Genomic DNA, 72,089 nt, shown 5'->3' with positions numbered 1-72,089 from the left:
ATTGAAAATACAAGTGTTATTTTTCATCCCTTGGTTGGACGATCATGGGCTGAAACAACCGAAAAATTAATTCTAAGGTAGAATTGTCTCAACACTTTCCATTGTAAACACGAGAGAGAAGTTTTAATGACGTTCTACGATCATCTGCAAACCCTCAGATGCCGTTGTTCAAGCGGAGATCAGATCTTTTACACAGTCATGTTAAGACATCGGCTGGAGGAGTGAATGTCAGCAGACACTCGCAGCACATTAACCCAATAAACTCAAACATGTTTTCACATCAGTTCCTATCAGCAGAAAGACCCTTTGAAAGTCTCTGAAGTGTCTCAGACAGCTCCTTTGGTATTTCCTGATAAAAACCAGCAGCATCTCCTGTGCATAAACGTCCGTCGGTAAACCACGTCTTCCTGGTGGTCACTGAAATAAGAGGGGAACGAAAACACAACCGGGGTGAGTCATGAAGACGTGGGAGAGGAAAGCATGACTGAGATGACTAAACAATATCAACCGCACATGAACGTGTTTCGGCTTTTAATCCCTTACCTCAAACAGACTCCAGGCTGGAACACAGCCCACCAGACACCTCCAGAGTTAAAGACACAATCTGGATTTCATGAATTGAGCTAAAACGACAAACTGGGAGACATATGACAACAAAATGACATAAGAAATACGGCTTTGATGTTCCTGTTACGTTGTTCCAAAACATTCTTCACACATTTCACACAGATGTGTTCCAGTCAATGAAATCATGATGAAAACAGCAAATCTCACTGCCGTATTTTCAATATGTTGAATAGAGACAATCAATAAAGTTAAATGTTTTTGGTTTGAACATGCCGAATAGCAAGTAAGACTTCAAATGTACGGGGAAGGTGAATAAAGACATGAATTTCACTCTGTTTATAGCAACGAAGTACAGATTATGTTCATGGACGTTTTTGTCTTTTCTGGATTTTGACCGTGTGCTATAAAATGCCCCCTTGTGTCATCCAGAGAAATAAGTCATGACAATTTTTTGAATGAACTATTTCTTCAAGAACGAGGCATGGCCCTTTTTAGTCGATGCTCTAAAGATTTCGACGGTAGTTTTGTTCACAGTGAGACTATTCAGGTCAGTCTTGCCATGGGCGCCCCCCTTGGGTCTCACTAAACTGTGCTACATCAGGTGGATTGGTGAAGGTTTTTTTGCGGAGGTACCTGGACTGAACTTGCCAGTATCTATAAATGTTAGCAAGAGGAGAAAAACCTGACAGGTGAAAAGGTCTTTTTGATGGGATAAGGAGGACGGTGAGAAAGAAAAGCAGGCGTGTCTATGTGAACTGTGGTGCCAGGCCTCTGGTCACAATCTCACAGATTTGCATTCCACTCTAACAGGATATTGCCCAAAGTTCCCCTGAGGAGCTTAGACCAGTGTGCACCACACACACACCTCTCGTTCTCTCGTTCGTCTTTAACACACACACACACACACACACACACACACACACACACACACACACACACACACACACACACACACACACACACACACACACACATCACACACTCACTAAAACACATACTGTATACACTTGCTGTAACTCTCTCTTACACACACACACACACACACACAGAAACAAACAAACACACAGACATACACACTCGGCACACATTCTCTCTCTCACACACAACTGCACACACAAACTCAACCACGCAACGCTCACGCTCACGCTCTCTCTTTACACACACCCTTAGCTCAACACACATACACTCAATCCTCTCTCACTACATTCAGCTTAGCACACACACACACACACACACACACTCTCTCACACTTTTACACGCACACACACACACACACACACACACACACACACACACACACACACACACACACACACAGCTTAATCCTCTCTCCCTCTTTTCTTTCTTTCAGCTCTTGTAGTTTTCCTCTCATACTCTTCATCATGTCAGACCTCCTCTCGCTCTCTGCCTCTAAAATGTGTCTTTAGTTTAATGCCGTTCATCATTTCGCTTCCATAACTCTGTTCGTCTTCAGTTTTCACACTTTATGTGATTGCTTTGTGTTTAAATCCTATTTTGCAGAAAAACAAAAAAAGATATTGTGTGAAGACAATCCACAGAAACATTTGAAACACTTGACGGGATTGTGAACTTTAAAGTTATATACAGTAGAGATTGTGTAACTTGTGCATTTTCATTGATATTCTAAAGTTTAATGTTGTTTACCGCATGACGATTTGTGTTAATAAAGCAAAGATACTGTGTGTGTCAACATTCAGTTCTTGTCAAACCCACATCTGGGCATAACAGAGGGAATAAAATGGGGAGAAACAATACGCACACCATAAAGCCGGCGTTCAGCTTTACGTCATGAAAGAAATGTGATTCAGAGGCAGCGGGTCGATATTTTTACGAGTTTTAATTCTGTATACCGGGTACCCCGCCACAAACCAGCCCCCACGTGGCTGGTCGAGAAACAAAAACTCTTTCTTTGCCACACACACACACACACACACACAACTTACTCTCTCTTTGTCGCACACACACCGCCCTCCGAGCATCTGGTCTCGTGTAGGGCAGCATATGTTTTAATTTTGATTGACTCACCTGTCACCTATACTGCCCCACTCATTGTTACCCCCCCAAACACACCCAACCCCCCTCTTTACCCCCTGTTAAATACCTTTCCATTCACGGCCAAACGCAGGCCATTAACCGTTTCCTACGAGCTGCTGGTAAAAAGGAAGGAAACAGCATGCCAGGCTTTCACACAACACGCAGCGTCAGGAAAGTTCTGCGCCCTTGAAGTCCAGCGAGTCGGGGTAAAAGTCACGCTAATTGACGGGCGAGCTTAATTCAAATGAGCCCGTAACTAAAATCGGACTAGAAAGAGAGGGGAGACCTGTGATGGGGCGAAACTTCGGGAACCCTTCAAACGGCCCCGCCGTCGAGCCACTTTGATGTGCTCAACGCTTTTCATCAGTTTCCTCTCCGTGTACGAAAAAACCATTTCAAGTACAAAGGCTCGCGAGCACATTTGTAATTTGTCTCCTCTTTCGAGAACAAATGGACGTGGCAAAAACCATTTTCCCTTGTTCTGGATAGAAAAGAGAGAGATCTGAATAAAGTGCATATGAAAGGTGCGAGGTGGGAGAGGGGAATGCCATCTTTTTGCTCGAGTCAAACCCTATTTCACGTCAGGTCGTTGTAACACCTCGTCCGCCAACACGAAAAAGACAGACGTAAATGAGAAGGGTACAGAGGTGAAGAAGCGGGGGGTGAGGACGAATAAAGATCCGAAGGCTCCACTGTGAAAACTGTGGTACGGGGGAAGTGCGTGCACACCTTGTTTGCCTGATTACCTCGAGTCTTGTAAAATGTGAATGAGCGAGTCCTCTGGAGCTTATAATTTCACACCCTTGAGGTAGTGGAGATGAGTGCGAATTGAAGGAGGACAGCTCCACGTTAGCGGTTCCGTCACACGAACAGGCAAGACCGCTGAGTCCTGGAATAAAAAACCAGTGTCAGAACGCACAGGACAATCACACAGAGAGAGTCACAGTTATTCACATGCACACAAGAGTTAATTCTATTCAGAGGGCTTCTCACAACCACCTTGGCAAACATATTTATTCGCACCTACAGATGTCACCAGGCCCACGAAGGAAGATATTGAAGAACCGGATCGCCTGTCATTCACGGAGTACTAGGCATCCCATGGCACTGCGTTTTTGTTTATTGATTGTTATGATGGAAACTTCTGTGTAGTATTCGGTTTAACACATTACCATGTTTGAACCCATCACTGGCACATCGACCAATGGTAACAGGGGGAGCGTACAGGGAACTTTTCTTATGCTGCAGATATCAGGTTTTGCCGACCTCCGTCCGGAATAGCAAACGAAGTCTGTCGAGACGTGTCATTCGATGTCGAGTACAAGATGGCGGGCTAACTCTTCGTACGAACTTTAAACTATTTTTACAACATGTAATATGTATGAACATGAACGTTATTATATCCAAAAATAGTTTATGAACAAATGCCTACAAACTGTGGTCAGCTGTGGCCTGGTGGTCAGAGCATTGGGCTTGTGATCAGAAGATTGCCGGTTTTAATCTCAGTGCCAGCAGGTCATGACTGAAGTGCCCTTGAGCAAGACACCTTAACCCTGATTGCTCTGCAGTAATGTGCCACTATAGAAAAAAATTTGGATAAAAGCGTCTGCCAAATGAATAAATTTAAATGTAAACATCGGCAGTCAGATATTTTACATCATAATATCCGAAACCCAAGCTGTCTTGAAACAATAGCTGCGTCTCTATTTGACGGCTGCGTCCTCCGGAGGTCGCATTTGTCGACCGCATACGTCATCGATGTTCATTTCATTAAAAAAAGAATTAAAAAATTTCTTCTCTTAAGACGTAATCATTGTAGTTTCGTTATTACCTTGAAATGCATTGGTTGCTAATAAATATTCAACTTTGATGATGTATGCGGCCGACAAATGCGACCTCCAGAGGACGCAGCCTTCGTATAGAGACGCAGCTGATCAGTATTTCTGCAATTCGATTACTCACTTGAGCTTCAACACAATTCTTAAAAGTGTGTGTGTGTCCTTGTAAATCGAATCAGTGCATAGACCAAATGTCGCAACAAAGATAGCAATAGCACACATTTTTTTTACATTGTTTGGTCTCCATAAGGATAACAACTCATAAGTCCAAAAAAATGCTGTTTACTTGTATATGTGTGTTTGTGTGTGTGTTGGGTGAATTGCTGAGGTAGCGTTAATGATCATCCTCTCCCAGATGATTAAAAAAAGGCACGCCATCACTATCCAAATCTGCATTTTTGAACCATAAACCCTTCGATATCTTTTTGATCTTGTTGGGTTTTAATTGTGCTTCTGTATAAAAGATATAAACAGACAGCCTTCGCTCTACACTTTAATGGGTATTTTCAGGAGTGTGTGTGTGCACGTGTGTATGTGTGTGAGCACTTCTCACCGCGGCAACCAGAGCTCTCGGAGGAGAACACTGCTGTAATTATAAAAGGAACAAAGCACTGGAGACTGAAAACACATGAAAGGAAAAGAAAACATACAAGCTAATCAAGACGCTCACAAACACACACAGATACACACAGGTTGGCTCACTTCAGCTCTCTCCGCTCGGCCCTCTGAAGTTACATTACTGCCTCGCGATGACGCTTTAGCATTAATAAGAACCTGAAGAAAAGAGAAAGGGCAATCAGATGGCGAGCGACACCAACAAACGCATGTGTGTGTGTGTGTTTAAAGTCCACTAGAACAGATCTCTAATTGATTGAAATCCTGCACGAGGACCAATCAGACGACAGCCCCTCTTAAAGTGTCTTCCTCCAGAGGAAGCGATAAAACGCTAAAAGCAGGAAGGAAGTCATGAAAAGAACAGGTCTGGATGAGGTGGGGTCACTATGACACACACACTCGCAAACGCTGGTTTAAAGTACTATGAACAGCTACCTGTGTGTTTCATCAACTCCATACAGACTCTATTTAGGCTTTTAGTTTAGAAGCAAAACAGTCAAACTGGAAATTCCAGTCAGGATTCATTTGCGAGGTTGGTTAATTTGGGAATTGTACAAACATTTGTATTTATGAGTTAGAAAAAGCTCTAACGAAGCCCAACCCCTTAATGAAACGTCACGTGCTTGCAGCAGATCGTTCTAATGACATCGTACAAATTGATATGAATTAGCCACCAGGTAAAACGTTACGAATTTCCACGAGATTAACATTTTGCAGTAAATTTTTATACTATTTTAGGTCGTGACAACAAATCAATTCATGATTTTTTTTGAGAGGTTGCTAATTCGTACGCTATCATTCGTGCCTTTATTTGGATCTGCGTTTGTTTCAGTGCACGTTACGTCATTATTGCTTTTTTTGCTTGAATCACAATGACTCAGTTTAGTCTTTTAGTTTAACTGGAAATTCCACACAGTCTCTCTATATATTTCTACATGTTAGCACCAATGTGAAGGTAGCGGCATCACCCGTGGCGGTTAACAGCATGTTTTGTGTCTTTACCAGCTCTGTTATTATTCCCTTGATGTTTTACAAGTGACATTTGGGTGTTTGTGGGGTTTTTTGGAACACCGAAGGAACACTAAAGTTTCTCTTTTTACGTGGGAGAGAACTTACATACAGAAAAAACGGCCTTTGACTTCCTACATAGCTTGGCATCGACCAGACCGTCCAAATGCCAAACAGAGCGACTGATCAAACCCGCTGTCTTCTCTGTCAAACCAAACCACGCATGTACTTCATCTCGGTGCTGCACGTACAGTGATGCAGACACGCACGTCGTCTTCTCATGTCATCTGTCAGTCAGCATCACACACAAAGAAAACTCAATCAGCCGCAGGAGGCCCGTTTTGTCTGCCAATTCTAGAACTTTCATGCTCCTTATTTGTCAGGTCAAAGGTTAAATTGCTGACCCCCCTCACTTTCCTCCCCTTGGCATCTACAGAAGCCCCATATTTACATGGATTAGACTTCTTTCACGCCGAAGAAAGAAATCTGGTTCATAGTCGGAGGCCGAGAAGCGGCCCACATCGCCGGAGTGGCCGCGTCATTCACCGCCGGACAATGACCATATTGTGGAGATCTGAAAGAGGGTGGGGGGTGGAGAGGAGCCCTCCGCTTTTGGCCCGAGCTTGAGCGGAGAACCCGCCCCCCTCCACCTTCTCTTTTTCGTCCACGGCAAAGTCCTGCGCTTGTGCCACTAGGCTCGCAGGGGCAAAACCCCATCCGCTCTCCCGACAAGAGCAAACAATGCCTGCCCACTGTGAACTACACGAAGATGTCAAAAGCTTTTAGTCTGCCGGGTGGAAAGGGGGGGGGGGGGGGGGGGGTGGTAAGACAAGGTTTAAATCAACAAAACCAGAGAAAAGGCCCTTTTCACTCCCCTGGATAAATCCCACTAAGTCTGCGTTTCCACATCAGCTTTACTTTCCCCGACAACAATCCAGCGACTCAATAAAATGATCAAGAACAAATAAGCGAGGCCTCTGAGAGGACCGGGCCACTGGCTTAGCAAATAGCGCATGCAGAGCTAATCAGAAGAGGACAGAAGAGCCGATACGATATAGACATTTAGGAAATTTACACAACATAAGCGTTGCCGTATAATCCTCCGCGGCGTCCTGATGACGGTTAAGCTGGAAGCCAAAACCAGGACAGGTTCAACCTTCTGGAGCACTGCGAAAAGACAGCAGAGAAATTTCGATTAGGATGATAAAAACAAGATATTTAACTGTTTATGCCTTAAATGCAACCACGCACACTTCAGCACGTACACACAGGCGCTTTCACACTCGAGTTCTCCAGCGGCGTTGAGAACAAACGAGAGCTGTAAGATGTTAATTAGCGTTTTCTCCTGTTCGGCGGGCCGGGGGTCCAAATGCGGAGGTCAACATTATCTGTGTAAAGACGAGTCAGCAAGGACAGAGCGACAGAAGGAGCTCCAGAATGTTATCACAATTATGTACACTTTTCGAAAGAAAGCTAAACTCCACCCTGTATTCCTCGGATGGCCTAAACAAAGATTATAAAAACAGGCGTTTATTAAATTACCTGAATGTAAACACAGGTCAAAGATTTGTGTTTTTGGATCCGGCATTTGTAACATTCACATCACAAGCGTTTTTCGGCCAGTGTTTACTTTCAAACACGGCTTTCTCTTCCAGGCCAAAGCAATACTGGCAAGTAGGAAGTATTTAAAGCGCAAAGCCTCATCCCTTTTGAGGACCTGCCATATAAAGCAGTCCGGAGTGGAGACTATGGCCCATTCACATGTTAATACATACACCATTGCACTGACTCTGATTAACTCCATGTGAGTTAATAGTTGCCCTGTTAACAAAGAGTTATCCTCCCATTCAAGACGGCGGTATGTTTAGGAGGAGAAAAGCAAGGAGAGGGAACCTTTACAGTACAAGCCCCTTCAAGATATAATACAAGCTCCGTCTCCTCCGGCTAATCCAGCCCGCAGATGCTGGAAGAAGCTCACTGCTCTTACACGGACAAATAATCGGAGAAAGGACGGAGGCAGACAAAAGAAACGTCCTCTTTTTTCACCCCCCGATTCCAAGATCAGCCAGAGGTTCTCCAAAAGTGTGGGACAAAACCAAGTAGACAGACGAATAGCTTGCGTTTCTTTGGAAGGGTCTCAGAGTTAGTTCGTCCAATTATTATTCATGCGGATAAACTCACATACGTGCAAAGTTCTCAACACTAAGCTCTTGGCTTTGGTGTTTTAAGTTCAAAACAATCAATGAGACCACAGCTGATGCCCCCAAACATCACAGCCAATAAACTGTCCTCACTCACTTCTTTAATAAACACGCATTATTTCATATTTGTGAGATCTAGCCCTCAAGTCCGCACTCACCACGTCAACCATAACATCTCACATAATGACCATGAACTCGAAGCTCCGGGACTTTTAAAAATAATGCATGATGGCAAAAATGTCCGTGCCTAATGGTTTATCTCAGAAAGTAGTCAGTCTGCCTCTTAAAGGGATAGTTTACTCACCCTCGTGTTGTTTTAAACATCTATGACATTATCTCTTCGGCAAAACGCAATAGAAGATATTTTGAAAATGCTGGTAACCAAAACCGTTGGTCTGCATTGACTTGTATTATATCTTCATTTATGTTCTGCAAAAGAAACAAACCCAGACATGTCAAGATTGTGGGTAAACGATGACAGAATTTTACTTTGAGCTAATCTATAATCGATCCCAAATGTGTGAGTGTATCATGAGACCGAGAGGCCGAGCAGAACGGCTAATAAATATTACATCTAACTGGTTAACCTCATGGTTTAAAACATCAACTTTTGAAGTCTCTGTGTTTATAATGGCTTACAGTACATACACTGTGCATAGCAATTGTCTTTTCAGGTGTATTTACATAAGTAAATCCAAATGTATACACCATCATTATTAAAACAGTTATCTCAATCATGTATTTTAAGGTAAATAACTAAAAATTCAATAAGAACTCTGCAATATACATCTCTTTATTGCTGACAATAAAGCTTTTAAAAATGATATGATCTTAATCATGTTGAAATAAACACAAATATTTCAAGCTTTGAGACCATGAGGAACCAGTGGCGACAATCTGGTCAGCAGGGAGTGAGAGAGCAGCACATCTCATCCTAATGAACACAGCCACTGACTAAAGACCAGAGATCATCTCCTCACATAAACTGCAGCACATGTCATGATTTATATACTTGACATTATGAAACATATTCGTGTACCATGAAAGATGAAATGATACTATTTTTTAAATATGAATGTTTTTCAGATTTCTTCTTGACAATAAAACAAGTGTCCATTGCAAAATTCCACAAGCCAATGAAAATCTAACGTGTTCTTAATTTGAAGACTGCGCACATCAGCATCAGTCTGTGTCAGAGGACCAGCGCGAGGATGAGGAAGTTGTTACTGGTTTCCGGTCTCACACCTCATCGGAAGAATCTCATTCAGGCAGAAGGTAAAGGCCAAAGCTTGAACTCATTAACAGGTTAAAAGTATGGCACAAAAAGCACTCGCCATCCACCGTTAAAGGCAATGCGCACGCAGGACAGCGTGTAGGGTATATCACAATTTGGTTCGTTTTAACAATATCTTGATACGAGTTCTTTTATTGACTATTATAAGACGTTTGTTGATTTGTATCTATTCGTTTTTTAACATCCAAATGTTATTTACTAATATAACACCTTTTGGCTCCTTTGATTATTAAAGGTGAGATGAAGTCAAGCTCTTCTCTCTGGATGAAGGATTAACGATCCGTTCACCGGGTGTCGGCAGGCAGTGTTGCTCTCTTCGTTCGTGCAAATCTCATGGCAGAAACATCAGCGGTGCTTTGGACGGAATTATCCACACGGGGAGACGCGCAAAGACAAAACGCGCCCGGTTCCCCCGGTGCTCGAGAACAAATCGTGTATTAATCGACGAGTTCCCGCAATGAGATCTGACTGAAAAGTGCAGAAGAACACGACAGAGACGTTTATGAAACTAGACAAACCAAATGGGTATTGTTGAATTAAAGAACAAAAGTGCTCAATTGGCCTATTCTGAAAGAGACAAGAAGTGGACTAATAAATATAATCTATAGCTGTGTTTAAGAGTGTCTGTATTGTATTTCCTCTTAATTTGATGGATTTGTGGAACATCATATTTCACACACGCCTGAAGATATCCCGCACTAAAATGTTTAATGTATAAGCCAACATTATTCTAGACAGAGAGCGCGCATTATAAATATGCATGTATTCAATTAAGGGTATTACACAGGATTTCATTTGCATAAAGATTTGGGAGCTTAACGTGCCTTTTCATATTTGTGCAATAAAACTTGCGACTGCCCTTCAATGCCGAGGATAGCCTACTTCTTTAACAGTCTATCTGTCAGGCCACTACATGTCTTCTATTACAGGATGAGACTACACAATTGATATGAAGATCAGATTAACAGGTCATAATCTCGATTGTCAGCGATGTGGGAAATCGGTTTATATCACTGATATATTTGTCACGTTACCAGCTGCACCTGTTTCTTTTGTGTCAGCTCAGAGCAGCGCGTATTTTGGGAACGGAGAGCATTTGCGTTGTTTTTCCATGCAATCCACAAGGTAACAATTTGGATAAGAGTGTGAATGTGATGCATATTACAGACAACTGTTTAATCATTAGGACTCCCATAATTCGCTCAATTGGACGTAAGTGGCACGTGGGGGCATCCTTCCGTTTTCTCCGGTTGTTTATTCTCTATTACGCAGCAATGGGATGTATTTTTCTTAGTCTTTTAATTATCATACAATTTTCCTCTTAAAGGGTTTGAACGACCCATGTGATTCAGACTTAGTGACTTTAAAGGAGCTAAATCTTTACACCCCCCCCCACATACATATATAAATAATAATTATGTAATGGCTATCGATCGCATACTTAAAATAATTACTATGACCTCAGAATAATCTCCATTTTATTAGTCACATATACGAAGTGACATTTGTAATGAGCGCGGGTTACTTTATTTAGACTCATGGTCTTGTCAGAAAGCCAGGTCTCTGTTTATAACACACAAGCTGATAATGTGTCGCAGTTAATGTTATCCTCAGTCCGAAACGCACATACATTAAAGGAAATATTTCTATTAATATTTAAAGCCCCTCTTTGAGCTCTTCCTTTATGAACGTTTTAAAGCACAATCCTGGAATTTAAAGAATAAAATCGTCGACGAACTGTACCCAATATTCTACATTTTCTATAAAATCTCACAAATTATTAACCCTAGAATTGTAATATTCTATACAATTATTTTCTATTTATTTACACAAAATCTGAAAATGTTTGGTTGTTTTTATTTCATTTATCATGACAGGTCACGTTAAACTCTTGTGCGTTAAAGGTGTGCCTCTGCTTTATGCAGTGGGACGAAAGGACAGCACCCTCTCCAAACATTCGGATGGTTTTAATTGGCAGCGTGCGTAACTAATAAGTGCTTATTCGGCAAATGTTTGCTATTTAAAATCTGAAACAAACATTATTATTATATAACAAACACTGAGCCCGAAGTCTATTCATAAAAATGATTTTAGACATCATCAATTCCTTGGAGAGTATAAATGCTGTTAACTGCCCACATTGTGCCACTCAACAATCAATTGATAATATTTGAGTTGAACGGTCATGAGTATTTTTTGACACGAGTCACGTGGGGGGCTCGTTCCTCCCACTGGCTTTTTTTCCTGAGGTTTGCTGCTCTCCAGGGCCCGAAATTAATACTGTCTCGCCAATTATGTGCAGAGCGCCAATTAAAAGTGCTTTATGAATTTTTAGATTAAAAACACAACAAAAAGTAGAAAAATATTCCAAATTCTCAAATTGAAGATAAAATGATATAAAACATGGATAATTAACTTAAACTTTCCTTAATATGAAATTCAAATGTATAATATTAAATATTACATTTGAGTACAAACTCTGATCAAGTAAATTCACTCATGTTTTCGTTTTTCCGGCCTGTTTAGCAACCGCGTGGAAAGGAGAGATGTGTTAAAATCACCAGCTATTATACTGGATGGATGCATAAGTAAAACAAATATATGGGCTTTTGGGATTTGGAAACAGTGGCTCACAGCGGTCCATCTGAAGTACAAAAGAGGGCGGCCATTAATAATGGATGATCCGAGATATTCATTGTCTCTCCTTATGCTCACCTCACAGAGATTTAAGAAAAGAATGAGAGGAAGAAATAAAGAAACAACGTTTAATGCGTTAACAGGAGCATTTTAAAAGTATATGGTAAAAAATAATCTTCTCACAGATTGAAGGAAAGTCGTTGAGTACTGCGGGTGGCCAGCCAGGGAATGCTTAAAATGTGAAAAATACTATTCATAAAAATATGTTTTTATTTTATTGAATATCGACATGGTTTTGTAGATTATGTTTTAAACCACATCATTTGAAAGCATGGTTAGAGTTATAAAACGGCAGAATTCAGTGTCTCGTTGATATTAAGGGGACTTCATACAATTTGTAAGAGTGAATTCAAGGCAGACAGAAAGGCAGAGAGAGTGAAGAATATTCAGGTCTTCTGGTTTCTTTTGTTTAAACGGGTCACGGGAGTCTGTCCGGGACTGGTGCCGTATTATGCCCGAGCAGCTCGTCTGGTAAACGGATCAATATCCGAAGACCGTTAAGTTCGACCTAATGGTGTAAAAAGACATTCTTAAGTACTCCATCGTATAGAAAACAGTTAAACAATAAAGAGGAAGACGATCATATTTTTGAAATAAAAATGTGAAATGTTAATAAGTCGCACTGCATGTGTATATACAAACAAGTGACTCATCTTATCAATCATTATGTGTTAAACACATATAGAAAACATTCTTTTAAGGGATGCATCATAAGTCAACAGTTACCATGACATTTCTGTCCAGTTGACATAAAAATCCCGGCCACAATTCGATACAGTGAGTCTGTCAAGGGTTCGAACAGCCAATAATCACGAACGAAACGGCGTGACGTCAAAGTCCCGGTAGAAAAGGCGCGTTGGGTTCGCGCACGTTTGGAGAGGGGAGAGCGCAGGGAGGTTGGATCAGCCTCACTGCCATCACTGGATTATACAAACCAAATGTGTCCTCAACTCCTCCTCCTCCTCCTCAATTACCTACATGCTGAGCTTAGTGCGTGCGGGACGAACAACAACAGGCTCTTTTCACAGAAAATACAACATACGACAGGGCAAGCATCTCATTGAGTTAGTTACCTTTTCTGCCTATCCAAGCTGAAGTTGGACGTTTTGCGCGTGTGTGTGCGTCACGACAAACTGTAGTAGAGGAGCCGAAGAGACGAGAACGAAGATATAATCACTTCCACGATCCGTATCTTCATTTAGTCCTTTCCAGGGAATTATATTGCTGCTGTGTTTTATTTATTCTTCGGAGATGCAACGTCGGATTCTTTCTGCGTAATGACCGGCAGCCGACGAGCTCCAAGACTGATTTCTGAAGAGGCGAGAGAGAAAAACTATTGAGATCTCACCCTGACAAATGCATGTCCAAAATGTGGTAACTGAAAGTTACTCACGAAGAAATAGGAGGGTCCAGTGTTGCACATGTAGAGGGGGCATCCGTAGCTGGTATGTGCTCAAAGCTCTGGAATGCTCACATAGGTTATACCAATCTATATGTACCGGGTGCATGCTTTGAGGTCTGAGAAATTATTGCATACAAAGGAGCCGGAGCTGACAGTTTTGATAACCATTAGCTCGATCAGATTCTCCAAACGGGATTTCTTTAATGAGAGAGAGAGGTCATATGAACTGCACCGGGCTAGAAGTGCGTCTCACGGAAATCTTGGGTTGCAGATCGGACGGAAACACGTGCTGTTCGCTCTCATCTGCGGCGACGATGCTTTTCCACGGTCTGCCTGGAGGCGAGATGCATGGTGTTATGGAAGAAATGGAGCGGAGAGGAAAGAGAGATTCGGCGACTATCAGCTCGGCCATAGATATGGGGGAAACAGAGACGGTAGGAGAAAGCCATGCCACTCGCTTCAGGCGTTTGCTTGGAAATGCTGATAGCCCATGTTAACTGAACCGTTATTCAGACAGGGATTTAAAGGCCCAAAAGATGTGATTTCGATCCTGTCTATTTAAACAAACTTTAAACTTCTGCGAGGCCAACATTTCAGGCCTGTTCTTCAATGCATGGCTTGTAATCTTTTGTCGTGGGTGGATTCCTAAAAGCTACGAGGTGCTATTTGGGCAACTGTTACATCTATTCGTTTAATGTTGTAACTGCTTGCGTGTAATCCTGCACGACATTTAATCTGATTTAGTTTCGAATAGCATGTTTCGATTTTTTTAACGACGACTCAATTTGAACATGTAGGAAACTATTGAAACGCTAACATACACTAACAAAATAAAAAACGATGTTTTTGTTTTTAAGAATTGGTTATATTTTTGTGCGAAATATAAAGTTAGCTAGAATTCACCAGTAACTTCGAGTTTTGTAGTTTATGCTGGTTTATCAATCTTGTTCGTTTTGTTATATTATTAATGCGAAATTCAGCAATTAAACGTATCCATAATTTAAATAACGCGAAATTCTGCCTTAGTTTTATACTAAGAATTACCTAGATTTATTGACATTAAATTGACGGGAAAAGAGAAAAAAGCAGACATTTAATAAGAACTCAACAAAATTGTTTTGGATCTTGTTGTTAAAAAACAAACATTTAGAATTGATGCCTAGAAAATAACATTATTTTATCAGTTTGTTTGGCTCGTGTAATGCTTAAAGCTGTTTACGTTTTTTTAAAAATACACGCAGGACAAAACGCAGATAAATACAAAAACATAACAAACGTCCACGGGCCTTTTGCGTTCGAAGAGTTTCACTTAATTGTTGTAATGATGTATAAATTATTAAAGTACATTTGTTCTATTGTGTAAATAATATTTTATCTTTCAGATACATATTACTAATAATTATATAGTAATGCTAGCAAACTATTGATATTTCACTGCATAAAAAGAACAGTTACAGCATCTATTCTTATACACTCCAGTCACTGCTCTTAGATTACTCCCATTCTGTACACAAGTAATGAACACTAACAGTAATAGTTTTATTCTTTGTTTAATATCGATAAATGCGCAAAATAGAGTATGTTTGGGCTGCACTGTTACTCTATATACACTTTATATGTGGTTCATATGTTCGTTTGGTAAAAATACCGTGTGTGATTTGAGTTTGGGTATTCATTGGGTCTTGTGTGTGTTTGTCTGTGCAGAACATGCCCTCCATCAGTGGGGACCGGGTGGCTCTGTGTGCGGGCTGTGGAGGGAAGATCTCTGATCGCTATTACCTGCTCGCGGTGGACAAGCAGTGGCACATGCGCTGTCTGAAATGCTGCGAGTGTAAACTAAACCTGGAGTCTGAGCTCACCTGCTTTAGCAAGGATGGGAGCATCTACTGCAAAGAAGACTATTACAGGTGTGCACAACACACATCCAGACGCACAACACTGCACGTTACTGAACCTTTCGAAAGGGAAACTCAAAGCAAAAAGCCTGACTTTTTTAATTTAGGGTAACTTAATAAATAATGAACATATATTGATATTTTCACGAATAGCTTACATTTATATTTACATTAATATAGTGTTTGAACGCACCGTAAGCGTCTGCCAAAGGCGTAAATGTAAATATTATTAGGTTCACCACGTGTTTTATCGTTGACCCACTATTACGCGTTTACTTTAAAAAAATAGCGAACTGAAATGTCCTATTTTTGTCTTGCATTTGATATTTTTGGACGCCATTTTGTCATTTAATAATTCATAAAAAGATGAGTTCGACAAAGAAGCATTATTTATAGAGGAATTACCGTGTTACTGTTACTTTGCGCGCACCGATTTCGTTTTGCAATTATATAATTGAAAAACCATGCAGGGGAAATAAGATGCCTATCTAGATAATCATATAAGTACAGCTTTTATCCTCTTCTTTCTTCAATAAGGTAGTGGCACGGTCTCAATGGCAAGTAATTGAGTCATTATTAGCGATAAACGAGTTTGACTTTATCTGTGCTGTTTAGTGCGTTGTTTTATTTCGTAGAAATCACAACACGTGCAATAGCATTGCACATTTTCGTCAACAGTTGTCAACATTTATTTATGCAAAGCATTCAACTGTTGAAAACACTTTCAGGTTGAAGTGTGCAGCAAGGTCACAAGTGCTCTATTCTCCCGCAGAAGGTTTTCGGTGCAGAGATGTGCCCGGTGCCACCTCGGGATCTCGGCCTCGGAAATGGTCATGAGGGCCAGGGATTTGGTGTACCACTTGAACTGTTTCACCTGCACAACGTGCAACAAAATGCTGACGACTGGGGACCACTTCGGCATGAAAGACAGTCTAGTGTACTGCAGGCTACACTTTGAAACGCTCATCCAGGGAGACTTCCCCACGCATTTCAATCACACGGATGTAGCTCCTAATAAAGGATTGGGCAGCACGGGCCCTCTAGGACTGTCTTATTATAACGGCGTGAACACGGTGCAGAAGGGCCGACCGAGAAAGAGGAAGAGCCCGGGGCCCGGAGCCGACCTGGCGGCGTACAACGCAGGTAAGACCGACTCGCACTTGTTGTTGTTTTTGACGTTGCTGGTAAACTTTTTTGCAAGTGGATTTTATTTCTTTATTGTTGATATGAAGTCTATAACAACTTGGTAATGTTTGTATAAGTGCTCGATGTATTTTTACGGTTGCAACCCTTTAATGATCAGCATTAAATCAACGAAAATTGAATTCTCCCTTTTAACAATTTAACTGTTGAGCCAACGACTGTTATCAAATCGATGTTATGAATTGCGAGAAGGCACAGAATTAATAAACTGATTTGCGATTATCTAGACTTAGGCCAATAAAAACCTGTAAACAATTTTAACTTGCTATTTTAAATAGCGCAACAAAGAAAAATATTGCATGCACGAATACAATTATTCGTTAATACAATTATTGTATTAACGAAACAATCGTATATTATAATTATAATAACGATTATAATATTATATATTATAATAACGAAACAATAGCCTAAAATGATCTCTCGATATAGCCTATCCTGTCCAATATTTTGCCTTACAACATTTTGCGAAAAAAGACAGAAGCTTCAAACATTTCCTCGCGTATTTATGGGCCTTTGTATTTGAAAAGGGTTAAGACAGTCTTACATGAAGGTATTGAAAAAACACTCATATTTAAACGCAAATTAAACTATGAATAATGCAGTATGGTCCACTTACTTAAGACAATCGTCACACATCACAAATCTCTGCCAAACACTTTGAGCTTGTGCTGAACAATTTGGAACAACGTGACTTCGCCTGGGCATTTCGGGCCCCTCAGCGGGGCATGTGGGCCCCTGCTTGAGGACCAAACAGAGGAATGATGACGACTACAGGGGCTGACAAGTGGAAAATGGCTTAGATGCTTGTCGAGATCTCCAGAAGATTAAACACAAGAGAAAGAAAGAAAGAAAGAAAGAAAGAAAGAGGGGCGGAGAGACAGAGAACATGTAACTTTTCCAGGCAAATGATGACAAATTCATTTACCATTGCTGTGTTTTTACGTGGTCTATAAAATTATATTTAGAAATATGCGATGTGACACATTTCTAGTAGAGAATCTAGATTTTTTGCATTGTTTTTGTCTTTTGCCGAAACTATAATAAATTTAGCATCAAATCAGATTTGTATTTAAAGATCAAATAAACGTCGCTATTTATCATATTTAGGACGCGAAGATCGTTCTTTGAAATGCAAGTATATGCTTGTAATCGTTAAAGTTAAGACCAAAAATAAGACAAAAGTGTATTTTCGAGCCATAACTCCACAGGAAAACGATCACTTTATACGTCTGGGAACTTTAGTTAATATTGGCAAATTTGTATCATTGCTTGTCTTGTGTATTAAACAGCTTTTAAAGTAGTCAAATAGTCACAAAAATATGTCAAATAGAAAGTTAGATCAAACTTTTTTTCTTACAAAAGCACAAGAGAGAGTGAAGTTCTTAACGCAGGACACAGTCAGATCATTGCTGCCCCCCTCAGATCACACTTTAAACAGCAGCACAGGCAGGAAAAATACTGAAAAATAAAGAACAGTAAAGATTCATTATGACAATATTACAGTGAACAAGAGTCATTCTGTGTGAGAGATTAAATTGTTCTTTACATGCATAATTATTTTAAAGGTAACAGTATTTCTCAATGGCCATATTTCTGTCAAGATGAAACATTTGTTCGCCATGTGTAGCGTTGTAAGCATTCAAGGTTAATTATCTGAAGTGTTGATCAGACCGTTTTCAATGACTAATATTTGTAGTTGTCAGAGAAAACATAATTCCGAACTGTCATGCGTCTAGCAACACATAAACTTCTGCCAAGAATTTGGAACTGGCGCAAACACATTTCTGACACATTGAGACAGGCCTATCTCCTAAACACTGGTGCCCAGCGATGGATGCATGAATTACTTCTTATAAACAGAAAGGAAAAGATGCCACGTGCAGAGGGGTTTGCACTGGCTAGATGTTTTTGAGCCATTGTTTTAACTCCGTGCTCTTTTTTAGAAATGCAGAAAAAACGAATTCACGTTTTAATATTGAAAGAGCTGAATATGAACATGCATATTGTGTTCAGAATCAGCTTTTTTGGAACAAAAATGACGTACGGTCACATCATCAAGCAGATTATTATAGATGCAGTAACTTGCAAGCACAGCAATATTATTGTGCTGCGGCTTCTCTGTTATTCAGTTTAAATTGGAGACTAAACCCTCTGGAGAGCCAGGAAAGACACAACAAAAGACAAAAGAGGGAGAGGAACCTCCTCATTTCCATCCGCCTCTCTGCATATGATGAAACTAAGAGCCGTCTGACTCTCACAATCTATCTTTATTATTTCATTCGAGGAACTTACAGGGAAATATTAAATCACAATTTCATGAGATTCTGCTCGATGCATCTATTCAAACACTGTTACCTCAAAGCTTCAGAGACGTTTAACGTTATATCAAACTGGGTCTTAATATTGCGCTGTTGAGTTGTTTATAATAAGCATTATTTGGCACCGAAACAATAAATGTTTTTGATGTTATAACAAGTGTGTGTAACATATCTATATCGCTTATTGCTCCCCGAACTCTTTGTAAGTCGCTTTGGATAAAAGCGTCTGCTAAATGACTAAATGTAAATGTAAAATCTATGTAATGTGTTTCAATAGCTTTGAGCTGCAATGAGAATGATGGCGATCCAATGGACCGAGACTCTCAATACAACTCCAGCCAGAAGACCAAACGCATGAGAACGTCTTTCAAACACCATCAGCTGAGGACCATGAAGTCATATTTTGCCATAAACCACAATCCTGACGCCAAGGACCTGAAACAGCTGGCTCAGAAAACGGGACTTACCAAACGTGTGCTACAGGTCAGAAATCTTCTTCCAACTAAGAGAGTTGTTTGGGCTTGCTATGAGTTTCTGTATTAAATGAAATACTGTGCCGACTTTAGTCAAAAACAGCTTCTGGCACTACAAATATAGAGGTGTTACACATTCTTGCACTTCAGCGACAAAACAGACTGAGGATTTAAATTTGTAATGACATGTTATTTGCATTCTCAGTAGATATTCAAAGGGCGAATGTTGCAATCAAGAAATGTGAATGAATTACATGCAGAAATGAATGGAAGGCAGAAATGAAGCTTGTGTTTTTAGATCATACCTGCAGATAAAAGGCTGTTTGTCAGCAATCACTAAAACCAGAAAAAAACACACTTGGCTTGTAAACGCACGGGCACGGCAACCAGGAGACCAAACACAATGCACGAGCAGAATATAAGAATACAATCTCCAAGTGTTAATGATGGTTGCCAGAAAACAAAGCCGTCACGCTGCTTTGAAGACACTAATGCGTGTCCCCCGTGTATCACAGCATTTTCTCACGTTTCTGTGCACTCATTTCTAACTGCTGATGCTGTGGCATCTTCTCGCAACGCAGGTCTGGTTCCAGAACGCTCGGGCCAAGTTCAGACGGAACCTTCTACGTCAGGAGAACACAGGTGTGGACAAAGCCTCGGACGGCTCGACCCTGCCCGGAGGAACGCCTTCCGGACCGGCTTCGGAGATTTCGAACGCCTCCATGAGCCCGTCCAGCACCCCCACCACCCTCACAGACCTTACAAACCCCACCATGCCGACTGTCACCTCCGTATTGACCTCTGTGCCGGGCAGTCTGGACGTTCACGAATGCCGGAGTCCCACGCAGAGCACGTTGACCAGCCTCTTCTGATGCTCCTTTAGGGAACGCGTGAGCGTGTCGACACTTCTGCCTGATGCCCAGTCACGGATGCGGTCATTGTTGACAGGGTTCGCCTATTCAACCTCTCATCGACTTCATGAAATATCCACTGAATTCAGAAACAGCATTATTTTAGCACTGACATCGTTTTTGTGAAGCATCATTTCTCAAGTCATTCACAAACCTACTGTCAAACATCTAAACCGATCTACCTGGACATCTTTCGACGAACCGATTTGACATTATACGGACCCTGGGAAGTAGAAGAGATGAACTGTCGTTTGGCCTCGAGCCACTTTAGAGTATTGGAAGCAGACTCGAGTTCCACCGACGGATCGGTTGAGCATTTTCTGTTTCAAGTCTTTGAAACGATTTAAGACTTGATTTGCATTTTTATTTCATTTGTCCCCCAGCAACGTTTACAGAGAGAGACTGAGACTGCAGCTGATGGTAACGGATCCATGTTCTTATTTATGTTCACACACGGGGGTCGGTGCATGGAAAACCGGATTACAATGTGAATTACGAGATAAGCGTAAAAACAGCAAACGTTAGCCTGACTGTCATGTGCCTTATCCTGCAGTGTAGTCACTGAAGCCCCTTTAGCATCGCTGAAAGAATGACACGTGTGCTTTCATTTCTCAGATGAAAACGGTAATTCTGCATACACACGTAGATAAACACACAGAGGAAAGTTGCATCCGTATATTCTCATTCCAACATATTACCTCATTCAGACATCACTGGATATGAAGCAGTACGTACGAGGTGTTTCAATCACACGAGACGACACAAAAGCACTGATAGAAAAAACAGCACGGAGAGACTGACTCGAATCTGTAAGAAGACAAACCATGCCGGGAATAGCACCTGAAACGGATCTCATCGCAAACAAACACGGATTTGTGGAAGGAAAGATGTTTTTTCCAGATTCAGAAAGGGGATTTTTTATGTTCAACCATTAAGATGTGACAGTGTTGGAGACAGGGTAAATGTTTCCATGGTAACCTGAGGCTGCTTGTTGAGAATGCTGTACAGTTTTGACAGATTATTGAGTAATTGAGTCCACTCCCTGCAGTATACCCTTTGATGTAAATCTTCAGTTCTGTAAAAAATATACAAAATTGAATCACTATTCTATGGTCCTCATTATTTCGCCCGTTTCGAATGCTTGTACACTATGAAAAAAAAACGTAGCTAGAACTCTAACAAAGAAAACGCAGTTAAACTGAACGGTAATAAATTCACATTATGCCAACAAATGTGTTACATTGTCTCTTACTCCAAAAAAAAAAAGATTATCGTCTTTAACATATGAATGATTTTACCAGGTGCACATACAATAAACATTTAATAGAAAAATAGGGCATTTCTGGAGTCTCTTTGATGAAAAGAACAATGACCGTTTCGTAACACTTTAAAAACGTATGCGTGCAAGAAAACAGATGTACATCGTGGTGACACGTTACAATAAGGTTATATTTGTTAACAAAGTTAATGCATTCACCAACATGAACAATACTTCCGCATCTTAGTTCATGTTAATTTCAGAATTAACTATTTTTTTATCAAAATGCACAATGAACTAACATGAATAATTGTATTGGAATTGAATATGAATTGATGCTAAAAAACGAATGTTAATGTTAGTTAATGCATTTACTAATGTTAGCAAATACGACCTCGTTGTAAAGTGTTCAAGTTGTAAACAGAACAGGGCAAGAAATGCATGTGTCCACTGCATGTGTATAAAAACACTGCAAGGAAGTTAAAGGATAAAAATAGGTGTGTTAACTATTTTGTAAAAATATGAAACAGTAGTGAACAGGAGAGGATGAAGGCCCGTCTGGAATATACGCTCAACAAACCTGGATGTTTGGCTGGAAGCCCCAGACTCATTCATGCACATAGACCCGCTCGTCTCAACAAACATCTCCATAAACATTAGGTCACTGACTCCCTGAATCTTCAGTTTGCCGGTTCCTGAAAGAGAGCGTGTGAGATGGCCTGAAGCCCACCGCTCGGGCTCCTGGGGGCCTGGCAGACTGGCGTTGTAATGGGCTTACGATGGGTGCCAGAGCCAGACAGCCACCGTGGAAGCCAATGTGGTGGCCAGATGTACAGCACATTCCCACATAAATCCAAAAGAGAGAGAGGCTGCTATTTAAAACACACAACAGCCCCCCCCCCTTTGGAAAGAGTCGCTCCAATAAACTTTAATATGGAATATTACTACCTCATTTCATACTGTGCTGAATCTGAATCTCATCACACTGGTTAAAATATATGCGACCGGACCCTGACATACACAGAGAGATTTTTCACAGACAATGATTATGTTGTGACTGGATAAAATCAGACTTGTTAACTTGATTAGAGATTAAACAGCACACAGTTGACCGGGTCAATCTCAACTTGCGTTTATTTAAAGTCTTACGATAAAACCAGTCCTAAATAAATCTACAATCCTTCAACATTTCTCGAATTAAACACAGAATAAAGCATTTTAGCTTTCTCCAGAATATACTCAATGCCTCTTAAAGGCATAGTTCACACGAAACGAAATTTCTGGCATCATTTATTCATCCTCATTTTAATCAAAATGTGTATGTGAGACGAACACAACAGGAAATGTTTTGAGAAATGTCTCCTGTTGTATGAACACAAAACCACAAAGTCAATGGGGTCCCGTGTTGTTTGATTATCAGAGGAAAAAGCTCACACAGGTTTGAGATGACACAAGGAGAAGTAAATTATGAGATCCTTTCATTTTGGGGCGAACTGTCCCTTTAACCAGCAAGAATGCGAGCAGAAGCAGAACATTGTCGTGTTCGTAGCTTCGATCAGGGCAAAGGAAGGTCGTCACCTTTGGCTAAACCGCCCTCAGTAGAGCAACGGTCTACAACCTTTTCACGGCAGACAGGCTTCATTTAAAAACAGGCGTAGGCCTTGTCAGGCCGTGAACAGATCCATACTTAACTGAAGTCAAGAAGCTACCGGCAAACTCTGTTAAAAAATACGATATTTCAAGTCAACAGAACTTGTATTCTCCAACATAAATTGCTAAGAAATCAAGAGTAATTTGTCCAAAATGGACGTTGTACCTGCACCGGTGTAATTCCTTCACCTCTGCTCTCGTGTGGATGTACAGAACCGATGGGCATCATTAATCCAACAGTATTGTGCCAGTCATTCTCCAGCGCCACGGGACGTCTTTCATCCGTGCAGCACGCCACCACCTCGGCTCGGGCATCCACAACCTACCACACGTCAGAACCTCCCGCCAAAAAACAAACTGACCCTCGGCCCAGCGCACACACAGATGGCAACCGCTGGCAGCGGGATTCCCAGCACTTGCATTATGTCAATTATTGAGGGATGTTCTCATGATATATTTATTGCGTGCTGGTAAGTGGTAAACACTCTGGCCTCTGTGTGTAAAGTGAGCGTAGTGATATTCCATTAAACCCCATTAAATAAACATGCGCTGATCAATTATTGATCTTTGACTAAGTTCATTAATGCTCCGCATGTAAAGCGTTTAAATATACAGTATATTGAGAGCGTGTGACAGCAGATACTGCCCGTCTGAGGACATTAGTTTCAACTACTGTTTTTGATCAGGTGTTAAAGGGACGGTTCACCAAAAAAATTTAACAAGGTCACCATTTATTCTCTCTCATGCGGTTGTAAATCTGCATGCGAGTCTTTCTTCAGTGGAACACAAAAGAAGATATTTTGAGAAATGTCTCTGTGGTTTTGTATTCATACAATGGAAGTCAACGGGATATTGATTGAATAGAAAAGTTATTTTTGGATGAACTGATTCCAAGACGAAACTGACTTCAGGTGTCATTTCTCTCGATGGTTACTAACCCGAAATTCATTAACACCATGTGCCACGCGACTACGCGGCGGTTAGCATGGCCCGGCGTCCGAGGCCAATGCCGGCTAATCACCTCTTGTCCTTTTGTGTGCAAGTGGACTCGAGTGTAATACATTATGAAAATGAGAGCGCACATGGCTACGTGTTTCAGGGGTCATTATGTGACCGTTAAGCTCTATTTAGGACTCTTCTGGTCGATCCTCAGGCCCTTGTCTTCTTTAGGCTAGCTGCTAATTAGCATGAGTAACCTCCTCCGCCCGAGCCACAAAATGGCGGTAATCGCATTCATTTGATAGCTGAAGAGCCGCGGCGAGATGAAATTAGAGGGATTAATTAAGGGTTGACGCGCCGCCAAAGGTTTTCAATTTCGAGTTGTCACATCAATAACAGAAATCTCCTTCTTGACCACACAGGAACGGCCTGAAGGAGACGAAGGCAAGGGGACACACCAACAATTATGACCAATTAGTCATGCCCATCTCCAGTCAGGACAATGGGCAACGATGCACGCTTAAGCAGCAAGACCTCTCTGCTGAATGTCTCACAAATATATAAAACTAGCTTTAATTAGACATTTTATATTACCCGCTTGTAAAGTCTTGATATCACAAAAATGCTTTTCTAGGTCCGAATGCAAAATCAAACAGTAGCCTGGTTAGTGTGGAACCTGTGAGTCTTTTTAGATATCTTTTAATCTGTATAGTTTGTTTAATAATAATTAATTAACCTAATTAGCGGTAGAATCATTTTTTTGTGAGATTCATTCAGACTCTGCAGCAGTTTGGACCTGGAAACAGAACTCTCAGGCGGTCGTTCATCAGGACTTAAAAATCAGATTAGCATTACGCTCAAAATGGAACACAATTATTTTTATATTTTAAGGGTCATTTGTTTAAATAGAGATTTATAGATCATCTGAAATCCATTGATTTATGGTTTGCTGAGATAGGACAATATTTGGCCGAGATACAAATATTTGAAACTCTAGAATCTGAGGGGGCAAAAACAATTTTATTGAGAAAATCGCCTTTACAATTGTCCATCAGAGGTGCTTTACAACATGATATTTACTAAATATCCTAATGATTTTTGGCATAAAATAAAAATCTATAATTTTGACCCATAAAATGTTTTTTTGACAATTGCTACAAATATACCTGTGCTATAAGACTGGTTTTGTGGTCCAGGGTCGCATACGGTTTGCGAACTGACCCTTGTATGATGTTCATGCGCACAGGACCAACAGCATTATTTGTTTTTTAAAGCAAAACCACCATATATAATGTAAAAATACTTTACAGATGTATCCCAATAACAAGCAAAACAGAAACCATTAATGGGTAATGCCAGTCATGTACCTCTGTTAAATCACAATTATAAATGGCGATATTCATTTTCTCTACAAAAAAAGTACAAACTAAGGCCGTCAATTATCAATCACGATTAATCGCATCCAGAATAAGTTTGTGTTTACATAGAAATGTCTGTGCAGTGTGCATATTCATTTTGTATTTATAAACGCATACACTTACATGCATAAGAACAATTATTAAAGGTTGATAAATAATTAAAATTTTATATAAAATATGAATATATACATGCAAATATTTCCTTAATATTTACATATGTGCAACTGAATTTGTGAATACAAAATAAATATGCAGAGTTCACGGACATATATTATGTTAACACAAACTTTTATTTTGGATGCGATTAATCATTGACCTCCCCTAGCACAAACGAGAAAAATATGAGAAATAGAGCTTGTTAATCGATGTCACGCCACATTGAATGTTGCGCCATCTTGGGAGGATCGCTGCTAGTGCGTTCAATGCAATGTTTTGTTTTTCTTGTTTTATTAGGAAATATAACTATGGTAGGTCGGTCTTTCAGGAAAAGCCCACAGTTCTATCACTTTCGATTTTGCCATATCTAAAACAAAACAAGTTATGGTACATACCAAAACAATAATAGCAGTGGAGTATTAACCTCCCAAGATGGCGGCGTCCCTGCAACATAGGGCGTGATGTCAGATTCACATTCTCTATAAGTGTTTCATTTAATAAATATACATTTCTGAGGTTGAAGAAAAACTATTAAACAGTTATTTTTGCCAACAAGCCCTAAAGACCTGAATACCACACAATGGTTAATTGATTGTAATTACCTATTGCTTATGACTTCACATTATCTGCTTTCTAACAAACTAACAACCCTTAAATAAACAGGTCAATATTCACTCTTACAGTTCAGACATTACTGAAACAAACCCGGGGTAACAGTGTCATCAGTGACTGGACGAAGACCTGTCAGAGAGCTCGGGGGCGAGGCCTTGAGCGAGACCGAACGCTGGTGTTAAGTGTGCTCTGGTTAGCGCTCCATCGCTAGCTGTCAGGAACAAGGTGGTGTCTCTCTCCAGCAGCTGACAGAGCCTGTCTGCGAAGAGAAAAGCCGGTTAGACTGACACGCTGTTTATTCACGAATGACACAGCCTGCAACCGATCGGTGTAGCTGCGATTTTTTATACTCCCCCCCTTGAATGAGGCTGTGATGTATCCTTTGTAGGTTGTGCAGGAAGGGGAAGAATAATTGAAGGTTGACTGCGGCAGACGTCTGCGTGGAGGGAGAAGAGATGCACGGATACCACCAGCAAAATACACGCCTTACGGGTGACAGCGGGCGGGTGATGTCGGCTGGCTTTAAAAAATGGCTGATTATTGTTGCCGTGACACATCCAACACACGTGTGTGAAAACACGCCGCTCATTTATATTTGCTTTACAGCCTCAACTGTACATTAGACAGGGAGCAAAGTCATAAATAAAACAAACCCGAGAGCACTGCACTTCCACCAGAACGTGAAAGAGAAACAGAAAGGTTACAGCCACTCGCTCGGCCATTCGTCTTGTTTGTTGGATCCGCGCGTCTTGATTCGGCAAACGAGCGCTGAGGAATCCGGTGACATCAGCACTTAATCAAGATGCGCCTCACCATTATAAATCAGTTGAACTTCTGACATCTGAACTTTATTCTGCGCGCGCTTTTAAAGGCCATGCGCCGCTGCCTCTGCTATTAGGGTGGTGCTGATCCATGGAGCTGCATTCAGGTCAGGAAGAAGACCGACGGAGCCCCACCGCATGCATCACCTGAGTAACAGAAAAGCCAAACAATAATAAGGCAAAGCAGGAAAAAGGTGGAGATCTGTGCTTCATGTTTCTGGGTGGTGTAATGCGTCACACATCGAAGTTTTAGGATGAGAAATTAAATCAGGCAACACACCCCTGGAACACTTTATTATGATAAAAGTGTAGTAACCTTTTTTATTCCTATTAATTTAACCACAGGTTTTGATTTCATTTGTAAAAAAACATGGTTCATTTTCACGAGGGAAGATAAAGTCTCACCTGCTTTAGCCCCTCATGCATCCTAAAACTTTAAGGATGTTTGGATGTAGTTCCTAGAAAACAGGCAAAGTTGTTTAAAATACAACTTTGATAAAAACTCATTGTCATTGTTTTACACATGTAAGAAACTTCACTAAGAGTATTTTGTTTTTCCCAATGAGAATCTCAAAGTCTCAAAGATTTATTTCCAATTGGCCATTTCTTGCAAATGTACTTTTCTACTGTTATTTTCAAAAAATTATTCAATCAAATGTAATTTTAAATACTCCAATAAAATCTCATTTTAGTTCCTTTAAATAAATGTAATCCCTTCTTGATTGAATTTGTATATTTCCTCGAATGTGTTCAGGGCCAAATGAAACGCTTAAAGCTAAACACTTACATTTTTAAGTTCACCTTTCATGCAAGTCTGAGATTTGATCGCGTTTTGTCTCTTTGTTTTGAAGATGAACATCACGCCTCCTGACCGATGAGCTGCCTGATTTGACTTTATATTTCCGTCTGTAAGGCTGCAGGAAGAGTTACTCGCTCAGGTTTTATGTAAACAAAATATGTTTTTAAATCACTAACTGTATGTACGAGAAAAAGTGAAGCCTGTCTGAGAAATCATATAAAATAGTCCTTGGTAATTTAAAAACAAAACGTCCTGGAATGTTCCTCATGGGTTTCACCTCAAACTCACATGAGTCATCACATGTGACCTCTTTGTACATCAACGACATCTTTATTCTCTTCTCCTGGTGCTCGACAGCAGCGAGCGAGTCGCTTTGTAAAGAAACATCTCTGGCTGCTCTTGCCATTGTGTGTGGCTGACAATAGCGCAGGACCTCCCAGATCCACAGCTGCAGCTGCAACGCACGCATGCACGCACGCACGCACACACACACACACACACACACACACACACACGGGCAGAGGGAAGTGCTTTCTCTTTGACACACACTTTTTCACCCTAGTTCCACTCTAATACATTCACTCACTCTCTCACACACACAGACACACAGACACGCACAAAGTAAATGAGAGAAACATGCAAACACAAAACATGCAAACAGATAGAAAGGCAGACAGACACACACAAAAAAAAAATAAAGATATAGAGAACACACACATGAAGAGAGACACACACATAGAGAAATGAACACACTCGCTCAGACATAGAGAAACACACCCAAACACATGCAAAGAGAGAGAGAGAGAGAGAGAGAGAGAGAGAGAGAGAGAGAGAGACACACACAGAGAAACGGACCAACAAACACACAAACAGAATTTCGGAGAAACACACACAGAAATACACAAATACAGGGAACCACACACACACACAGTGAAGCTTCATGTGGGAAAAACTTCCCTGACGATTCAGCTGTCAGTCATCCGTGAGCAGAGGAGATGCGAGTGCGGCCGGTGCTTCCAGAGATGGTGTTCAGCGCTCGCCCGCTCAAAGAGGAGCACTATTGTTCTCTGAACCCTCTTCACTGGGCCACTCTCAGGGTCTCTGGAAACCAGGCCATAGCAAACAAACAATACAGCCCTCGCTGTCTGAATGAAGCACGGCGTGTATGTTTATTGAGGACAGACTTTCTTTCTAATGCCTTTCCCTCGTGAATTTTGCATCAGAAACGTCGCCAAATACAATAGGGCGGGATTTTGCGTCCATTCAGTATTTGTAGCGTGGCAGCCTACTTTCAAGACGTCCAGGTGTATCTTTTCTCTTTTAAGAGACACTTCTGGACGTAAACAAAAGCGTGACTTCAAGGCCCTTTATTCCGCAAGCAATCTAAACAAGCTTTAGGATTCATGTTTGGGTATTTTACTCTTTCAGTATCGCTAAACAATTCTAGCCGTATACAATGACAATTAGCGGCGCTTGTTATGGGTTTGGAAGAATTAAACCTGTCCCTCATGAAAAAGATACAGAAAAGCTTAAATCCTTCATCATGCGAACTATTACTTTTCAAAGCAATCGCTTTTATCGGAAATGAAATGACCAAAATAATTACAGAATGACATTGAAGGAGACCGGAATATCAGTAGTGAGATGTCGAGCTCTACACAAGCAAACATCACTTACATTTTCTTTAATAGACTGAAGACTAAAGCAAGACTTCCATGGACAACTACAAACACACAGCAAAGAAGAGAGATAAGACAAAGTTTAACATTGTGAAGCTTTTGCACTTTTCTATCAAAAACTCTTCCCTATGAACTCACCAAATCTCTCTCTCTCTCCCCTTATTCATTTATATCGGGGCAGTTCACGTAGTGCACTACAGAGGGGGCTTTCCACCAACATCTGAATCGCCAAAGCACATTTCAGTCTTTTAATACGGCCTGTTCACTCTTAGAAGTTTATGGGATTTTTAAACCAGAACTATAACAGTAACGATAAAATCATCTCCTCATGTCTGTGAAATGAGAAATGTCATGTCAAAGCTTATCTTAGACCAAATTAATATCGGGTCAAATACGAACAAATTCAACCGTGAAAATGTGAAACAATGTGTTGGAACATCCCAGCATTTTTAAGGGTGCACTCATCTCCATTAAAACAATTATCCTGTTAAAACAGAAAAAGTCTGTTTCTAATTTTCTTTTACATATTTACAATAAAACAGACTCTCTTTGGTATAATTTATGTGTATTTCTGGTCTTAACATGTTTGTGTGCTCAATAATGGATTTGTGTTAAAGCCCAACAAGAAAAAGATCTGGATTATCTGGTACAAATTCTGTAGAATGACTAGAATTTGCCATTTGCCATTAACAACTGGATGTGTCAAAACTTCCTTCAGTGAAATAAAGACGAAACTGAGGTCATCATATTTGGTAACATGGATGAAACTAACCAGGTAAACCCAAACGCTGACTCAAGAAGCCCTATTTTCATAATCTAAGTTCCAAGCGCACGGCACTGGTGCACTCAGGGCATGTCTGGATCCACTTTTGCTAGTTTAACGGCAGGAAAAGGGTTAACGTGCCTGGTCTAAACGGGTTGTCTCGATTCTCTTAATGAGTAATGGGTGCATTTTGGGCATAATGTGCAATAAACCAATCAGAATTTCTTCATTCCTTGCCCTTTAAAAGGCAGTGGCGCTCACGCAACGGCGGATTCTCTATTTACATGGCAGAATTGGTAAGAGCAGACATACCTCCAGAAAGGCAACGTGTCTGCTCGTGCGAGAGGTTAAAGTGCGCAAGCAGACCACCTACAGGACAAGCCGGATTTATCTTTATGTCCACAATAATAATCTTTTACATTGTAATTCAATCGTATATATATCTGTCATTATTTTGTGCTTCTGCACGTAAGCAGAATGTACGAGCGCTGTGCACCCGCCTAAAGGTGCATATTCCTAACGCGCTCTTTAAATAACAAAAAAATAAGTTGAGTTGGTCTATGGCGCAGTATTTTCAGTTCCTTAAAATAGCAACGCGCCAACAATGCGCCTGAGCACACCTCTTTTTAAGACCAACACGCCCATGGGCGCACAAATGAGCGCAAAAGCATTTGTTATCTATAAAACACGGCGCAGGACATGAAAATGAGATCTGCGTCAGGCTGAAACTAGCAAAAACACTTGCGTGGGGTGTACGATAGGGCCCAAGACGTCTAAAGACACAAAGTAAAGAACTGACCTTAGCTTCAGCAGTCATGTCAAAGCAATAAGCAAATCATGGCCTAGGACCTAAATACATTTCAGATATTGAATATAAAATCAAAAACCTTTAGCCGTGTATTTACAACCTGAGCACTGCGCTGGTTTACATCCACTGCACTTTTATTTCTATTCTCTCTTGATTTTATTACTTTTAAAATACATTTTATTGTCTTATAAATTCTAAAGTTATATTTGCCATTTTAAATCCTCTGCTTTTTAAAGATGTCTTATGCATTGTGTATTTTCTTTTTTCTTTTTCAATCATTTTATGTAAAGCACTTTGAATTACATTGCGTACGTAATGTGCTATATAAATAAACAAAACCCCATCCCATCATGACTTGTGAAACTGGTCCCCTGGTAATAAAAATCAGGGTTACTTTAAGCAACTAAACTTCACTCAAGCTTAATGTACAAAATATGTGACCCCCACACCCACCCATTGATTAATGATTCAGAATACATTCGTCCTGCTTTTGTCCTGCAATTCCAATATCAAGCTATTAACTTAAAAAGAGCACGATCTCTCCAGCGATATATTACCCACGCACCTCTAAAACAACTCAGATATGAATTATGAAAGTATTTACAGGCAGCGCACACACAGGCACGTTTATACTGTATTTCTCGCTGACAGGAAGGAAAACGAGAGCCATTTTGAGCGGCTTAAAAGCACAAATGTTTTATTACGTCGCACTGGCAGCGCAGGATCCTTCGCCCGCTCTAAAGGGCTCCCCACGGGCCGCTGAGCTCCGGCAGAGCGCCGCATTCTTAATTTCTGATACATAATTCTTTTGGAAAAGCATTTCAGCCGTTTTCTAGAGAGGCACTGTTCTAATAGTGATAAATTATTCTCATAAAGAGAGAGCTTTCGTTTTTCCACCTTGAAATACAGCTGAGGCCGAGCGCTGCTCCGGTGGCGAGCAGTAAACAGCTCGGCGAGATGTAATGAGACATAATGATCTCAGAAGACACGCGTTGGCTCAGGAACGACTCGCGTTGTTTCCCTTGCTGACTATTATTATTTATTGCAAAGTTTTAGCGGTGACATGCATCCTCGTCTGTGTTCGCCTGGACTTCACTTCTTATTTCATCAACAAAAATGAGGCTACATGAACAATGGCAAACCATTAGATTTCATCCTCAAAAAGAATGTGGTCAATATCAGACACCGGTCTAAACAGGTGAGGTTTCTAAACTGACCCACGTGTGTTGTGCATCATTATGTGAACAACAAATCTTAACTTTTAAGAATTTACTTTACAAAGCAAAAATGTCACAGCGTTTGTGACCTAATGTACATTTGATATTTCTGCACTTTTCTTTGTGATGCAACGTGGAATTACTACATTCTATTTTATTTCAATATAATTCAAAGCTTGGCCTTATGACCGATGACAAGCTGTCACTGTTTGCATTAAAGTCACAGAAAATGCATCCAATTTAGTTTAACGCTTGACAGTGACTCAGATTGGAGCAAAAAATCCATCAGTGACAGTAAACATCAGATTTAGACCAATATTTAGCAGCAGTGTAAATAATGAGACAGAGATACACTAGAAAACAATACAAATTTAATACACAAGAAAAATTGCCAATATTTTAAGAAAACACATTTATACCAATAAAGTACCTTTAAAGTTGAAATTAACCAGAGAGAGTTATTTATTTCCATATTAAATAATTCAATATAGTTTTTGTATATTTTATCAATTCCTTTGACAATAAAAATTTACAACGGAATCTGCACTTTTTTTCAATTTTTCACTTTATTTTATTATTTTTATATATAATGTGCTCTATAAATAAACTTGCTTTGCCAAAAATATAAAATAAACATCCCATCATGACTTGTGAAACTGGTCCCCTGGTAATAAAAATCAGGGTTACCTTAAGAAACTAAACTTCACTGAAGTTAAATATTCAATATGTAATAAGTAACTATTGAATATGTAATTAACTTATATAGTATTTAATTACTTTTACTTTTTCCCAACACTGTGTTTTAAGCCGCAGTCAGACTTGACTTTGAGCATGCCAAGATCGTTCGGACGGTGGCACGAAAATGGTCGGGTGTGATTCCTCCATTTCTGTACAGAGGTCAGGCTGTGACGTTTTAATCTTCTATGGGTCTCACGCAGTCACGTGACACAAATTTGTAGGTCAGAGTTAATCAAACTTGAACTTTGCTACGCAGTGAAATGCGAAATATTGTCGGACGGGCTTGCTTTTACGGTCTGTCGCATTCGCATGAATGGAAGTCAATGGAGGAAAAAGTCAAGTGTGAAAGTCAAGACTCAACTCTACTGATTGACATCAATTGGAATAATAAAAAACATGAATTTTTAAACTTTTTAAAATCTTGTCAATAGTTAATTGAAATTGAGAGACAGGAACATTGCATTCATCCTAACATCTTTTAGCAGTCTGTGTATGTCTCTCTCTCTCTCTCTCTCTGTGTGTACCTCTTAATAGAGCCTTAGAATATGCATGAGACGGAAGTAGCGATTGTCTTTTTTTTTCCCGTATCAAGATCTATACCCGAGTGAGACCACTTCTGAAATGAAAAGAAAATGTAGCGAGGGACTTGATATAATCCACCAACAACTGATTGGATCGTTAAAAGGTGAAAGAATTAAACAGCATTTTGCAATCTGTCAGTCATTGCAGCACCGCCCTCGGTGCTAAAACAATTAGAATGGTCATTTTAATTTAATGCCGACTTTAAAGATTAAGAGATACTTAGATTATATGGTTATAACACTCAATAACAAGTTAAACAGAGTCCACCGATTACAAATTAAAGCGTGAGAGGAATCTTCTGTTGTCAGTCGATTACTGACTGGAGGAAACATTAAATGCTGGCCAATTACCAGACGGCAAGGGGTGATTATATAGGACAAATTGGCATTGTAGTTCAGTAAAAACTACACAACGACACGCTTATTCAGTGTGAAATTCATGTTGATTCTCTATGAGGGTCTTGAGGAGTGATCTGCACGGCTTTCCAAAATGGATGCGATAAACGGATTGGTCAGTGATAAACTGTGAAGATTAATTGGCTAAATAATATTATCACTTATTTATATTTTTTAAATTGGTTAAAAAGCCTATTGGACACATAGTTTTAAAGGGATTCTCCACCCAAAAACTAACATTTCTGGAACATCATTAGGATGAAAAATTATTGTATATTTTCAATGTTATGTTGAACACAAAATGAGATATTTTCAAGAATTGAGGAAAGCAAACGGTTCTAGGACACCTTTGACAACCATTTGGTATAATTTTTCCTACTATGGTAGTACTAAAATGTCAGTTGTTAACATTTTTCCAAATATCTTTTCGTGTTCATCAGAAACGGAAATGGATACAGGTTTGTTTTTTAGAAATGGATACAGAAATGGATACAGAAATGGATACAGGTTTGTTTTTTAAAATGGATACAGAAATGGATACAGGTTTGTTTTTTAAAGAAAAGTCAAACTCACTCCTGGTGCCGTTGCCACGACCCTGTATGGAAACACGAAGAGATCCAACCCGACCAGCTGAAAGATGTTCTTACACAAACCATTGATTAAAGAAACACAACACAATACTTTCATTTTACCACGGTTAAAGTCCCAGTGAAATTAAAAAAAAACGATGCCTATTTTCTCATGAAATATTGCAGCGTTTATTGTAAATCGTTTATCAATGTGGCTCATTCTCTTTTTAAAGTTCATGTGCCCTCATAATCTTTAGTTAAAATCTGAAAATACACTTCTGTCCTAATGAATATCCATTTTAAATGTATGCTAGACGGCTTGGGCGGAGCATCCGTTAACTCCTCCCCTTCAACTGTCATTCTGCTGCCAGTTCCACTGTTTTAATACATCCAATCAAATCGAAGAGAAAGATGAAAGCCACACCCACTGTTTTTCTCATTTGAAATTCCATTTAACTCTGAAATGCGTGACAATGCATCAGATTTTAAAAAGTCGATCGCAACTTCTGGTTCACGGGGACTTTAAGTACAAAGTGAAGTTTGCAACCTAGCTAAAAAATAATTTCCATTCAACAAATAATATAGTCACTTGAAAGCGATTAACAATTGCTAAGCAAACTGGATCATGAACACAGAATTCAACTGATGTGAGTAAATCATGACAGAATTTTCATTTTTGGATGGAGTGTCTCTGAAAAGGTACAGTAAACAATGTTTCACTGGTTGAGATTTCTCACCTAAACTGGGATGATGTAGACGAGCAGGAGGGTCTGGTTTGTGACTTGATAGAAACTGTTCACTCTCCACTGTCGTCCTGTGATAACAGCGTGAGACAAGAGAAGACTGAAGAAGAAAGAGACAAAAAGAGACAGAGAGATTCCCCCGAGAGGTCTTTGTTGATGATCAATGAAAGAATCTGAGCTCATCTGGGAGACGTGATCTGGACTTCGGAGGTAAACAGCCACTGGCTCTGTAATGAAAGAGTACGACTGTGGAAATGGAAATGTGAGGATCTTCCAGCTGGACTGCATGACATGATCTGCAGAAAAACACAAACCCAGACTATACAAGCCTCCAAACTGTGGGATGTAAACAATCAACTACATTTTGCTTTTAAATCTTCAGAACATCAGAGGTGTTTGCTTATGGTGTACTGGAGAGCTATGTGGACAGTGAGCTCATCTGACAGGCATTATATCTTACAGTAAATTCTTATGCTTATCCTTAAAGATACAGTTTGTCATTTTTTGCAGTAAAGTATCCAAAAACCACTAGTGTTAAAGTTATATATTTTGTTCATTTGAGTACTTACAATGTCTCGTGAGAAAGCGTGAGAAAGTTGTCATGTTAACCAGTGACACAGGAATGTGTCTGGCAGTCGTCAGTGTTACCAAAGACACTAGATGGGAAAGCTATACCGGAGTATAGTTCCCTTTTTACAAGTACACAGGGAACAGCGTACAATTTTTGTCGCCGGAATTTGTTACATCACGTACAAAGTACGCGCAGGTAGTGCATTCCATTTCTTGCAGTTACCACAAGGTGGCAACCGTGTCCTGGGAGCATCCATTCAAGGTAGTTGAAGAAAACTTGACCCCTGTAGGCCCGGAGAGATATTGGAATTTGACGCGTATGTCTGTGTGTACACGTATGAGTCAAAAGCAGTATACATTGAAAGTCGTGATCCTGCCTTCTCATGTCTTGATTTCCTAGTCTAGTGGCAGGATCATGACAGGTCCACATAATATGTGTTCTCTCCGGTCTTGTCTCTGGCCCCGCCCCTCTCGTTTCCTTGTTAGCTTCTCCTGAGTGTTTCATTACCCACACCTGTCCCTTGTTAATTATCCTCTTCCCTATTTAATGCCCTCATGTATATTGTCTTGTGCTCAGGGAATGGTAAGAGAACCCAAGCGTGGGCAGCGGTGAAACGGTTAAACAACACTTTAATAACAAATAACAAAACAAACACCCACGATGGGGGAAACACTGACAAAACTAAAATACAAAACAGAAAACAAACACTTCCCACATGGGGGGCAAAAACAGGCAAGATAAATAAAACACCTAGACTAAACAGAACACTCACAAAGACTAGGCTATATGACCACAGCAGATCTCTTGACAAGGCACAAGCACAGATACAGATGCAACGAACGAGCACAAGACAATAGACATGAGGGCATTAAATAGGGAAACTAACAGAGGATAATTAACAAGGGACAGGTGTGGGTAATGAAACACTCAGGGGAAGCTAACAAGGAAACGAGAGGGGCGGGGCCAGAGACGAGACCGGAGAGAACACATATTATGTCATAACTGACAATAATATGTTTCTCTCCACACAAAACACGTGGACCTGTCTTGATCCTGCCACTAGACTAGGAAATCAAGACATGAGAAGGCAGGATCATGACATTGCGAGGCTGTGCTTTCGGCTGTATGCGTACGCTCGCGTACTCGTAAAAAACAAAGTGTCACAGGCTTAAGCCTGCAACCTTTAGTCTGGGTCAGTTGTGGCCTGGGGGTTAGAGCGTTGCGCTTGTGATCAGAAGGTTGCTAGTTCAAATCTCAGTGTCAGCAGGTCATGACTGAAGGGCCCTTGAGCAAGACACCTTACCCCTGATTGCTCTGCAGTAATGTGTCACTGTAAAAACTACTTGTAAGTCGCTTTGGATAAAAGCGTCTGCCAAATGAATAAATGTAAATGTAGTCTAAAAATCGTGGAATGCAGGAAATCAGAATAGAGACTGTTATATGATTGGCTGAAGTGACCTGATTCGTGTAAGCCGTTACGTTTTCTCACATGGCGTCATAACACGATGTTACCTTCGGTTTCCGCTTTTACTGCCGTAGAAACCATGACAACACAGTCTCGAGGACAAATGTGAAAGTATTAGTTTGTAGCGTCTATCATGCAACTTTCTTCTTTTGCGCAGTCGTTATGGAGCACACTTGTTCTTTAATGTTTGCAGCTGGTTCTGTTAACAAAGACATTTTAACTTGAATGTCAGTTGTGGCCTAATGGTTAGAGTGTTGGGCTTGAGATCAGAAGGTTGCCGGTTCTAATCACATTGCGAGCAGGTCATGACTGAAGGGCCCTTGAGCAAGACACCTTACCTCTGATTGCTCTGCAGTAATGTGCCACTGTATAAAAAAATACTTGTAAGTCGCTTTGGATAAAAGCGTCTGCCAAATGAATAAATGTAAATGTCTTGCAAGTGTTTTACTAGACAGGTGAGCAACTGTTTAGATTCCTTTCCTGCCGGAAAACGTATGATTATTACATCAATCAACAAGGTTAGTCTTATTGTTTCAATGTCTTTTTCTTAATTTAGCACGAGTGTCATGTATAAATTATTTACTGAACAACCAGTAATGATTTTTAAATCATCTGCCTAAATAGTAATAAATACATTTTATGAATGACATCCAATTCATTATAATGACAAAATCACGTCATCATCCATAAATGTGATTTCTTATTCACGTCTGATTGATTATTGTTGTTTCGAACACATCTCTTTGAATGTGCGCCCTCTAGCGGCAGATTTTACAAATTGCGCCTTTAAGACGAGGTTCACAAATCTATGTCTGATAATCGCTGGCGGCTCAGCTCGCGCCTCTCAGCTTTCAGATATTTGCGTAAAAATATATCCCCGATGTGCTCTGATTTCCATCAGTCTCAAGAGCAGACGTGCAGTTGTGTTGATTTGAATGAAACATGTAGAGTCTTTGTAGCAATTCCCATCATGCACTTCTGTAAGTGTTTCATGTCTACATGCCGTGATGTGTTTTTACGCAGAATGGTTTTCATGTCTCTGGGCCTGAGAGACTCACAAATCCTGCACAGAAAATTCAGCTGCACGATGAACATCACTGAACCTTTACCTCAACAGTACACAAACACACACACACAAATATCTTAATACAACAACAAACACTGTCTGAGCCTGTATGTCACAAAGGTATTCTGTGCATTTCATGATTTCTCCTGATTTTTTTATGTTCATTTATCTCAACAATCCGTATTAATATGAATTTACTGTGAAGCTGCTTCATAACAATGCAAAATTGTGAAAAGCATTATGGTAAAAATTTTAAATGGAACTAATAGCTCAAGTTTCGTATCTTTCTCTTAAGGAGCTGAGGAGATGTGGCTTTGAAGAGTGCCATTGAAGGGAGGGTGGGGTCGATCTCACATTTGTTTTCAAAGCTTTTGTTTTACTAGCTGCTCGGAAAGACTTTTGCTAAACTAAATACAAGCATGCCATTTTGTAACCCAAATTCATCTACAATAAGATCAACATTCTAAAAGTTGCAGTGCGATTTCAATACTCAGTGTGGAATGAGAAAAAAATCTGATGTACAGCGTACACTTACAGAGCTTCAGGTCTGGGTGGTGTAACCGAATGTCGGGCCTTTCTTTATCTCCCCTTCTTTATTCTGTCTGCATCTCGCTGTAAATAAAACCAGATTTAATGCATGTATATTACGCTTCATTGAAAATAGAAATGGCACTAGTCATGATCAAACTAGCAGCATCACTGTTTCTGTCGCCGTTCCTTCCTGCACGCACACCACCGGAATACATTGAAAAGCACAATGTTTTGTGGTTATCGTGGGTGTACGCAAATAAATGTGAACCCTTTAAAGCTTCGAATGATATCTTATGTGTGTTTGATGACCATAAATACGTTTTATAAGTTTCGGCTGTTATGAATAAAAAAGTGATGCGTCAGGTCAGGATCGCTGCTCACAACAAGATGTTAAAAAACACAAAAACCAAAGACAAACAAATGCTTTAACATTAGATGTTGTATCACATGTACAACCCGAAATATGCTTTGTAAGTTGAAATGTCCCTGGTCAGAAAATATATATTGGTAAATCACACTGACTGTTGAAATTGAGAATTAATGAACATAAATCTAATATTAAACGACAAGATATAACCTCTCTGGTGGACGAAATGAGACATAGTATCACTTAATAGGAATGAATAGGTATTGAAGTCATTGGATCTCGTAGAGGTGGTAACACAGATTTATTGAAGAGAGAAGCATTTTGGATCATAAACTAAATTCCTCAGCTCCTGCCGGTTTGAACAAAGAATTAGATCTTACGATTTTATTTTATTGGAATTTGATTAGTGTGTTTTCATCATTTTGGTTTAAAAAGGGTATCGATTATTTATGACGATGTATTTCTGATGTATTAAATCAATGACCTATTCCATTATGTTGTATATAATGGTTGGTGTTTTTTTGATCAATCTAATTGGGAATCATTTTTCTTCTTCTTTTCTTTGTTTCTCTTCTGTGTTAAGGTGTATTGTTTAATTGAAGCTTATATATATTTTATTATAATGTATTTTGTATATGATGTCTTATGTCATTATATTTACCTGCTTGTTACCGGTGTTCTAAGGATTTAAACTTGCCTGTGATTAGTTCACTTATGAATTGCTAGATGTTTTGTGTGTAGTTACCGGTTTACGTGTGAATGTTACTCGTCTACTCAAGCTCTCAGTGCAGACTTACTCATTATGAACACAAAGAATCAAGTTTATTTAATGAGCTGCTATCTGTCTGATCTAACTGTCTCTTCTTTCCTCGTTTCTTCTTTTTCTGCCTTTGCTCTCTCTCTCTCTTTCGTTTTTCTCTTTGTCTCTTTCCTCTCCGTCTCTTCTCTCTCTTTCGTTTTTCTCTTTGTCTCTTTCCTCTCCGTCTCTTCTCTCTCTTTCGTTTTTCTCTTTGTCTCTTTCCTCTCCGTCTCTTCTTTCTCTTTCTCTTTCCTCTCCGTCTCTTCTCTCTCTTTTCTCTTTGTCTCTTTCCCCTCCGTCTCTTCTTTCTCTTTTTCTTTCCTCTCCGTCTCTTCTCTATCTTTCTCTTTCTCTTTCCTCTCCGTCTCTTCTCTCGCTTTCTCTTTTCTCTTTGTCTCTTTCCTCTCCGTCTCTTCTCTATCTTTCTCTTTCCTCTCCGTCTCTTCTCTATCTTTCTCTTTCCTCTCCGTCTCTTCTCTCTCTTTCTCTTTCCTCTCCGTCTCTTCTTTCTCTTTTCTCTTTGTCTCTTTCCTCTCCGTCTCTTCTTTCTCTTTCTCTTTCCTCTCCGTCTCTTCTCTCTCTTTTCTCTTTGTCTCTTTCCCCTCCGTCTCTTCTTTCTCTTTTTCTTTCCTCTCCGTCTCTTCTCTATCTTTCTCTTTCCTCTCCGTCTCTTCTCTCTCTTTCTTTTTTCTCTTTGTCTCTTTCCTCTCCGTCTCTTCTCTATCTTTCTCTTTCCTCTCCGTCTCTTCTCTCTCTTTCTCTTTCTTTTTTCTCTTTGTCTCTTTCTCTTCTCTCTCTTTCTCTTTCTTTTTTCTCTCCGTCTCTTCTCTCGCTTTCTCTTTGTCTCTTTCTCTTTCCTCTCCGTCTCTTTCCTCTCTGTCTCTTCTCTCGCTTTCTCTTTTCTCTTTGTCTCCTTTCTCTCTTTCTCTTTTCTCTTTGTCTCCTTTCTCTCTTTCTCTTTCCTCTACGTCTCTTCTCTCTCTTTCTCTTTTCTCTTTGTCTCTTTTCTCTCTTTCCTCTCCGTCTCTTTCTCTTTTCTCTCTTTCTCTTTTCTCTTTGTCTCTTTTCTCTCTTTCTCTTTCCTCTCCGTCTCTTTCTCTTTTCTCTCTTTCTCTTTTCTCTTTGTCTCTTTTCTCTCTTTCTCTTTCCTCACCGTCTCTTCTCTCTCTTTCTCTTTCATCTACGTCTCTTCTCTCTCTTTCTCTTTCTTTTTTCTCTTTTTCTCTTTCCTCTACGTCTCTTCTCTCTCTTTCTCTTTCTTTTTTCTCTTTTTCTCTTTCCTCTACGTCTCTTCTCTCTCTTTCTCTTTCTTTTTTCTCTTTTTCTCTTTCCTCTACGTCTCTTTTCTCTCTTTCTCTTTTCTCTTTGTCTCTTTTCTCTCTTTCTCTTTCCTCTCCGTCTCTTCTCTCTCTTTCTCTTTCATCTACGTCTCTTCTCTCTCTCTCTCTTTCTCTTTCTTTTTTCTCTTTTTCTCTTTCCTCTACGTCTCTTCTCTCTTTTTCTCTTTCCTCTACGTCTCTTCGCTCTCTTTCTCTTTTCTCTTTGTCTCTTTTCTCTCTTTCTCTTTCCTCTCCGTCTCTTCTCTCTCTTTCTCTTTTCTCTCTTTCTCTTTCCTCTCCGTCTCTTCTCTCTCTTTCTCTTTTCTCTCTTTCTCTTTCCTCTACGTCTCTTCTCTCTCTTTCTCTTTTCTCTCTTTCTCTTTCCTCTACGTCTCTTCTCTCTCTTTTCTCTTTGTCTCTTTTCTCTCTTTCTCTTTCCTCTCCGTCTCTTCTCTCTCTTTCTCTTTTCTCTCTTTCTCTTTCCTCTACGTCTCTTCTCTCTCTTTCTCTTTTCTCTCTTTCTCTTTCCTCTCTGTCTCTTCTCTCTCTTTCTCTTTTCTCTCTTTCTCTTTCCTCTACGTCTCTTCTCTCTCTTTTCTCTTTGTCTCTTTTCTCTCTTTCTCTTTCCTCTCCGTCTCTTCTCTCTCTTTCTCTTTTCTCTCTTTCTCTTTCCTCTACGTCTCTTCTCTCTCTTTCTCTTTTCTCTTTGTCTCTTCTCTCTCTTTCTCTTTCCTCTACGTCTCTTCTCTCTCTTTCTCTTTTCTCTTTGTCTCTTTTCTCTCTTTCTCTTTCCTCTCCGTCTCTTCTCTCTCTTTCTCTTTTCTCTCTTTCTCTTTCCTCTACGTCTCTTCTCTCTCTTTCTCTTTTCTCTTTGTCTCTTTTCTCTCTTTCTCTTTCCTCTCCGTCTCTTCTCTCTCTTTCTCTTTCCTCTCCGTCTCTTCTCTCTCTTTCTTTTTTCTCTTTGTCTCTTTTCTCTCTTTCTCTTTTCTCTCGGTCTCTTCTTTCGCTGTTTCTTCTATCACGGTCTCTTCTCTCTCCGTCTCTTCTTTTGCTGTCTGTTCTTACTCTTGATCGGTCTCTTTCTCTTTCCCTGTCCCTTCCTCTTTCTCTGACTCTGCTGTCTCTTTCTCTACTTTCACCGTCTCTTCTGTGTCTTTCTCTTCTTTTGCCGTCTCTTTCGGTTTTGAAGGAGAGAGCCACATTCGCCCCATCTCTTTCAAACTGTTGCCGTGGATGAGGAGAAGCCTGCATAACTTCACTGAATGCCAGGGCAAACGGAGCGGGCGATGGCTTGAAATTAATCGTCTGGCTCTCATTGACCATGGGAGCTGTAAACATGGCAGGCGATAGCTCGAAATCCATGGGCTTGCTCTCATCGTCCATGAAAGCTGCGTTTTGAGAGGTCGAGGGCCAGGCATTCATCATATTTGTGTCTTTGACACTTTGTCTTTTCTCTCTTTCTCTTTCCTCTCCGTCTCTTCTCTCTCTTTCTCTTTCTCTTTTCTCTCTTTCTCTTTCCTCTACGTCTCTTCTCTCCCTTTTCTCTTTGTCTCTTCTCTCTCTTTCTCTTTCCTCTTTGTCTCTTCTCTCTCTTTCTCTTTCCTCTCCGTCTCTTCTCTCTCTTTCTCTTTCTCTTTTCTCTCTTTCTCTTTCCTCTACGTCTCTTCTCTCCCTTTTCTCTTTGTCTCTTCTCTCTCTTTCTTTTTTCTCTTTGTCTCTTTTCTCTCTTTCTCTTTCCTCTCCGTCTCTTCTCTCTCTTTCTCTTTTCTCTTTGTCTCTTTTCTCTCTTTCTCTTTTCTCTTTGTCTCTTCTCTCTCTTTCTCTTTCCTCTCTGTCTCTTTTCTCTCTTTCTCTTTCCCCTCCGTCTCTTCTTTCTCTTTTTCTTTCCTCTCCGTCTCTTCTCTCTCTTTTTCTTTTCTCTCGGTCTCTTCTTTCGCTGTTTCTTCTATCACGGTCTCTTCTCTCTCCGTCTCTTCTTTTGCTGTCTGTTCTTACTCTTGATCGGTCTCTTTCTCTTTCCCTGTCCCTTCCTCTTTCTCTGACTCTGCTGTCTCTTTCTCTACTTTCACCGTCTCTTCTGTGTCTTTCTCTTCTTTTGCCGTCTCTTTCGGTTTTGAAGGAGAGAGCCACATTCGCCCCATCTCTTTCAAACTGTTGCCGTGGATGAGGAGAAGCCTGCATAACTTCACTGAATGCCAGGGCAAACGGAGCGGGCGATGACTTGAAATTAATCGTCTGGCTCTCATTGACCATGGGAGCTGTAAACATGGCAGGCGATAGCTCGAAATCCATGGGCTTGCTCTCATCGTCCATGAAAGCTGCGTTTTGAGAGGTCGAGGGCCAGGCATTCATCATATTTGTGTCTTTGAAGGAGAAAGGCACGTTTGGCCCTTGACTTTCAAACTGTGGCCATGAATAAGAAGTGCAGAAGTGTTGAAGAGCTGTGTATGGAGCGGGCGATGGCTCAAAATCCACCGGCTCGTCCTGATCGACAATGGGAGCTGCAAACTGAGTAAGCGATGGCTCAAAATCCACCGGCTCGTCCTGATCGACAATGGGAGCTGCAAACTGAGTAAGCGATGGCTCAAAATCCACCGGCTCGTCCTGATCGACAATGGGAGCTGCAAACTGAGTAAGCGATGGCTCAAAATCCACCGGCTCGTCCTGATCGACAATGGGAGCTGCAAACTGAGTAAGCGATGGCTCAAAATCCACCGGCTCGTCCTGATCGACAATGGGAGCTGCAAACTGAGTAAGCGATGGCTCAAAATCCACCTGTTTGCTCTCATCATCCATGACAGCCGGATGTTGAGACGTCGGGGGCAAGGCATTTATCACATTTGTGGTTTTAAAAGTGAGAGACACATTCGGCCCTTCTCGTGCAATCCATCTCCGTAAACAAGGAGTACGATTTTTACGTTTAGGTCGGACAACTCCAGGGGAAGACTGGCCAGGATATGGTTCCAGGAAAACGTCAACAGGAACACTTTGAGGCGCCGTGTATGGAGCGGGCGATGGTTTATTATTCATCGGCTCCCTCTGATTTTCCATGCGAGCCACCAACCAAGCAGGCCATGGCTCAAAATCCATCGGCTCGCTCTCATCATCCATGGGAAGCTGAGTCTTGGCTGAATAAAGCACAAGAATAATATAATGTCAGTGAGGTGAGATAAAAATTAATAGCAATGTCCTGAATAGGAGATGGACAAACGTTTTAACTTACAGATCTCCTCTGCTTTCTTCTCATCATGACACAGAGGAGATGTTGGTTTGTGCCTCGGACGTGGTGCAACCCGTGCAACCGTAGGGCAGATAAGCAAACACACAGGTCTATAAACACACAAAAATATATGGTGTCACGCCTTGATTCTGAACAGATTTGAAATCACTGAGCATATTACTTAAACATTAGACATCCCTTGCTGACTTCAGATTTAATAACATATAAAAACAGGTCATCATCTACAACACGACTGAGGATCACAGACGTACCCAAACTCTGATGCCTGACACAGAGGTAACTATAGCAACAATCTGACGTCTTACACCTGACACAACACACCACTTGTTCTAATGGGATTGTCACGTCACGTCATTGTGGTGCCATATTCGTTGTAGACACGGTGTCACGTGTTTGACATTAACAAAGTAGAATTACAGCAGCAAAAGACTCACAGAGACGTCGTCGTGTATTTGATATATTTATACAAGCGCTCTCATACAATGTTTCGTGTTGTTTGACAGCGGCTCATACTGCCATATTGTTATTGAACTTTATAGACTCTATTAAAGCTATTATTAACTGGGCTCTCAAGGGATATTTCAGTCTTTCCGATTCACTTAATTATTTGCTGGTTTTTCTTGTAAGATCTGGCCAAGCAAGTCGTGTCGTGTATTCCAGCCATAAAACACATCTTACAAATGTTTAAACAAATAAATGAGAAAGTGTTGAACTCACGGAGGCATAAATGTGTTCGTTTTCAAAGCCGTCATCTTTTCGTACACACGACACTGCTGTAGATAAAACAAACAAAGATTTAATGCATGTACATTCAACTACTTGTTTTAAATGTGCAGTGGCTACGATCGTAAAATCTAACCTGTGATGTATGAGCAGCATGCCTCCTTTCAGGAGTCTGAACCTGAGGAAGCTCAGGCAGACCTGATAAGACGAGAATAAAAATAATGCATGTGAGGTGAAAAACAAACAAGGAATTTCAAAGCAACTGTGGACAAGTGTGTTAACTTACACATGTTCTTCTCTTCGGAAGGCGGAGGTGGTGTGACGGACACATGGCGGGATTCATCCGTACCCAAATTGTCACTCCACAGTGCCTGTGATGTTGGAGCTCTGTGGTTTTCATCAGTCAGGCGGGAACAACGTACAGCCTGAACACTTAATGGCCTCTTCAGTAGCATCTCAAATCTTTCTCGACGACTTTGCTGTAAATACAATTAAATGTGTTCCAGTTTCAATGCAAAAAGTAGTTAGTTAGTTAGTTAGTTAGTTAGTTAGTTAGTTAGTTAGTTAGTTAGTTAGTTATGATGAGGGATAACTCTAACCTTTGAGATGGAACGCCTACTAGAATGTGAACTCCAAGCAGGAACAGGACGCCGAGTTGAAGCTCTATAAATACATACAATACATTGTTAACAAACTGTTTCTAGAACATACAAAGTATGATTTGAGTTCTAGTTAACATGGCTAGACCCAAAAAAGGTTTTCTCATTAGACTTGTAAGTGATTCTTTATGTTGCATGTCTTATATTACCCGGTAGTGAAGGAGCTGCTTGCGTCTTTCATCGCCTCAAACATCATCTCACAAGACTCAATGTTTGAATGCACTGATCTGTTGTACCTGTACATGAAAAGCACAAATAAGCAAAACAGTACAAGTCAAAAAAAGCAGTTAACACCTAACCTTCTCTCAGCCTTCTTCACTCATGTTTTCAGTGCGATTTATTACAAAAACACACACAAAACAATCAAAATGACGGATGATTTTAACTCATTTGGTAGTATCATTGTGAATACTGCTTATTCTGCTTCATGTTTCGAAGACTTTAAAACCGTATGATCGTGTTTTTGATGTTATTAAAGTATGGATGATCCTCCCATCACATGTGTCTAATGTATAACTCCACACTTACAACACACTTGTTATCATTGCTTCATATATCAAATGTTCTCATTTCACAGACTGATCATATCTTATTGTTATTGAACTTTATAGACTCTATTAAAGCTATTATTAACTGGGCTTTCAAGGGATATTTCAGTCTTTCCGATTCACTTAATTATTTGCTGGTTTTTCTTGTAAGATCTGGCCAAGCAAGTCGTGTCGTGTATTCCAGCCATAAAACACATCTTACAAATGTTTAAACAAATAAATGAGAAAGTGTTGAACTCACGGAGGCATAAATGTGTTCGTTTTCAAAGCCGTCATCTTTTCGTAAACACGACACTGCTGTAGATAAAACAAACAAAGATTTAATGCATGTACATTCAACTACTTGTTTTAAATGTGCAGTGGCTACGATCGTAAAATCTAACCTGTGATGTATGAGCAGCATGCCTCCTTTCAGGAGTCTGAACCTGAGGAAGCTCAGGCAGACCTGATAAGACGAGAATAAAAATAATGCATGTGAGGTGAAAAACAAACAAGGAATTTCAAAGCAACTGTGGACAAGTGTGTTAACTTACACATGTTCTTCTCTTTGGAAGGCGGAGGTGGTGTGACGGACACATGGCGGGATTCATCCGTACCCAAATTGTCACTCCACAGTGCCTGTGATGTTGGAGCTCTGTGGTTTTCATCAGTCAGGCGCGAACAACGTACAGCCTGAACACTTAATGGCCTCTTCAGTAGCATCTCAAATCTTTCTCGACGACTTTGCTGTAAATACAATTAAATGTGTTCCAGTTTCAATGCAAAAAGTAGTTAGTTAGTTAGTTAGTTAGTTAGTTAGTTAGTTAGTTATGATGAGGGATAACTCTAACCTTTGAGATGGAACGCCTACTAGAATGTGAACTCCAAGCAGGAACAGGACGCTGAGTTGAAGCTCTATAAATACATACAATACATTGTTAACAAACTGTTTCTAGAACATACAAAGTATGATTTGAGTTCTAGTTAACATGGCTAGACCCAAAAAAGGTTTTCTCATTAGACTTGTAAGTGATTCTTTATGTTGCATGTCTTATATTACCCGGTAGTGAAGGAGCTGCTTGCGTCTTTCATCGCCTCAAACATCATCTCACAAGACTCAATGTTTGAATGCACTGATCTGTTGTACCTGTACATGAAAAGCACAAATAAGCAAAACAGTACAAGTCAAAAAAAGCAGTTAACACCTAACCTTCTCTCAGCCTTCTTCACTCATGTTTTCAGTGCGATTTATTACAAAAACACACAAAACAAACAAAATGACGGATGATTTTAACTCATTTGGTAGTATCATTGTGAATACTGCTTATTCTGCTTCATGTTTCGAAGACTTTAAAACCGTATGATCGTGTTTTTGATGTTATTAAAGTATGGATGATCCTCCCATCACATGTGTCTAATGTATAACTCCACACTTACAACACACTTGTTATCATTGCTTCATATATCAAATGTTCTCATTTCACAGACTGATCATATCTTATTCTTATCGAACTTTATAGACTCTATTAAAGCTATTATTAACTGGGCTTTCAAGGGATATTTCAGTCTTTCCGATTCACTTAATTATTTGCTGGTTTTTCTTGTAAGATCTGGCCAAGCAAGTCGTGTCGTGTATTCCAGCCATAAAACACATCTTACACATGTTTAAACAAATAAATGAGAAAGTGTTGAACTCACGGAGGCATAAATGTGTTTGTTTGCAAAGCCGTCATCTTTTCGTACACACGACACTGCTGTAGATAAAACAAACAAAGATTTAATGCATGTACATTCAACTAGTTGTTTTAAATGTGCAGTGGCTACGATCGTAAAATCTAACCTGTGATGTATGAGCAGCATGCCTCCTTTCAGGAGTCTGAACCTGAGGAAGCTCAGGCAGACCTGATAAGACGAGAATAAAAATAATGCATTAGAGGTGAAAAACAAACAAGGAATTTCAAAGCAACTGTGGACAAGTGTGTTAACTTACAGATGTTCTTCTCTTCGGAAGGCGGAGGTGGTGTGACGGACACATGGCGGGATTCATCCGTACCCAAATTGTCACTCCACAGTGCCTGTGATGTTGGAGCTCTGTGGTTTTCATCAGTCAGGCGCGAACAACGTACAGACTGAACACTTAATGGCCTCTTCAGTAGCATCTCAAATCTTTCTCGACGACTTTGCTGTAAATACAATTAAATGTGTTCCAGTTTCAATGCAAAAAGTAGTTAGTTAGTTAGTTAGTTAGTTAGTTAGTTAGTTAGTTAGTTAGTTAGTTAGTTAGTTATGATGAGGGATAACTCTAACCTTTGAGATGGAACGCCTACTAGAATGTGAACTCCAAGCAGGAACAGGACGCCGAGTTGAAGCTCTATAAATACATACAATACATTGTTAACAAACTGTTTCTAGAACATACAAAGTATGATTTGAGTTCTAGTTAACATGGCTAGACCCAAAAAAGGTTTTCTCATTAGACTTGTAAGTGATTCTTTATGTTGCATGTCTTATATTACCCGGTAGTGAAGGAGCTGCTTGCGTCTTTCATCGCCTCAAACATCATCTCACAAGACTCAATGTTTGAATGCACTGATCTGTTGTACCTGTACATGAAAAGCACAAATAAGCAAAACAGTACAAGTCAAAAAAAGCAGTTAACACCTAACCTTCTCTCAGCCTTCTTCACTCATGTTTTCAGTGCGATTTATTACAAAAACACACACAAAACAATCAAAATGACGGATGATTTTAACTCATTTGGTAGTATCATTGTGAATACTGCTTATTCTGCTTCATGTTTCGAAGACTTTAAAACCGTATGATCGTGTTTTTGATGTTATTAAAGTATGGATGATCCTCCCATCACATGTGTCTAATGTATAACTCCACACTTACAACACACTTGTTATCATTGCTTCATATATCAAATGTTCTCATTTCACAGACTGATCATATCTTATTGTTATGTAATGTGCTTTCTGGGACAAACGTGCTATAAATAAACACTGTTTTGTACTCCGGCAACAGTCAGCTTGTAGTGACATTAATCGCCACATTGTTGTACTACTGCGTTCATTGAGAATACATTTATAAGACTTTACATTGGTTTGTTTGAAGTTTAGACATACTATAAATAGATCAAAACGAATGTTTTTCACTTACTATGCGCGAAGTGTTCGCAGAGCAGAAATGTGAAATCGCTGGATTCTCTTGTAGAGTTGAAAAACACGGATTCTCGATCGTTATCAAATGAAAAAACAAGCCACGAGAATACGACGCTGTTTACTGACAAGAGTTGTTTGTTATGATATTTCGCTGTGCGCGCGCGCGCGCTCTTTATTGCGTCATCTATTGGCTGCTCGTGGACTGTTACTCCGAGCAACGCGCGATCGCGCGGTGAGTCTCATAAACACTCGTTCTATCCAGCCTAAGTGTGTCTACTTTTCACACCAACGTATATAACAGTATTTTAAATGTATTATTAATGTATTTATTTATATATTTAACAAGATTATCGCGGCCAACCGCACGACACGATTTATATAGCAATAGTGGTATCGTTGAGTAAATAAACAAAATGGCGTTTAAATCATCTTTATTGTGTGTGTGTAAGTATGAGTGTAAGTGTGTGTGTGTGAGAGTGAGTGTGTCTGTGTGTATGAGTGTGAGTGTGAGTGTGTGTGTGTGTGTGTGTGTGTGTGTGTGTGTGTGTGTGTGTATGAGTGTGTCTCTGTGTATGAGTGTGTGTGTTTATGTGTGTGTCTGAGAGTGTGAGTGAGTGTGTGTCTGAGAGTGTGAGTGAGTGTGTGTGTATGAGTGTGAGTGTGTGTGTGTGTATGAGTGTGTGTGTTTATGTGTGTGTCTGAGAGTGTGAGTGAGTGTGTGTGTGTTTATGTGTGTGTCTGAGAGTGTGAGTGAGTGTGTTTGTGTGTGTGAGAGTGTAGGTGTGTGTATGAGTAGTGTGTGAGTGAGTGTGTGTGTGTTTATGTGTGTGTCTGAGAGTGTGAGTGAGTGTGTTTGTGTGTGTGAGAGTGTAGGTGTGTGTATGAGTAGTGTGTGTAGGTGTGTGTGTGTGTGTATGAGTGTGTGTGTGTGTGTGTGTGTGTGTGTGTGTTTATGTGTGTGTCTGAGAGTGTGAGTGAGTGTGTTTGTGTGTGTGAGAGTGTAGGTGTGTGTCTGTGTATGAGTGGTGTGTGTGTGTGTGTGTGTGTATGAGTGTGTGTGTTTATGTGTGTGTCTGAGAGTGTGAGTGAGTGTGTGTCTGAGAGTGTGAGTGAGTGTGTGTGTATGAGTGTGAGTGTGTGTATGAGTGTAGGTGTGTGTGTGTGTATGAGTGTGTGTGTGTGTGTTTATGTGTGTGTCTGAGAGTGTGAGTGAGTGTGTTTGTGTGTGTGAGAGTGTAGGTGTGTGTCTGTGTATGAGTGGTGTGTGTGTGTGTGTGTATGAGTGTGAGTGTGTGTGTGTATGAGTGTGTGTGTTTATGTGTGTGTCTGAGAGTGTGAGTGAGTGTGTGTCTGAGAGTGTGAGTGAGTGTGTGTGTATGAGTGTGAGTGTGTGTGTGTGTGTGTGTGTGTGTGTGTGTGTGTGTGTGTTTATGTGTGTGTCTGAGAGTGTGAGTGAGTGTGTGTGTGTGTGTGTTTATGTGTGTGTCTGAGAGTGTGAGTGAGTGTGTTTGTGTGTGTGAGAGTGTAGGTGTGTGTCTGTGTGTGTATGAGTGGTGTGTGTATGAGTGTAGGTGTGTGTGTGTGTATGAGTGTGTGTGTGTGTGTGTCTGAGAGTGTGAGTGAGTGTGTGTGTGTGTGTGTGTTTATGTGTGTGTCTGAGACTGTGAGTGAGTGTGTGTGTGTGTTTATGTGTGTGTCTGAGAGTGTGAGTGAGTGTGTTTGTGTGTGTGAGAGTGTAGGTGTGTGTCTGTGTGTGTATGAGTGGTGTGTGTGTGTGTGTGTGTATGAGTGTAGGTGTGTGTGTTTGTGAGTGAGTGTGTCTGTGTGTATGAGTGTGAGTGAGTGTGTTTGTGTGTGTGAGAGTGTAGGTGTGTGTATGAGTGTGTGTGTGTGTGTGTGTATGAGTGTAGGTGTGTGTGTTTGTGAGAGAGTGTGCACTGGTTTAGCTATATTTGAGCGGGTCAATTGTCCGTTTATAACCCACTTGTGAGGACATTTTACTGGTCCTCACTATATATTAAAGGCTCATAATTTGGCGAAATACAGTTTTTTATTTCAATCTAATGTCTATTGAGATTGAGAGGTGGGGTAAGGGGATAGAATAGATCACAACCCTGATATAAAATCAATGTTAGTCTGGGTAATGTCCCCACTAGTTACAAACTGTGCGAGTGTGTGCCGCCTTGCTTTTATATCCCGGTGGGGACCTAAACCTGAATACACCAACTCATGGGGACTCGTGTCACAGTGCGGACCAAAGTTGAGGTCCTACTGAGCAATAAAAGCTGATACATTGTGAAGAATTCAGAAAATCTGAAAACGTGTTCTATGATCTTTAGGGGATAAAATATACAGTTTGTACAGTATAAAAATCATTTCGCCTATGGAGATAATAAGCCTAAACCAGACGTGTGTATGTGTGTGAAAAGCAGCCAGGTCTTTTACTGCTCATTTCAAAGAAAACATTTTTATTATAATAAACAAATCGATTTGCTCGAATGTGACCACAAGTTCGTATTAGGTTGAAATAAAAGGCTGAAAGATTTATTTATTGGCAAGTGAACTAAAGAATGAATCAACTAATGAGAAAATATTAGAATGCATAAAAAAATTGACCAGTACCTTTGCCGTATAAGTGTGTTGTTTGGTGACGCTGACGGGCCTTAAACGTCTGAATTTGTTCCGAATCATTTTCTCTGTAAAAACAAAAACACAAATCACTTCCACATTCACATCTACTTCACTTTTACGAGACCAGTTTTCAACCATTGACATTAGGTGTGAGACAATATACCGCATCGACAACAATCACTGTGACTACAGATATTCTCATTCATATAAACACATGATAATATTGTAAATAATTCAGTGTCAAGTATCTGTATGACAGCTTAACATAGCAGGTGGTGGTTCTGCACGTTTAACATTTTGTCAATGGCTATACAACACAACACAATGGTTACAAACCCCCTCAAAACATCGTAATCATACAAGAACACATCCGTCAACAGTAATATAACAAATATCCTCATACTGAAAAACACAGAAACTCGAGCAACACACAGACAACCTCACTAAACACAAACCAGTACAGCAACATGGCATAAATGTCATACAGTGACCAGGGCCGGATTGGGACTCATTTTCAGCCCTGGAGTTTCATGCCTTAGACCGGCCCACTTTAGTTTACGACTGACTATATTAAAATAATGATAATTAAAACTGCAATAGCGCACTGTTCTCTACAGCCTTAAATTCATTGTCATTCAGTAAAAATATAGTAGCCTAAGTTTTGCTTCACAGTGAAGATTTATTAGAACAGCAAATAGCCGGACAGTATCAGAATCTATTTTCTTTAAGAATTAGTGTTCATAAATATCCAAACATTGAAATGAGGAAAAAAATATAAATTACAAAAGATTAAAATAAAATGTATTGCACTGTCTAATGACACTATAATTTATTTTAATGAAAGATCTGCTTTACAACTTCAAATATTTTTTACAAATTAAAGTATGTTAAATAAAGAATGTTAAATAATAAAACTATTGGACTGTTATCTGACTTTTTTTCACAATGATTTCTAATGATTGTTTCATCTCTTTTTCCTCTGCATAAGTGTAGCTTCAAGGAAACATGGACAACCCTAAAACATTAATAAACGCCTGAGCAGAGCACTGGTCTCTGCAACCTTATCTAAACCGGATTCATTGTATAGCCGGTCCCAATCGCCCCGCTCTGCGCGGGCTTCGAACCGAAATCGGTCCGAATGGGGGACGGGCGCTCTAACATTCCTAAATACCTTAACGTTAGCTTACCGGCCGTCTCGTCGTCTTCATTTGTTTTGAGAAAAAATGTGGTCAGCTTAGAACATTTGGCCGCGTCAGTTTCCAGAGCTTTCTTGCTTTTTATTCTGGCCTTTTCAGCGCCGCCTTTGCGCTTTCTGTCATCCCTTTTTATTTCTGACGGTTTTTTATTTTGAGCAACTTGCAGTGGCGCTGTCGGGGGCGGGGCCAGGGAGTCAAAAGATAATCACGTCATCATTAACCTGCAGGCTGCGCTCTAAGTGGGGCTGCGAAAAAATAATAAATAAAAAGATTAGGGCTGCTGTGAGTGAAGGCAGCCTAGGGAAAGCCACATTTCAACCGTGCCATGACAATACCGGCCCTCGCGGCCAAAAAAACTGACCGGCCCACCGAATTCTCCCGGTGCTCCCGATTAGCCAATCCGGGGCTGACAGTGACCCACAACACAATATCACACACAGTAATGTTTGAGTGCAGCTCTGGACCATCAGAATCTCAGGATCCCATCCGCACAGCTGATTTATTCATAATGAGTTTAATATCTTCAGCTCAGATCTTCACACTCTTGTTCATATATGAAAGTCAAGCGCTCAATTCTGTCAATTTGACATGAAATTTTAAATGGACGTACATAACTCTCCTCTCTGACCTCTCTCCTGTGAAACCTCAGGGCAGACGCAGCCGCTCGTGGGGTTTTCCTTCAAATACACCTTCATTACCAGAAGATCGTCCGCGGCTCGAGAAAAACAGATGTAGAAAATGTTTCACTGATAGTTTCAGATGCAGTATTTTCTCGGGGCTCTGGGTGTATTTAAGCAACATATACATTGCCTCACAGAATTGACAATACTAAGCTGAAATGAGACACAAGTCCTGTTTCCCATTTATCATTTCACAAAAAATTTTAATCCTGTTACCTTTCTAATCGTTTCCTCACATAAACATCTTGAATGATCTTAGAAAACGTGAATTATAGCATGCAAGAAAAAATTGTATTGCGCAGATGTTGCTCTTTCACAGCTCAGGAGATTTGATGGAGTTCTCACTTGTGTTTCATTTCGTCTCGGACGTTTCTCCTTAAACTGCAGGAGAGAAATAAAAAAAGAAATAAATGACTCAAATCTGAGCTCAGTTTGACAGATTGTTGACATCTAATCTGATTCAGGATAACAATACATTTTATAGTGTCATTAAAATAAATACAGAGTACATATGAAAGGAAAACATTGAATTGCTTACAATGGCAATTTCAGTTTATGTAAGAAAAGAATAAAATATCATCACATTTGCGGTCGATACACAAATGAAACAAAAAAAGAAATATCATAACTTGATCACAGATAAAAGGGTTCACAAAAGATCCAGAAAGACTTTCCAGGTCTCAGAGAAAACCTGCATTTTATTCTGAAAGCTGTAAGTTAAATACTACAACTGTTGCGTCTTAATTATAATTTTTTGTTTAAATAATTCAAATGTTGAGAGAATTCATTTTCCAATATAACAGAGTATATTTCTTTACTACATATGAAATTAAATCTAACCTTTTCTGTGGTATAGAATCTTACATATCACCTAAATTGACTCCAAAAAGATGAATAGAGTCTTATGATAAGTTTTCCCCAAAACTGTCATAGAGACCTCATGTACAGATTTTGAACATCATTCGTGTGAAAACAAATGATGGGTTTTGTTTCTCTTAAGCAGAATTCCCCCATTTCATGTGTTTCAACTATCAATTTAAGTTTCGTTTGCAAGTAATGTTGCTCACATATGATGATGAAATTAATTTGACAAGCGTTAAACAAACGTTGTCTTTTAAAGTCGCGCACTGGTAAAGAGTGAATATGGGAAGCCTCTTCTTCTCATTAGTAATTCAGCCTAAAGAGACACAGATTCCCCTCACAGTTTCCCCTGAATCTGGGCCAAGTCAAGGTTACCCGTTAAGCCGGGGAAACTCGAGCGCTGTAGCCCGAGAGCGTCCTGCATACTATAAGAAGAGCCATAGGCAGCCAGGGTTTGATCTGGTGAGACGCATTAACGCAGAGCCGCTGACAGAAGGGCTTACAAGATCTTTAACTCAAGCAGCAGACGAACCATCTCAGCTGACTGATGTTCTGTATCCTTCTGTATGTGATGCGCGGCTTCTCTTGCCAAGTGCATCTCTGTAGGTCAGGTCTCTCTCTCGCGGTCTGTCTTTCCATCGTTCTCGCTCTTCTGATTCACTCTAGCATGAAAGTCGTGTTCTTTGCTCAATGGCTGTGAGATGGAAGGTCGCCCCAGGCTGAAGGCTCTGCCAAAATCTCCACGCCCTCAGTGGGACCAGCACGGTACGACCCGCCGCGTACATACACACACACACTCAGAACGGCCTTCTGCCTCTCTCGTCACCTTACTCCCAGAATCCTGCGCTGAAAAATGCTAATGCACTTCAAAACTTCAGCACGACTCCAGAAGAGATGCGCTTGGGTTTCTTCTCTCCAATTGATGCCGCAACATTTACACTCCCGGACCCTGCATTCATTATGTATTAAACACACGCTTACTTTGATAACATGATAGATATCCTAGTGATTTTAAAGCACTTTTTTATGTTTCCTAACAAGTGTGTGATCTCATGTATGAGTGTACTGATACAAAGATGTTTTGATCGTGTAAAAATTGATTGGAAATCCTACAAGACTCATTTAAAAGGACAGTTCACCCAGTTCAAACCTGTATTGCAGAGTTTCTTTCTTCTGCAGAACACGAAAGAAGATTTTTTGACCCAAAAACACTGAAGCCCAATGACTTCCATTGCTTGAACACTTTATCAAAATCGTTCTTTTGTATTCCACAGATGAAAGACTCATATACAGGTTTTGAACACCTTGGTGACAATTTGAATTTTTGGGTGAACTATCCATCTTTTTTGCACAGGTAAATATGACCGTGTATCAAATGTGTTGTTATATATTGAAATATCATTCCTACACGTGTTTGCCTAATGAAAAACTTTACGGAAAACATCACCGATTTTTTTGATCCCTCCTCCCCAACCGAGCAGCTCGCATGCGATATTTACACCCCTCGACCCCTGCATTCATTTAGCAAGTCACGGATCCTGCACCGGATCATCTCTCATCCTTCCACACGTGCACGACGCGCAATTTATGCGAGAACGAAAACAAGAGATGCCAAAAATCCTCCCTACATCCCTCGCCTCCACCCACAACCTATGGGAAGGCCAATGCGGGGCTGTTGTTGCCTGTCGTCCTATCATTAGTTCTAACCTTGAGCTCTGGCTGCGAGCTGTAATGTGAAGAGAGCCGCGCGAGAGGCAGAGGCCGCCTGCGGTGAATTATTAATGAACAGCATCAGGTCACTCGCTCTCTTCCGGCTCTCCAGGAAACCGGGTGCTGCTCGCAGGCATTCAGGGATTAACACACACGCGCCCGCGACCGCACACACCTATGAAGGTAAAACAGATCAGCTGACTTTAGCATACTGGAGCTTTGTTAAACTATTTACAATCGATTTAGCTCATCGGATGAGAGCCAGAGCTGCTACTCGTGATATCAATCACGCATTCCAAAAAAAAGATTTAAGAGTCTTAAACATGTTTGTGTCCATCACATCATCTCCATCAGCGCAGAAACCTCAAAACTGAGCAACTAAAAGACATTGTGAAGTTGTAAAGTTATGAGATGTAAGGAAGAGTGTGGGATAACATGACTTCACATGTTCACTAAAAAGGGTACACAAAGGGTTTCCACTTGATATTTTTTCTCATTTATTTGTGTGCATTAAATGTTACATTACTTACCCTCATGTCTTTCAAAGATAGTGTGCCGTCTTTGTCCAAGCTTTTTCTCCCTTTTCATGTTTTTCCAAGAGTTGCTCCTCACACCAAAGATGAAATGACCGCAGAAGATCTGGAATATACTAAAGTTATATGAACTACTGTTTTTATGCACCATGTAATGTAATTCAGTTTTATAATAAACACTAGATTTGCCGGGGATTGAAACAGTTATAGTATCGCAGAATAGCTGACATAAATGTGCATAAATGTTTGACGGATGACAAATGAGTCTGTTGGCTGTGAGACAATAGTTCTAGGACTTAACATTTAATACTGCGAGACATGAGAAGTTTATAAAATACTGGTAATAAATACAGGCAACACTCATGATGACTGTCTTCTCCAGACAGCACGCGGTATAATTCAACGAGACACTTCATTTCCCCGAAATTAAGTTGAATTGTTTGTTATGCATTTGACTTTAGGCTACATGAAAAATACTTTTCTAGAATTCTTCTTTTCATTTCAGAATTCATCACTTTGGAAGAAAAGCTAAGTATGTAAACATGAGGTTAGATAATACGATAGTATTGCACACGAAAATTCAATTGACCAAGTTTCACTTCTGACGGTGTGGAGCGGTTAAAATTACTGCTCAGTTCAAACTTGTACCAAACACCTCTCTCTTTTCTTCAAGTGTAGTCCAGTGTGTGTGTGTGTGTGTGTGTGTGTGTGTGTGTGTGTATCCGGCTGTGTGATTAGATAAATCTTGCATGAGCTGGTTTAAGCTCAGTCTCTGGACTATCCATATCCTCTTTGAGCTGCCCTGCGTCCTGCGAGACTGTTTACATTCTACCAGTGTTCAATAAACTCCTGACCAGCATGCCAACACACACACACACACACAGCAGGGACTCGATATGACACAAATAACACAAGATTATAGTGAGAAGATTATCTGAACAAACCTTACAGGTCAGGTCTTCATGTCCATCCGCCTCCGAACCCCACATCAATCTCCATCTGCATTCGTTTTACATCTATACTGATGGATTCTGTACTGACACAAGATATTCAATGAGGAAAAAGCAGAATGTGACTTGATTTGATGTAATTAAATTGTAGTTTCATACCAGAATACAGTCAAAGCTGGATGTGAGTACTGCAGTGGATTGTGGGGGATTTATGATCCTCGAGCGCACACTTCTCAGGAACTTCTGACCAGGATTTAAAGTTCACCCGGCAGAACACCCACACACACACATCTAAATGGTAACACATCTTTCACATCAAATCATCTATGAACATCTATGAACGTAAAGAATATAAAGATAGAAGATGTACTATTTTATTACATTGATAAAACATTGACAATAAAGATTGTTAAAGATAAATATCATTTGGATCTTATAAACCCTTTTAAAAAGGTACTTTGAGATGAAAAATCTTTCCACAGACAATCAAAAGGTAAGAAAGACCTCTGGAGTAAATAACTAAAAATGTTTTCTTCGTTTTTAGGAACCCTTTCTTAAAGGGATGTGATACGTGATAGCAACTAAAATGAAATCCAGGTTTTTGCCCACACTGGATTCATGTTAATACACTCCCCACCGCCGAGTCTGTCTCTCTGCTGTTAGTGTGTACAATGCAAAAAACTGCTGCATACACAACAATAAGAACAATAGCGTGGGACAGTCTTGTGTTTGCTCAGCGAATTAAGATGGTGCTTCTTTAGGGGCCAAGCACACACGGCTTTAATCACACATACACTTAAACAAAAGGAACATATCAGACGGAGAAATGAGCGAGTGTGTAATTGGGTGTTTACGCAGTGCACGCGGCAGAGAAGAAGTAGTAATGAATAGAGACACAGTAATAATCGTGGTAAGAAATCCCTGTCCTCTGAGGTTAAGAGACAGCAAGAAAATGAATGTTTAAAGCAAGCACTTAAATTACACAAAAACAGCCATTATTGAGAGCGAATGCACTGTAGAATTTCACAAACCATTGGAAATGATCACAAAAATGTGTGACCCTGGACAACAAAACCAGTCTAAAGGGACAATTTTTTATTTATTTAGATCTACACACCTGAAAGCGGAATAAATAAGCTTTCCATTGATGTATGGTTTGTTGCGATAGGACAATGTTTGGCAGAGAAACAACTATTTGAAACTCTCCAAAACATTTTTTATATTAAAGTTGCCTTTGATGTTACCTCTGACTACTGTAGTAAACTTACAAAATATGTTAATGGCCATGATCTTTCTTCCATGTCCTAATGATTTTTGCCATAAAAAAAATCGATCATTTTGACCCATTTGGCGCTTACTAAAAATGTTCCTGTGTCAAGGGTTTTGTGGTCCAGGGTCACATATTCAGCTGTGGCCTAATGGTAAGAGTGTTGGGCTTGTGATCAGAAGGTTGCCGGTAATCTCAGTGTCAGCAGGTCATGACTGAAGGGCCCTTGAGCAAGACACCTTACCCCTGATGGCTCTGCAGTAATGTGACACTGTGTAAAACTACTTGTAAGTCGCTTTGGATAAAAGCGTCTGCCAAATGAATAAATGTAAATATTACAAGCAGTAATATAAAGTATATGAATGATGTGATTTGACTGCGATTATGAATGAATGAAATTCAGTGTGTGTGTGTTAATGACGTGAATCTGCTCACCACAGGTGTGGATGTGCCGTAGGGACGGATGCTGTCACCGCGACCCTGTTTTCACAGTTTCATCAAAAAAAAGTATCAGAACCTTCGTCGGCAAAAGACAAGCTTGCACGGTCATCAGATTTGTGGCTATGCGAATGAGGCTTTTGTTCACACCGGCTCCATTTTGCTTATGCTTAAAAACAACATCCCTGAAACACGAGAGAGAGAGAGAGAGAGAGAGAGAGAGAGAGGTGGTTATAGACCAAAAAAGTGCGCAAGTTGCTGATGTGACAAGCTTCTACATGCACCGTGAGATGGTTCAAATGAAACACCCGCTGTTTATCATTCCTGAAGCCACACGTCGTCACATACACTTTCATTTTATGAAACATTTTCATAAGATGATTTCACACTTTAACAAACAAACAGCAACGCTTCAAATGAATGAATGTTGCATTATGAATGTTAAATCTAAACCGTTTTTGTCACAGTCACAGTGACCCAACAAACACTAACAGAGTAAAAATATTTATCCAACAAAAACACAGAAAGTGATGTTTGTGTGAATGTGCAGAAAGAAAAGAAGGCTACTGTCAAGAGTATAAACGCACAGCCGGATGTGTGCGTGTATTTTTTTCTTGTATTGCAGGTAGCGTCGGTTACGTAACAGTCTGGTGTTTACTGGCAGCCCGGAGCTACAACAACAATCATTTCAATCTTCTGAATCAAGCCCTCAATTTAGCAAATTAAGCCTAATTTGCCAAACTCAGCCAAAGCAAGCCTGTGTAAATGTATTCACTGGTAATGTGCCAATGCTGTTGAGGGATTTAACTCAATCATCTCCTTCATTTACAAAGCCAAGAGGGCAATTACCGCCGTATAGAAGGGTGGCTGTAAAGCAATAAAGCCATGGATAATTCTGCCATCACTCATTTTAAAACGTGCGGTAATTTGCAAAGCATTAATTACATTTTGGTAATTGAGCATTTAGCTCGATCGGTGCGTTATAGGGGCGAGTGTTCTCATGTCTCTGCGCTCAGTATATTGATGTGTTGAAGTACAAACACACTTAAGGAATAAAAAACTGTGAACGACTATGATCAGAAAACTAACAAATGAAAAAAAACGATTAATTTGACAGAGAAACACGGTCTCCATTTAGGAGAAAGTATCACAATTGAACAGAAAAAAACAGTTATACAACCAGGTACTTTAATCCCAATTAAAATTATGCTATTTACAGCAAGAATTTTATTTATTTAAAATTAGTGTAAATATTTATTTTTCTATATAATAAAAATAGGGCTGCCACAAATGATGCCACAAAACTTGTTATATAACGTACAATATGCAATATATTATTGCTAGTTTGTACAAGGAAATGACGTTTATTCATAAAAAACAGAACATTTATATTGATGAATATATTATAAAAACATTTTGAGCATTTAAAAAAAACTGAATATACAGTTAAAGTCAATAGTTCACATCCCCCTTATTCTTAATACTGATGTTACCTGCACAATCAATGACAGTGTGGATGTTTTGTAATAGTTGTTTAAGGGTTTCTTCTTTTTATTTTAGAAGTTGTTTATATTTCATTTCCTGATAAACACATATGTATTTCTATAGCTTCTGAAAGACTTTAAGAAATGAAAAGATAAATATATAAACAAAACAATAATAATTTGCACCAAAAACCACCCACCTGACTTTAAATGAACCATGTTGCCTTCATGAGCATCACTGAATGTTGTGTGAGTCTCTTGATTGTCCTCAATGAAAACAGATGAATCTCAACATCATACGGTTACTGCTGGACATGAGTTAAATATACAGACATGTTCTGGAAAGATTCTGGAGGACCTGGATGATTTTTCTGAAGATCAGTGGACGACTGGGGACAAACAGAAACCCTTAAACAACTATGACAAAACATCCAAACTGTCATTGATCGTGCAGGTAACATCATACAGTATTAATAATCCTTGGGATGTCAACTTTGACCTAGGCGATTTCTTTGCAATTCTGTTGTGTGAACTTCATGTTAACATTTCTTTCGTAAAATAACTTGTTCAGGGCAGGAGTAGATATAAAATAAACCTTAATTTTCAAAATATTCAGCATTTTCCAGATTCTGCTAGGAGGACGTAAACTTTCGACTTCAACTGTAGGTATTATCATATTGGCGATGTCACAAGAAGATGAACAAACACCCGTTAATCATAGTAAAATCACTATAAAGCGAGTCACTCGTGGCATTATCGAGTCAGCCGTTATCTAATGAGCACTGAAAGGGGCGGGGCAATGCTAATCTGGGTCATTGCATAATTTAAATGCACAGCTGGTCTCTCTCTCACTGATATGTGCGTGTCACCTGATATTAGCTCCAGTGAGACGATACTCGCCCTGTGGTCTTCTCGCCCACTACAAAGCATTAGAATTACTGCCGCCACTAACGGTGTCAATGCCACGAGCTGTCACAGAGACCATGCCCACTCACGACCTGCGGGACACAGATATGATGGACAGGATGATTTCATGCAGTTCTGTAAATGCATCCATTATGTTGGGAATGTAAAAAAAGGCAGTTCCGTTCTAAAACTTGAGTGAGATGCTAAACTAGAAAGCAACCGAAGAAGTTGTGCCACGGAATAGCAATTTACGAGCAATGCAGGCGCAGACGAAGACACATGCAGTGTGTGCACAGATCGTAAACTTTGATACACTGCCATGGTGACAGACACAAGAGAGAAAGAAAGATGGACAGATGGGAGATTTCTGAGTAACTCGCACTGACCTTTTCCTCTGATAACACATTACAACAGTACAACCCCAGAGCACACACACACACACACACAAACACACACTACACACAGGGGATGTGAGCAAAGGTCAACATCAATCACGGAAGTGCGTGCATGTGTGTGTGTGTGTGCGTCGCTCTGTGTACCTGACACACTTTCGTGTACCCGCACGTGATGCCGTGTCGGGGTCCCACGGTAAGCTTGACTTTTTCACACTTTGAAAGCGATTTCCATGCGGACCATCAGGGTCTGTCACCCGGGGACGGTGTGATTTCGGTGCATTTTGGCGGCGGGTGAAAATGTGACATTCAACCATACAAGCGAAACTGTCCGTGTTTCCATGTAGAGCCGACAGACAGACGCTTGTTTGAAGACGAGACGGGAGGCATGTACAGCTGAACAGAGTACAACAGGAGCGATGACGGTTTGCAGAAGAATGTCAAAGTGTGTGAGGAGACAAGATCGAGAGAGGAGAACAGAACGAGAGAGAGAGAGTGTCAGTGTCAGGCCCTTGATGCATCTGTCTGCTCTGTTCCTCTTTAATAACTTGTCAAATCAATAGCTCCCCGTCTGCTGTCCATCATGTCTCATGTGTGGGAGAGAAACGGCAAGAGTGACAGGTCTACAGGAAGTTGAGCTTTACACGCTGTGACATTTCCAGTGTTCAAACATCACACGTCACCTTCAGGAGCTTGCTTGCGGTCCTGCGCCATTTCCAGCCGGCTTTCGGGGGTCCTGGTGGACGGACTGTTGAATGAATATTTAAACACAAAGAGGATTTAGATAACAATTTAACATTTGATCTGGTTTAATAATAACAATCACTTAGTATTACACAGTAAAACAGACAAAGCACTCGCAGACAATTTTTTGGATTCAATCAAACATGGCGGCTGAAAGACAGACAGACAACCCAACGTTGAAGTAACACGAGCCCAAAAAAAAGAAAGAAAGAAAGTTTTCTTACTTACATTGTGCAGCTGTCAAAGGCAACTTCTCTCTCTCACCTCAACACCCGCATTCAGTTCAGACGCTCGTGCCAAAACGTTGGTGGTGGGAAAGATCCATGAACCTGCGAGAAAATCAATCTCAGCAAAGCCCAACACAAGATCGATCCTGTGCACGCCGCAGATTTTGGCAATGCTAGACAAACGTGCGAGAAGAATTCAAAGGCGTGCAAGTTTTGACCTACTGTAACTGTAACAGCCTGTGACACACCTTCATTCCCAATATACATCCTATAATTTATCTAGAAAAACACTTCTATGCATCACAACAATCTATAAAACAAAAATCACAAACAGACTACATTCCAGTCTCATTGACTGCACACAAACATAAGTAAAGTTGCCGTGACTTGTCAAGATAGATTTGGCAAATTTATAAAGGGTTTATGAATCCCCTGAATATTTGATATATCCAAACTAGACCTAATCAGTTTCAACAAATTAAATGTCCTAATTCACAATAAATAAGATCTCCCTGTTATTCATAATCATTTACTCAGTAACTTCAAAGTCACTAAGTGCAGCTGTGACACGTCAGAGGAGAATTGGCCCTCCCGAGTTTATTTTTCATTGGAGTTTGTGTTCCTCACCACAGGGTCATGTTGGCTTGCTCACCGGGAGACTGATGATATAAGATTAGTTTAAAGGTTCGGAAAATTCCGTTGAATGAATTACCAGAATGATCATGCACTGTTCTGTGTTTTACAATTTCTGTTTTTATTTTCTCCTGTAAAGCTGCTTTGTAACAATGCACATTGTGAATATGGAATTGAATTGAAGATTTGAATCCAGTTTCAGATAAACCCGTGACTAAATTCCACACACTTAACATGCTGATCCAGGAGATTCTTAAGTCTAAATGGGCGTCTCACGGATAGAATAAACTGCGACACAGAATATACCTTATGTTTATAGGCCTGAGCCTGGCCGTGCGAGACTAAATCCGGTCAGCCCCGTGTTTTTGGTCTGTGATGAAAGATCTGATACTCTCTTCCAGTGGTGTTGCGTTCCAGAGGAGGAGGGATAGCCTGGAGCGTCGCCGGCAGCAGAGCGGCCCGTGCTGGGCATCCCTCTCTCAGCCCCATGTGTTCTGAAGAAGAAAAGCCAGGGAATCATAACAATGCTGCACTTTTTTACCCTTGCCCTTGTTTTTTTAATGGCCAGGGTACAAAGGCATGCTTTGGTGTCAAACTCTCTTTCTTTTTCCTGAACATGCCTTCTTAGATGCTGCAGAGTTTTGACCGCGTACAAGACATGGGCCAAAAAATAAAGATAAATATTTCATCTCGATACTGTATTGATACGCCAAGAACTGATATTTATAGTTCTCTTTCCCTTTGTTTCGCATCGCAACACATTACACAACAGCGTTGTACCATGATCGTTGGTTTACACATCTAAAGAGGAACACGAGGCGTAGGTGTCTATATGTGGAGCTCTCGGAGAGCAGTGGTTTTCATTAGCGCTAAACGAAGGTCTTCATTATCAGCCCGCTCGAAGTGTGTTCTTAGTCAAACTGCCCCACCAAAAGGGCACGGAGGCAAATTCCAAACATAAATTAACTCCATGATGAAGGTCAAGACCAGCAGACCCGCGCGGAGGTTGTTTTAATGATCTCACTGTATTGAAGACGTATGTTTTCTCCAAGTGCTCATTGGACTTTGGTGAAATGACCTGTTTTTACACAAACACTTTGGCTTCTTACGTCCAGCAGATAATGATGTTACTGATGGAACAAATAGATCAAATCCAGTAATGATGCCAGATAAGTGACAAACTAAAGGTAGCCAAAGAAAAACTAACAAGCGCACTTGTCTACAGCGCCTTTGTTCTTTATTTGGAACTTATATTGGTCTCAAAATTGCTTCCCAGCTCCTTTTTGTTAGTTTTCAGAAGTCACTTCAGCTGACAAACCTGGTTGTGCTTCAGATTCTCAAGTACAAGTATAAATAAAGTGTCAATTACTTATGATACACTGAGAAATCTATCCGAAACCTTTAATAAAGAATAGACTAATGATCAAGGATGTCTGTTAACATTCATTTATAATATGATTTAACTGCATAATAATTGTATTAAATAAACGATTTGTTGAATGTTTATTTTATTAAAGTCCCAGTGAAATGAAAAATATATATTTTCTACAGTATAAATGCAAGCCACGCCCACATATTTTCTACTTTGAAATTCCTTTTCAATCGGAAATGACTCAGAATATGGAAGTAAAAAAACGATCGCGACTTTATGTTCACGGGGACTTTAAAAAAACAAGTTGTTGAATTGCTCCTGTAGTTTTGACACATTTAAAGGAACGTATGGTACATTGACATCTAGCGGTTGAGCTCGGTATTGCAGTCTAAATTGAAAATATTGGAGAGACAAGTTTAGACAAGAAATGATTCTTCTCGGTTTCTTTTGATTGTTATCATGAATAATCGACAGGCCTCTATTGCCTGTGAATATGTACCGAATGTTCAGCTGGGGTCAAAAAAGTGCGCATGAGAATTTATTGAGTGACTAACCCAATGCAAGGTTTATTAGAAAGCGAATCGAGGCTACGCTAATTGCCTTCCAACACACAGAACAGTCACCTCACGGTTATTCCCATAGACGTCCCTCAGCCATGGTACCAACTCTTTATCCTCCAACAATTTGCATGAAAACTTGCATTTCTACATCAGTCAACCATGTTGTTTAAAAATGGGTGTAAATGGACCTCCCACGATTCACCTACGCACCGATTTAATTCAGGCAAAATTTAGCGTATGAAAAGATGATACAAAATGTAATACCTTGAAAAATGGCATTTAAGACTTTTGAATACTTTTTAAGACCCCGGGGACACCCTGTAAGTGAACACATACACTCGTGCACACATGCACACTTGTCTTGTCTTGTACAGCAGATGTTGTCTGTGGCCCTGCTCCATAATGTATATGACACGGGGAAGCTGGGCAGTGGTGTGTGTGAGCGAGGCCCAGGAACAGCTCGCTGTCGGACGCACATGTCAGGACCGCGTCAACCCCGCGTCTCCACGGAGCAGCCCAACACAAGCCTGACAAATCTGTACAAGCAGTCATCTGCTCACTCAGCTGCGCACACACAAACAGCAGAAGCACTGCTGTACAGTAAAAAAAATTATCAATAACATTTTTGTGCATTTAAGGATAACAGTACTTAGAATACCATAATAAAAGAATAGAATCGTAAAAGAGAAACAACATAAATTACATTTTAAAATCAATGATTTTTTAATATATTTTAAGAACATGCATACAAATCTTTAAATACCAAATTAATATGTATAATACTGTTCTTACTGTACTACAAATATCTGTATTACAAATATCTCACTGTAATCTAAAAAACTTTGTTGTTTTTGTGTAAAAACTTTAAATGTCACTGACAGATTAACGATAACTGTGGAAATAAAGAAACAAAGGAATGAACAAAGAAAAAAAAAAAGAGTAGAAGGATGGGCCGGGACGGAAAGAAAAGAAAGAGGACAGGGGATAGTAGTGGTGCTGGTCTCTAGGGTCAGGATTATGTGTCTGTATGCCGCGGGCAGGAGTGTTCTGAAGGGGATCAGATCTGTTCTCTTCGGCTGGATTAACTCTCACTGCCTCACTCTCTTCTTTATGGCAGAACAGCAGAAACTCTCTCTATTATCAGCATCTCTCTCTCTATCTGTCCATCTGCTCCCTCGGCCCTTAACCAATTACTCTCCTACATCTACAAATAAACCTTTAGGTCTCATTGATAAATATCTAAACGTTAGCTGTATTCAAAATCAAATTTATACCCAAATATCAGGTCTATTCATATATTCCGTTTTCACTGTGGGTCTGAACCGGACAGCTCCAACGTCCCCTAACACGGATTCGTTCCGCCTGATATTAAACTCAATCCCTGCTGCCGTGGTATCTGAATAACGGCATGAAGCGTGTCACATTTGTCCCCGTGTCACCGATCGACCGCGACTGGATATTATTCAGCTGTGCAGGTGAGCGAGCGCACACTCACACACACACACACACAGTTGATATTCTAACAGGTCCGTCTCTGAGCCGCTTGTTTCCTCGAGTCAAGACGGACTCCGAAAGGGTCTCTTGTTATGTGCAAACTTGCCGAGTTGTCTATTTGAATCTCAGTCTTACATTTCAAATTCTCAGAATTCCGTCCAGCTGCATTGATCCAAATGATCTCACCTGACTCATTTACTGTCGGATATTCTACACGTTAGCTATAAACCTTTTTTAGTGTCGCTATCCAATCCCTACATAGGCAGCTGACTTCTAAGGCAACATCCTAACTGCAAACCTGAATGCTTGAAAAACAACAAAGAAAATGAGAGTACTAACAAGGATACATACATGATTAAATAAAATTTGTCTTCAATCATTTATTCATTTGCTAAACACACACTTTCAGACCTTGCTGCAGTGCATTATGGGATTGCCATAAAAGATGAATGCAATTTTCTTAAATATCCTGAACCGACACTGTGAAGCTCTCCAATAACATCTTCAAATGTAGCCTAGGTAGGCATCTCGCTAGGATTTAGGCCAGACGCGTTTTATCGGAGGGACGGTACTGATGTGAAAAAAACACACACACAAATTCTGCCAGCTTACGATTGTGCATCTCACAAAAGCTACACAGTAAACTCGGTAACACGTGTTTAATTGGCCCTGTCTGAGAAGGGAAACGTGTTTTACACTATTGAATCTGGAAATAGAATAAATACACTTGGCATGCTCATTATTGCTAATCCTTAGAGACTAGCGAGTGTGTGTGCGCGCGTAAATGTGTTGTGGGATGCAGACAGTTGGCAAGCGTGTGCTGCAGCTCCTTAACAAGCCCGACACACACGCGTGTACACACTCGCACACACACAGCGCTCTAACCCCACACTGAGGGTCGCTGACCTGCATATATTAGGCGCACCATCGAATGCAAATGAAACGCTCGGGTTGTCCTCTCTCCCCCTTCCTCAGAGAACGCTGATCTCTGTTCAGTAACTCCAAACACAATGAAGCTCCTGAACTAACTGAATCTGGGTGTAAAGATGAAGTTCATGGATGTAAATGTCAGGTCATACCTACAGGACCCTAGCTGTCAGTCTGTGTGATAAGACATAACGTAAGACATGCATGCGATGACAACAATCACACACGTCACGGCTAAAACAGTACTGGTTGGTTCAATTCACACATTTGGCAAACACGTTTATATAAAGTGCATTCAAGCTGCACTTTTGAACAGTATGTGTGACCCTGGGTTTCAACCCATGACCACGAACGCAATGCTTTACCCAGTAGGCCTACCAATTGAGCTACAAGATCTTGGAGAAGACTAAACACTCTCTATGAACATAAACAAAACTTATGTTACACGTTTAGGAACAAATGCAGATGTACTTACGCAGGCTTACATTTTTGACCAACGAATGCTAAAAGTACACTACAGCGTACATCAACATAATTGCCTGAGATAAAAACACACAAAATAAAATTATTATAGAACGATCTGAGAACACCAACCACTTTCAAACCTTTTAAGCACTTGCGTACTCTAGAAGTCAGTATTATCATACGCTGCGTATGAATTTGCTCACTTGTTCACTATTCCCTATGTAGCGAATTCTAAACAGTCTACTATACAGGGAAGAAGTGAATGGAAATGAGTGAACAATTTCGGACACTGACGTGATATATCCTGCGTCTGACAGTCCTGTTGTAGACATTCATCATAACGCTTACATTTCATCTGCATGGCGGATTGATTTTTTTTTACATAATTTATCATGTTTATTGAATTAGTTTTTAATAAATAGAACAAAACAAATATTTGCCGCGTTAATTAACTATTACATTTATTATGTTTAATAAAATTACGATAAAATAAAACACTGTTATACTGTATATAACATTCTTTTAATCTGTTTATTCTCAAAAAGTAGAAAATAACGATCAACAAGAACAAACACAGGTGTATGAACGTACATTCGTGGTAATGGTCAGTCTCCTCCAGCTGATTCTTATCAGACGGTTGATTTGCATGGTATCATGGGAAATATGAGCGAGAGAGTGTACACCCAAAATCAGAATGCATTGTGGGTCAAAAGTAGTGTACAAATGTAGGGAATGAGTTGTGTACTCAGAATTCGGACCACACTACAAAATGGCGGACACCCGATACAGTGCACTATGTAGGTGATAGGGGGCGAATTCAGACTGGGGCGGAGTCGTAGTGGGGGAAAGCATTCTTTCCCCCTTCATTGGAAATGAATGGCATTAGCCAATATGGTCTACATGATCTCAGTTTTTCTGTTCAACAGAGCTGATTGAGTCTCCAGCGAGGCGAAAACTGCAATATCAGTATGCCAGGGTCATTCAACAGTCTATATTTGTATCCATGTTCATTAAAGTTATGATATCAAAGACTAGTATGTCAAAACATGTTAAATTAACACATTTATGCACAGTTTTGAAATTTTCTGTTCTTATGTTGACGTTTGATATTAGTGTTAAAGAAATGTATGGAATTATTTGGTTATACGGTGGTTGTTTCGGTTTTAAGCCACAAAGCTGTATCTTTATTATGGATGTCTATGGGAAGAACAAATGTATGTGTAAGGGTAATTGTAATCAAATAACAGTTCAGTATTGCAATTTAGTACCACATAAGCATATATATTTTACATCGGCAACTTTCAATAATTTATGATTTAGCGTTATTATGATTGTAACTACAAAACTAACTGTGTGTTTGGTGTTCAATTTACCAAATCACAGAATCACTGAATGAATAACGTGTTTTTCACATTAAACGTTTTAGAAAGTCCCTGCGTTGCGGCGCAGGGGGATGGGACAACCATAAACAGTTTTTTCCGCAGTATATTAAACTTCAGATCAGGGTTTTTAAACTTATTAGAGATTCAGAACACCACATAGCAACTTTTCCACACAGCACCTATTAAAAATCAGTCGTAATCATTGCAAAGAGCTCATATCAAGCGCCTAATGAGGTCCACACGCATTGATTGTTTTCCCCCACGGCATAAAAACTGCCAATTTTGTGGGCGTTCCCAGCTATGCCGACCAACTCCATAGTGAAACTCATCATCAAAATATGCCTTGAAATATGAAAGACATAGTTGTTAAGTAATACAAAAAAAGAAATCTAAACCATATACCTGGCCTAGTCAATTGGCGGCCCGTGGGCCAAATCGCCCAGCCAATCATCTGAACCTGGCCCGCCTCAACATTTCAAATAATTGGAGAGACTTTAAGAATGGTGTTCTTTAAGAAATGCACGTCCTGAGACGCCACATCTTTGATACATTCAATAGGAAAGACGTCTGACGTCTTATAAAGCGATCTGATTGGTGTGTCCAAGAAATATTTACAACGTTATAATCGGCAATCCACAGGCAGTCGAAACGTGTCTTTTGCCCTGGAAAGTAACTGCAGGAAGGGTACTACACCATGGGAACTGTTGTCTCAGATTAGGGAAACACTTTGTTGTTTTTATTACGGCCTTCATTATGTATGATTTAAACAGCTATATTTATGAAAACAGCTGTTCATTTCAATCCAGAGCTTGCACATCAAATGATCTGCCCTTCTAAGTTTGTGGGGCACATGAATGCGATTGGAATTCACCCGAAGATGGGATAATAGCCATATCTATCTTGCACAGACCAATTGATTCTCTTTATAAGGCGCCAGTTTAACTTCAAGGGGCAAGGATTACTTCTGTGCTGCATGTGCCTATAGGCGTTTTTGACTTCATTCATTTTTTTTTATTAATTGAATTAATTTCATCTCGCCGCCCACATCTTGTAAAATTAAAGTTAAATAAACAGCAATTTCATTTTTGGGTAAACTAACGCATTAAGGAATATAAAATACAATTAAAAAGACAATATCATGAAAAGGCACAAATACTGGATAAATAAGATTGATAATA

At 40.1% G+C, this 72,089-nt stretch overlaps 2 protein-coding genes across 3 annotated transcripts; one reads left to right on the top strand and one right to left on the bottom strand.

Moving 5' to 3' along the window:
• Window positions 1–13,149: 13,149 nt before the first annotated feature.
• Window positions 13,150–21,734, top strand: lhx2b (LIM homeobox 2b). Of its 2 annotated transcripts, XM_079467854.1 has the most exons (6): window positions 13,150–13,720; window positions 13,949–14,111; window positions 15,382–15,584; window positions 16,345–16,715; window positions 19,374–19,579; window positions 20,151–21,734. In XM_079467854.1, the coding sequence occupies exons 2-6, from the start codon at window positions 13,992–13,994 to the stop codon at window positions 20,439–20,441; spliced, it is 1,191 nt and encodes a 396-aa protein (XP_079323980.1). In that variant the 5' UTR covers window positions 13,150–13,720; window positions 13,949–13,991; the 3' UTR covers window positions 20,442–21,734. The 2 variants fall into 2 exon arrangements, with proteins under 2 accessions (XP_079323980.1, XP_079323979.1); XM_079467853.1 differs by having other exon boundaries at window positions 13,150–14,111.
• Window positions 21,735–42,806: 21,072 nt separating this feature from the next.
• On the bottom strand, window positions 42,807–65,200 carry LOC306900846 (uncharacterized protein; the record flags this gene model as incomplete). Its single annotated transcript, XM_079468161.1, has 21 exons — window positions 42,807–42,966; window positions 43,741–43,849; window positions 43,935–44,873; window positions 44,969–45,075; window positions 45,704–45,759; window positions 45,846–45,907; window positions 45,996–46,188; window positions 46,309–46,372; window positions 46,518–46,604; window positions 47,158–47,213; window positions 47,300–47,361; window positions 47,450–47,642; window positions 47,747–47,810; window positions 47,956–48,042; window positions 48,594–48,649; window positions 48,736–48,797; window positions 48,886–49,078; window positions 52,682–52,755; window positions 57,135–57,312; window positions 64,116–64,251; window positions 65,103–65,200. The coding sequence occupies 21 exons, from the start codon at window positions 65,198–65,200 to the stop codon at window positions 42,807–42,809; spliced, it is 3,036 nt and encodes a 1,011-aa protein (XP_079324287.1).
• Window positions 65,201–72,089: the final 6,889 nt, after the last annotated feature.

Source organism: Barbatula barbatula (genome assembly GCF_947034865.1).
Source record: "Barbatula barbatula genome assembly, chromosome: 11".
NCBI lineage: Eukaryota > Metazoa > Chordata > Actinopteri > Cypriniformes > Nemacheilidae > Barbatula > Barbatula barbatula.
Note: the sequence above shows the minus strand (reverse complement) of the source record. Positions and strands in the feature narration are given on the sequence as shown.

What these genes read in the sequence shown, in the direction of transcription:
- lhx2b (XM_079467853.1), top strand. Translation starts at nt 13,881, where the DNA reads ATGAGAGAGAGAGGTCATATGAACTGCACCGGGCTAGAAGTGCGTCTC. An exon ending in ATATGGGGGAAACAGAGACG is followed by an intron (nt 14,112 to 15,381) that starts GTAGGAGAAAGC and finishes TTGTCTGTGCAG; the next exon opens with AACATGCCCTCCATCAGTGG. An exon ending in TGCAAAGAAGACTATTACAG is followed by an intron (nt 15,585 to 16,344) that starts GTGTGCACAACA and finishes ATTCTCCCGCAG; the next exon opens with AAGGTTTTCGGTGCAGAGAT.